Source organism: Patiria miniata, unplaced genomic scaffold (assembly GCF_015706575.1).
Source record: "Patiria miniata isolate m_02_andy unplaced genomic scaffold, ASM1570657v1 HiC_scaffold_25, whole genome shotgun sequence".
Classification (NCBI taxonomy): domain Eukaryota; kingdom Metazoa; phylum Echinodermata; class Asteroidea; order Valvatida; family Asterinidae; genus Patiria; species Patiria miniata.
Window position 1 is genome coordinate 9,736,330 of NW_024037064.1, and position 58,646 is coordinate 9,794,975.

Consider the following 58,646-nt stretch of genomic DNA (forward strand, 5'->3'; position numbering starts at 1 on the left):
GACTTGTGATTTGACTTGTGATTGACTTGTGATTGACTTGTGAACTATGATTTGACTTGTGATTTGACTTGTGATTGACTTGGAATCTGACTTGTGATTTGACTTGTGATTGACTTGTGATTGACTTGTGAACTATGATTTGACTTGTGATTTGACTTGTGATCTGACTTGTGATTTGACTTGTGATTGACTTGGGATCTGACTTGTGATTGACTTGTGAATAATGATTTGACTTGTGATTGACTTGGGATCTGACTTGTAATTTGACTTGTGATTGACTTATGAATTATGATTTGACTTGTGATCTGACTTGTGATTTGACTTGTGATTGACTTGGGATTGACTTGGGATTGACTAGATTACAAAGCTGGTTTTTTAATTCCAATGTTCCTCACAGGTGGCCACCCATACCCGACCATGAGTGCCAAGAAAGTGGTTTCCAAAGTGAAGTCAGGGTACCGGATGCCCCGTCCCGATCACTGTCGCATGCAATTGTAAGTTTCATTACATAAAATAAATTCTTTATGACTGCAGTTTGAAACATGCGGAAATGCTCTTTGTTATAGCAGTGATTGGTTGATGTGTCAAATCTTAATAAGACTTCTTTTTAAGAGTCAAAGGAAACAGCTGAATTACAGGTGACTATTTTTGACGCTTAATAATGTATTATCTGTAATTTATGTTAAGACTGAAATAATGATTCGCCAAGAGCGAGCCGATCAAAGGATATGACCCTCACATCTAATAGCACAAAATAAATTAAAGGGGAGAACAATTAAAAATAAAACTTGAATGTTTGTCAGGCACGATTAGAAGGAAATTGTGAATATAGATTTCATATATTATCCCGCTCCATGTCTATTTTGGTCCAAATATCACCGTACAATAAAGTTGGCTAAAAAACTGCCTTACATTGGTAGGAAATTACCATTGATAGGAAATTACCATTGATAGGAAGTTACCATTGGTAGAAAGTTACCATAATTATTGTTGGTTATTTCGGGTAAAAATTGACCAACTATTGAGAAGAATTTGATTTATTGATCAACATTGGGCAAAATAACAACTCAGTAATGCCCATTTGTTTTCTCAGGTACCAGGTGATGCGTGCTTGCTGGTCTAAGAACCCGGCAGCCCGACCAACATTTGCAACAGTCAGTGAGAAACTTGGAGGACTGTTGGACAAAGCTAACGTGAGTAGGCCTATTAAACACCCAATGATTATTTCAAGAGGGTCCTGGTTTTGACTGTAACCGACAAATTAAGGATTGGGTCGGATGAAAATGATAAGCATCAGATTTTCCAGGTTGTCATTATTGTTTTTGCATCAATTATTCAATAGGGTCATTCTAGTGTCTCGGGTCATCACTAGTGTCAAATCACCCAATGGGTTAAACCCCATCCCCTTCAAAATTGCTCATACATTGTATTTAGTACATGTATATGGGGTAATTTAGGCTGAAAAAGCTGAAATTTTAAGTTTTAGCGCCATCCGACGAACGGTTTTCGCGCGACCGCCCACCATTGTTTGGCAATTTTGGTCAAAATGGGCGTGGCCGCTAATTTTCAAATGACCATATTTCCATAACCTGTGAGCCAACTTTGTTGGCCGTGGTTGCTTTGGAAAGGTAACATCATAAGGAATTCAAATTTACCATTACTTTTCATGTCGGAGTAATTTGAAGGATGGTGACCTTTTGACCTTTATTTTGAACTTGAATTTGACCTTGTGGATCAAGGGAACTTGAGACAAACTTTGATGAAAATTAAAACTTTCACACGTTTTCTACAAAATATTTAAAAATTGGGGGTATAATATTTTTTGTTTTGTTACTGGCTCGTGTCAAAGTTGGCATGTGTTGCAAAATGTGATATCCCTATACAGACATGTATTGAACAAAATGAAATGATTATTATGAGGTGGCCTGGCTTCCACTTTACCTGTCAATTGTATTTTTAGACTTGGGTCGTGTGTGGCTGACCCATGTGAGGTTTCAATTCGTTGGTTTTCATTGGCTATTTACACTTCTTAAGAGTTATTTCATACCAGCAATGTGACACTGCAAGCGGCATATTACATTTTAAACGCTGAGGGTTTGATACTAACGGGGAACATAAGTCAGACCTATAAGACAACATGGGATAAGTGGATGAAGTTTTAAACCCTTCCATTTCTTACTCTTTCTTTTCTGAACTTAGGAATGCATATCATTGGAAACCTGCCAGAAGAGCGTCTACAAAATGTCGGTCACAGGTGGATCAGACTTTGAAAAGTTCTAAGCGCAGACTCTTTGGATTGAATCCATGAACAAAATCAAATTGACCTTATCATGAATCTTTACAATTTGGGACATTACATGAAGCTCCAGGCAATTTGTCTTTTGCTGAGACATTTGTGTACCAAATGTAAACTAGCGATATATGCTTAAGTAGAGTTTAAGTCATGACAGCGACGTGACAAATAATTTTCAATGAAGTCGTTTAAGAGATAATTATAACATGGACTATGCAGTGTATCCAATACATGAAGCAGCCCAGTTACACATGAACATGTGAAGAAAATGTCATACAATTTGTAGTTACTTTTCCTGTTTTCTCATTTACAATGTAGGCCAAAACAATTATAGTTCTGCTTCCGGTTTCCCTACCTACCCTATTCTGACAGCCCCTACCCTAATTTTTTTATGGGAAAAATGAGGGAAAAATCACCCAAAACCATTAATTTCTACCTTTTACCCTTGACGACATGCAGACGCCTCCATACAAAAAAAATGGGCCAAAAAAATTATTTCCCTACCTACCTACCCTATTGTCAATTGCCATGTAATCGGAAGCAGAACTATTTTTGGGGGGCCTTATATCAAAAATGTAGTTATTAAGTTACCTGTATCCGAGGTAACTCGGATACCAGATTACACGATTGGCAATAATGTAAGTGTATACATCACAGTAAGTACACTCTACGTACATGTAGTTTTTAGGCATTTTTAGGATCAAATTAATCTAACTGTTTCTTCCGGGATTGAGGAACTGAAATCACAGCCGAATTCAAGATTCCGTAGCAGGAGTTTAATTGTAAACAAAACTGAAGGCAAGATTTTGTTTCATTTACATTTTTTAAAAATAATTATATCATAAACAGAATATTGTATCCATTCTCCTTGTGCCAGGATTACGGTACAATTTTATTTTTTCAGAAAAAAATATGGTTTGCGTTAAGTGGTCCATATTTCTGCAATAAAGGGATACACTCCAGGATTCATCAATGAAATACATGTACACAGGCCTAATCGCTACATTCCTCTTTGTAATAAGTTTGGAAGCATTAGTGTCCTTTTCAATTCCTGTTTAAGACGTTCGTGCGTGGTTGTTAATCTAAAAATTTTGATTTCTTAATCTTAATGTTATTAGTATTTCAATTGTAGCTAGTTCAAGGGCAGAATGACTTATTTGTTTATGACACTTACAAGCAAATGTAAATTAGGCGCTTAATAAGTATATCCGTGTCAGTATGTGTTGCGTGCACCATAGACCTTATAAATAAACCAAGCCTTAAATAGAATGAAACGAAACCACAATTTACAAGTATGCCATATTTTGTGGTATATCATACTTTTCAATTCTTACAATTTTTCAGGAAAGCGAGTCTGCGTTATATTTTGCAGAGAAAGCTGTTAGGGTGTAGATTTGTGTTGTTAATGTCGTAGTTACCGGTAGTTGTTTATATTTTATGTTTTTAGAAAATGATATGGTTTGCATATTTCTGCATTAAAGGGACTTTTATACGTTTATACACTCCTGTTCATGAAGCAATTGGATGTTATTTGGGGATTCATCAATGAAATACATAATAGATAATACATAATGGCGTAGAACACCGTGGTCCAGTGGTTACGTAGAATGCCATGGTCCAGTGGTTACGGTGTTTGACTTGTGTATGAAGGTACTAACCAGGAACCCTGCCAGGAACATGGTGTTTGTGCCCTTGGGAAAGGCACTCAACTACAATTGCCTCTCTCCACCCAGGAGTACAAATGGGTACCTGTGAGGGTCAAGGACCGATTGAGCGCTGATATCGGCATTGTGGTCCAATGGTCTGGTGAACGGGGTAATAATTGTAAAGCGCTTTGAGATTGTTGATACGATGGAAAGCGCTATATAAGCACAATTATTATTATTAATTATCATTGTTTATTGTGGATCTTACTCCATTCTCGTCAAGCTTGTTACTCCTTAAGCAATAATTGTTTTTACAGCTTTTCCTTTTTAAACACATCAATATTACTGTACTTTTCAACGTTCCTATCTGTTCTCTAATGAATTTTTAAAGATTCTTTTGGCTGTATATATGCGCTATATATAATATCAAGGAGAAAACTCATTTCCTGATATGTTTTTATTTCACATTGAAAATAGTCACTCGTCCAATTAACCATTGTTTGAGATTGTTTACTTCAAAATAGTGAAATAGCCGGATCTTGTAAGTCATGCTTGAAACCGCATGCCTGTATTGAATCATACGTACATTGTATCATGTCATTTTTTTTTAAGAGCTTAAAATCGTATTTGTACAAGGAACAAATGTTGATTTTGGTTTTGGTGTGTGTGCTCATGGTATCAATATTAACCCTAAGGGCACTTTGGGGGTCAAGGACCCCATACCACAGAATACTACATGTGTTGTGCACACTTGTATGGAAAGAAATGCATACTACAGGTTACTACTGGAGTGAGTAGTATTTTGTTCAAGTCCAAAATAATGCAATGCTGCCATCTGTTGGTGGCTTAAAATGTGAAACTTTTGGCCAATAGGAACAGATTATTTGGCCATGTGGCCTGCTCTTAGTCAATTTGTCGCCATTTGTCCGCATGGTTCTGTTCTTGTGTGAACATAACAATGTATCTCATTTAAAAGTCACAAGGTAACGTACATTCTATTCACAGTCTACATGTACCAACAAATAATTTATAAAGTTTTACACACTATAATTTACTTGTTGGTAGACTGTCTAACTAGTGATAATAACTAGCTTACCTGGTGTATAAGCCCAGATGCTACTCCCTAGATGTTACTGGAGGTGGGGCTTGAGGTTGTTCAGTTGCCATGGTGACCAGACTGGACGTGATGGCTAACCGGCTAAGCCTCCATGAGCTGCTCAAGATGAAATTGAAATACAAAATATAATGAGCAACAACACATTAACATTTTTCTGAATTCCGTACGCTTTTGTAATTGTCAAGGCTTAAAGCGTAGTTGCGAGTAAAACTTGCGAGTACAATAAGAGACAGTTTGCAGATACACCAATTTAAGTGACTGTCTAATAATAAGGGAATAAATACATGTATGTCCTTGGCTGGTTTTAAACAAGTCCGTTTAAGCCTGAGCTGAAGGCCAGCACATGTTTATTCCCATTCGTAAACACGTTTTGGGTTAAAAAGTCAATCAACAAACAAATTACAAATTTCCAACGATTTTGTTTAACAATTTTACTTCAAGTTTATTTAAAGCTATAGTTCATCATTTGTAATTAGTGCATTTTGTTCATTTGAAGCAACAAAAGTGTTCAAAATCTAATGAAGGATACTGAACAACTTACTTGATGAAGTTTTAGCTCAGCTTCAGCTTCATATTCCGAGAAAAACAGCATTCTAGGATCTCAATTTCAAATCAAAGTTGCTAAATCATGTTTCGAATTGTTTTGAATTGCAGCTTTACCAATGTTGCGCACTGATCCAACGAATTATAGCAACCGCGCGCGCCTGTGCGTCGTTCCATTACTTGTGCGCGCTGCGCCGAATAACAAAACGAAGAACTAATTTAAATTTTCCTACGGTGCTTCTTAAGAAGCAACGTTGGAAATGCCTTCTTTCGTTGATTTCTTCAAAATGAGAGCTTGCCAGAAAGGATAATTTCACAGGGAGTTTAGTCCCCTTACTACATGTATCTTCCAACCAGTATGTTTTTCAAGAATAATTACGCCGGTTACTTTTTTGGATAGCTGCAAATGATGGACTCGGGCTTTAAACAGCCCCCTATGGTATCTCTATCTCGTGAGTATTCACGAGATTGGCACGCGCATAGCGCATATTGGTTAATGTGACGCAGATGTTCACTTGCACATTGGTCATCATTTACACATGATGCAATACTATGCAAAGAGTAAAAAAAGATCTGAATTTGGTTTGTTTAAGTACTACATTTAAGTAGGACAATTTTCATTGTATACTTAATTGAACCAAAAAAAACCCAAACAATAATTGTAAATCATCTGATTTTAATCTTAAGTTTTATACATTTCCCATCACATTTTCCGTCTCGGTCCATTAACAGCGGTCACCCCCACACCCGGTCATTATCACGCAGTGAAGACCGGATCCTCACACTGTTATTCCCATTAATAAATACCTTTTAACAAAATAAACAGTTAAAATGCTCCAATTTTGTGACTTTCTTTCGGCGATTTTTTCCAGACTTTTTTGTGTTCATGTTCATGGGCCATATTTTAGCTTACATGTAACAGCTATAACGACGTAAACTCAACAGAAACTGCTCAGTGCCATAGCGAAACAAATTACAACAATGTTTTCATATCTTTACCTGATGGAGGAAGCTGAAATAAAATCTGAAATAAAATAAAATTTGGCCGGGGACGACAATCGACTCTTGAGTGCATCACAAATGATGTTAGTTCAGTTCAAAATCTTTTTTTTTCTTCACCATGTTCACTTTGCAATGACTGCCAATCATTGAGTTTATAAACAGTGGGAAAAAAGCCATCAGGATATTGCATTCTGTTTGAATTTCAAACGAGGCCAAATCTTACCAACTTGACACGGGATCCTCTTGTAACCGGGACCGATGACTTTCGATATTCTGCAGTTTCCATCAATAAGTTTGGGCCAAACGTGCTGCACCCCGACACCCAGAGGGCACACAACACCTGAAACATGCAAATACCGGTATTCATTTTTTAAAGACATTTTATACAATGTTTGTATCACTGCAAAGAGTATGAATCCTAACTTTGGAACTTTCAGTCCTACATGTAGATGACAGAATAGTCATGGCCTAGCAGTTAAGAGCACTGGACTCATGCTCTGGTGTTTCAGAGGCAACAGTGGCATGGGTTGGAGCCCGGGCCCGAACACTTGTGCCCTTGAGCAAGGCACTTAACCATTATTGCTTCATTCTTCGGATAGGACGTTAAGCTGGAGGTCTTGTGTGTTGTATAAGGCTTAACGCACGTAAAAGAACCCAGTAACACTTATCACTGAGAGAAGGGGTTTGCCCCGGTGTTTCTGGCCTCCGAAGTTATACTCCCTTGTGGAAAGTCCTTAGGAGAAGAACCAACAACCAACCAAGATAATTTTAATTAAAATCAGTAGCAGTTAGGGGAGCATTGCCTGTCTGGCCGTACTCATGGAACTTGCGATCGTGGCAATAGTAGTACAGTCAGAGCCAACCTCGTCCCCAGGGTGTTGAGCAGTACAGCCCACCACTAGTGTTCTCTCCCCCGGTATTGGATCATTTGGATAATTTGTACGATTTATTTTTGAAAATGTATGAGGAATAGTCTGGTGCCAGCCTGTGCATTACATTACTTTAGCGTTTGTTTAGTATGCAGTGTCTGGAGTAAAAACAACATCAGTTCTTCGCACCGTCAATAATGAAAAATATGCCCTTTCCGTACTGAGCCAACCAGACACTTGAAACGTGCATGCAAAGATTATGATCGATCATTGATATTCAGTTCGCTTGATCTGAACGCGCCACAGTGGGTATACGGTACTTGCACTTGTACACATGCGTATACTATCATTTCACTTGTACAGTACCCCCTGCGGCGCGCTCCGAGCAAACCGAAAATCATCAGTCGATCATAATCTCTGTGTGCACGTTTCAAATGTCAGGCTGGCTCAGTACGGAAAGGGCATATTTTTCACCATTTTGGGCCTAAAAACCGACAGAATCCAGCGATGTTTGTTCGGCGCACATAACGTATGTCATGAGGTATTGTACAAAGTTTAGGGGCAAACTGTGCAGTAGTTCTGTGGGAAATGACTCTGTTTTGATGGACGCTTTTGTACTTAATTGGTTGGTGTTTCGGGCTGCAAACAATTTGGCGGGGTTCTGTGTCTATGAGGCTCCGCTCACGCGGCATCATACATGTAGTTCTAGGAGTATAATATCTGCACAGGTATGTATGAATGTATGAGGTATGTAAATGGAATCTGGGGTGGGATTATTACTAGAGCTAAAATGAACAATTTTTGAGAGGCCGTTTTTTAGGGTTCAATTGTTATGTCTCCAGCGCTACATGTGAATGAATATGAGCATGTCAGCTGGAGTTACTCAAGCTAGTGAACATGGTGAACAGACTGGCCTGAAAAATTCAAGTGTTTTTCAACTAATTGCTTAAATATTTTCCCTGCTCAATTTCACTTTTTAGGACATTATTATTCCTCTCTGATGGTTAAAGAGTCATTGTAAAAAGATAACTACATGTAGGGGTGTATGGAATTCTTTCCAAAGAGAGCACTGCAGTGCAATCGAGGACGAGGTTGGGCCAGAGCCTGCAAGTCGTACTCCTAGAACTATGTCATGAGGCTCGTCATAGTTCTAGGAGTATGCTAGCCCATAAATGTGGCCAATTTACTGGACTGCCTCCGTAAACATAGGCCACACATCCACATGTACAAAAACGTGTCGCACCTCGTCAAATTTTGATTTTCACATTTAGGCTTAGTTTGTAGGATTTTTTTGCTCTAGAAGCATCTTACCCTCTTTATACATGTAGGCTAATGAGAAAGTGCTGCCTTTTCAGATGTCTATTTTTCGTGAAATATCCAGATTCATTTGGACACATTTGCGTATCAAAATTTCAACATGAAATTTCACAAAAATTAGACTGAAAAAGGCAGCACTTTCTGATTAGCCTTAGTATAAAGAGGGTGAGTATGCTTCTAAAGCAAAAAAAACCCTACAAACTAAGCCTAAATGTGAAAATCAAAATTTGACAAAGTGCGACGCGTTTTTGTACATGTGGACGTGTGGCCTATGTTTACGGAGGCAGTCCAGTAAATAGGCCACATTTCATGATTTAGGAATAGGAGTATGCAACTACGCGTATGGTAGGCTATACACGTGTTCGTCCACGGCCACAAAACTTCTTACCAACACCAGTGATAACAACTCGTGTACGGCCCGTAGAATACCTTCTTCCTCTGGAAGCATTCCATGATTCACAGACTTAACTGACGACAATACTTTCACTTTCTGCTGGACTCTCATAAATTTTGTGCACTGATTTTGCATGGTTTCCTTTCGAAGAGACCTTGACTTGCGCGGTATATATACGGCGCGCCCTCTGACATGTGGTTGGACATAAAATTCTTACCTATTGAGGGCGCCCTTCTCAATTAACGGCATGAATAACTTTTTCGCTCGTACCCCCCGCTCTGCAAACAGGACGCTGGAATACTTTGAAGAATTCACCCTCTGATTGGTTGGATTTTGCTTGACCAGTGAACTTCGTCAATGTCAACTTTCCATCTTGTATCCAACTTCACCCAGCATTAAGCAGATCCCAACATCATCTTTACTATTGTAACCAGTTCAGGCATTCAAATTCTCATTCTTCGTCTACACCATACATAGGCCTATGCCAGCTGGAATCAGTGTCAGCTTTTCAGGCAGTGGCCCTTCCGGCGTTGAGAGACATATCCCACCACCACCCACCAGCAACTCTAAGAAGTGAGAATGTTTTTACTTGCACTGTATCTGTATCTCTACCGCACCTGCACAACTGCACAACTGAGTCACCTCGACTGCTTCTCCATGGACAAGCAATGTGCTTCTTCGGAGCTAGTCAACACATCAAACATCAAGCATCAAGCACCTGAGTGTCATCAAGGTCATGATTCTGCAAGGTTTGAAATGGTTAAGACTGATTCATTACTCTTTTATTCCAGTTTAGGCCCAAAAAAATAAGTCTACGGTAGTCTGGTATGCGCGCGCGTCGCCGTAGCCATGCGCGTCGGCAAAATGATTTCTTTTTCAATGAAAGATGATGTCTCAAAACCGCCAAACTCAGTGGTTTGACTGGAATCCTGCTGCTGCACAATTTTAATGTGTCTTTAGATGGGATTATGGTCGAGAATAAGCTTTATGTGGCCTCTCAGGCTCTCATATATTTGCACTAAGTTTAGTCGGGCACCATTTGCAGTCATCAGCCGACATTTGAAGCAAAACAATCAGGTAACAAAAAAAAAAGCCGCGCCACCGCACCACCTTTTGGGCAAGCTCCATACCAGAAACCGGAGACTTATTTTTTTGGCCTTAGAGGTGTTTTTTTCTCGTTGAAAAACGTAATAAGGAAATTGTGTAAAACTCATGTGTTGTATATAATTTACAATTCCCGTCACTTGTTCTGGCTCCGTTTCGAATCACGAACGGTCGGATTGCATCATGCAACGCTCAAAATGTTGTGCACATGGTCCACAATGAACCAGAAATCACATCCGGAATGAATCGAACGTGCGCACATTTCTATGGGAAGTTTTCGGATAGCATTTGCGCACATTATTTGTGCATATTGCCTAACTGCGGTCTTGAACAGCTGCAGCCAGATGCTTCATACATAGGTCATAGGCCACTTCCTTCACAAGGAGACTGCGATATAAAGACCCAGTATGCTAGAGCGCTGACAGGCCTTCCTATGGGATTTACTGCACAAAGTGAAAACTCTGTACATCATGTGGTACATCTTGCATTTTCTCGTCAAGCCTTGGATCTAAAGTTTGCTTCTTTGTCAGTTTGTTGGCCTATTCATCAGCTTTCGAACAATGTATAGTTTGTCTAAAACTGGAAATGTTAAGGTACCTTTTGACTGCGATATAGAGAGCCAGTATGCTGCGGCGCTGACAGGCCTTCCTCTGGGATTTACTGCACGAAGTGAAAACTCTGTGCATCATGTAGTGCATCTTGCATTTTCTCCTCAAGCCTTGAGTCTAAAGGTTTGCTTCTTTGTCAGTTTGTTGGCCTATTCATCATCTTTCGAACAATGCATAGTTTGCTGAAAATGTTAAGGTACCTTTTGACTGCGATATAGAGAGCCAGTATGCTGCGGCGCTGACAGGCCTTCCTATGGGATTTACTGCACAAAGTGAAAACTCTGTACATCATGTAGTACATCTTGCATTTTCTCCTCAAGCCTTGGGTCTAAAGGTTTGCTTCTTTGTCAGTTTGTTGGCCTATTCATCAGCTTTCGAACAATGCATAGTTTGCTGAAAATGTTAAGGCACCTTTTGACTGCGATATAGAGAGCCAGTATGCTGCGGCGCTGACAGGCCTTCCTACGGGATTTACTGCACAAAGTGGAAAACTCTGTACATCATGTAGTACATCTTGCATTTTCTCCTCAAGCCTTGGGTCTAAAGGTTTGCTTCTTTGTCAGTTTGTTGGCCTATTCATCAGCTTTCGAACAATGCATAGTTTGCTGAAAATGTTAAGGTACCTTTTGACTGCGATATAGAGAGCCAGTGTGCTGCGGCGCTGACAGGCCTTCCTATGGGATTTACTGCACAAAGTGAAAACTCTGTACATCATGTAGTACATCTTGCATTTTCTCCTCAAGCCTTGGGTCTAAAGGTTTGCTTCTTTGTCAGTTTGTTGGCCTATTCATCAGCTTTCGAACAATGCATAGTTTGCTGAAAATGTTAAGGCACCTTTTGACTGCGATATAGAGAGCCAGTATGCTGCGGCGCTGACAGGCCTTCATGTGGGGTTTACTGCACAAAGTGAAAACTCTGTACATCATGTAGTACATCTTGCATTTTCTCCTCAAGCCTTGGGTCTAAAGGTTTGCTTCTTTGTCAGTTTGTTGGCCTATTCCTCAGCTTTCGAACAATGCATAGTTTGCTGAAAATGTTAAGGTACCTTTTGACTGCGATATAGAGAGCCAGTGTGCTGCGGCGCTGACAGGCCTTCCTACGGGATTTACTGCACAAAGTGAAAACTCTGTACATCATGTAGTACATCTTGCATTTTCTCCTCAAGCCTTGAATCTAAAAGTTTGCTTCTTTGTCAGTTTGTTGGCCTATTCATCAGCTTTCGAACAATGCATAGTTTGTCTAAAACTGAAAATGTTAAGGTACCTTTTGACTGCGATATAGAGAGCCAGTATGCTGCGGCGCTGACAGGCCTTCATGTGGGGTTTACTGCACTAAGTGGAAACTGAGTGCATCATGTACTACATCTGGCATCTGATTTCTCCAAAAGTTTCAAATCTAGAGCTTTGCCGATTTGCAGGCAAATTCGCTCATTCATCCGCTTTCCAACGGTATAAAGTTTGTCCAGAACCGTCCGTGTTAAGGTACCTTTAGAATGCGATACATGACAGCCATGCAGGTTGGCGCTGACAGGCCTTGATATTTTACCCACTGCACAAAAACGAAACTCGTGGAATCGGCTACTACCTCTGCGGTTTTCTCCAAAAGTTTCTGGTCTAGATATGAGGTCTTGCCGTTTTGCATGCTGGTTAGCCCATTCATCTGCTTTCCAACGGTATAAAGTTTGTCCAGAAAAGGTACCTTTAGCCTGCAATACATCAGAGCCATGCTGGTTGGCGCTGACAGGTCTTGCTACGGGATTTACTGCACAGAAACAAAACAAGTGGCATCGGTGACTACATCTTCATTTTTCTTCAAAAGTTTTAAATCTACAGCCTTGCTCTTTCGCATGCCGGTTGGCGCATTCGTTCGCTTCCCAACGGTATAAAGTTTGGCCAGAACAATCCGTGTTAAGGCACCTTTAGACGGCGATACATTAGAGCCGTGCTGGTTGGCGCTGACAGGCCTTGCTGTGGGATTTACTGCACAGAAACGAAACAAGTGGCATTAGTTACTACGTCTGCAGTTTTCTCCAAAAGTTTTACGTCTACAGCCTTGCCCTTTTGCATGCTGGTTGGCCAATTCATCCGCTTCCCAACAGTATAAAGTTTGTCCAGAACAGTCCATGTTAAGGCACCTTTAGACGGCAATACATGAGAGCCGTGCTGGTTGGCGCTGACAGGCCTTGCTGTGGGATTTACTGCATAGAAACGAAACAAGTGGCATTAGGTACTATATCTGCAGTTTTCTCCAAACGTTTTAGGTCTACAGCCTTGCCCTTTTGCATGCTGGGCGGCCAATTCATCCGCTTCTCAACAGTATAAAGTTTGTCCAGAAAGGTCCATGTTAAGGCACCTTTAGACGGCGATACATGAGAGCCATGCGGGTGGGCGCTGACAGGCCTTGCTATGGGATTTACTGCACAGAAACGAAGCAAGTGGCATTAGGTACTAAATCTGCAGTTTTCTCCAAAAGTTTTATGTCTACAGCCTTGCCCTTTTGCATGCTGGTTGATTCATTCATCCGCTTCCCAACAGTATAAAGTTTGTCCATAATCTGGGGAAAATGGTCTGTTTGGACTGGGACTGCATCTTATCGCCAAGTTTTCTCCGTGTTGACACAATGCACTGTTGAAGAAGAGAAAAACAATATTTTGTCTAAATCTTCAGTCTAGTTTGTCTATTTTTCATGATAAATCACCTGGCCACCGTTCAATTTAATGCATTACTTAATTTTTAAGATAGTTTGTAGACAAGGACTATCGTTTCCGAGCAAAATCTTTGGAAATATGGTCTGTTTGGACTTGGCCTTCATCTTATCGCCAAGTTTTTCTCCGTGTTGACGCAAGACACTGTTGAGGAAGAGAACAAGAATATTTTGTCTAAATCTTCTGTCTAGTTTGTCTTTTTTTCATGATAAATCACCTGGCCACCGTTCAATGCAATGCATTACTTAATTTTTGAGATAGTTTGTAGACAAGGACTATCGTTTCGGATATAAATCTGGGGGAAAAGGTCTGTTTGGACTTGGCCTTCATCTTATCGCCAAGTTTTCTCCGTGTTGACACAAAACACTGTTGAGGGAGAGAAAAAGAATATTTTGTCTAAATCTTCTGTCTAGTTTGTCTATTTTTCATGATGAATCACCTGGCCACCGTTCAATTTAATGCATTACTTAATTTTTAAGATAGTTTGTAGACAAGGACTATCGTTTCCGAGCAAAATCTTTGGAAACATGGTCTGTTTGGACTTGGCCTTCATCTTATCGCCAAGTTTTTCTCCGTGTTGACGCAAGACACTGTTGAGGAAGAGAACAAGAATATTTTGTCTAAATCTTCTGTCTAGTTTGTCTTTTTTTCATGATAAATCACCTGGCCACCGTTCAATGCAATGCATTACTTAATTTTTGAGATAGTTTGTAGACAAGGACTATCGTTTCGGATATAAATCTGGGGGAAAAGGTCTGTTTGGACTTGGCCTTCATCTTATCGCCAAGTTTTCTCCGTGTTGACACAAAACACTGTTGAGGGAGAGAAAAAGAATATTTTGTCTAAATCTTCTGTCTAGTTTGTCTATTTTTCATGATGAATCACCTGGCCACCGTTGATTTTAATGCATTAATTAATTTTTGAGATATTTTGTCAACCAGGACTATCGTTTCCGAGCAAAATGCGGGGGAAATGGTGTGTTTGGACTGGGACTGCATCTTATCGCCAAGTTTTCTCCGTGTTGACACAAGACACTGTTTAAAGATGAGGCTATTACGTGTCGCTTGAAAAACAAAGCGTGATTGGCCTACTTTATATTGAGTTAACGTTGTATGGAAAATTCAAGGACTCTATGTTTCCTAGGATCACCTTATGAATATGGGACCCAAGACGAGATATTTTTCCCTTCCAGATGGATTGACTCCTTACTTTAATACTTGGCCACAATTGTCCAATGATATAAAAGTGTTTATATATCAAATATGTAATAGCAAATCCCAGTTACAACCGTTTGATGTTTGTCGTGAAATATAGCAAAATGTCTATCCTCAAAAGTTAAATTGATTCTCTGTACCGTTGATCTTCTAATTAACTGGGTAACAAAAATAATGGTAATTTAAGTGGAGCCTTTTATGAGACAAAGTTTAGTTCAAGTTGAATTTGACGTCTTTGTAAGTTTTCTGCAAATACGAGAGTTGGAAAGCTATGGCTCCCTCCCTAAAACTGCAGAATAGCGAGGGTATCCAGAGTTGATCCAAACTCCGCCCGTTGTTACATTCAGTCATGTTGACAAATGCAAAATACATTGATTAACCCAAAAGGGGTTAGTACTGGTTAACATTTCAAACATTCCTTTTTCATAATAAAATAGATCGCCAGAGTATGTTGGCATACTCCTGGGTCACGTGAAGAGATCACATGTCTTGGTATGTCATGGACCGTGCTTTGAGTTTGGACTTTCAACACGAAATTAATACAATGCATTTTGAATCCGTCCAGACATGAGGTCATTTTCAAATAATTTAGCAACCTCAATCTTCTTTTCAGACGTGTGACTGTACATATCGGGGATATGTTAACTTTATAGAGTGTAGAACGTAAAATGTGTTGAACAAAAAGTCGAAGGACGAGCGTTATTTTTAGCAAATGTATACTGCTACCCTGCTGCAGCTTGCTTAATTAAACTCTGGTGCATCATTTATACGCAGGCTTGTACTTTGGAGTCGTGCGTTTAACCACTGCATGTGTAAGACCGATACATGCACTAGGCATTACGATACCATTATGCGATTGTATAGCAGACATTAGGTTGCGCAAACAGAAAGGGTTAAATAAGCCTGACACTGGATACTAAATACACTTGAGTGCAAATTGAACAAAGTCCAGATATCAACTGCGTACTCAGTGCCGTACACATACCAGTTTATAGTGCACTACACTGTACTGTTGTCCGCCAATTTATCATTGGATCATCCACATCAGTGGTGCAGTATTATAAGCCTGGAAGATAGGTGTTCAGTGCAGAGTAGTACGTACGACCAAGAAACTCTATTGACTCCACAAGACGACCAGGTAACACACAGCGGATGCAAGATACAGGTGAACCCTGTAATTAGGGTGAGTGATGCACCATGCTGGCAAATCTAAACTCATTGAAAAACTAGTCTGGTTATAGTACACTAAACTCAGGCAAGAGCCGGTGCATTGGAGATAGTAGTTGGAGATTAATAATAATGAAGGCATGGATCAACAATTCAAAATTAAGATACAAACTGAAGTGATCCGCTTCTTTATAGCGGCTGTTAAATTATATTTCTGTTCCTCGCAGAAATGGCGACTGGACCTGCGGTAAGTTCAGCTCTGGAGACGATCAGCAGACATCATTTTGAGTGCTCTATCTGCCAAGAGAGGTATCAGCAGCCCAAGATACTAGAATGCCTACATAGCTTTTGTGAGCAATGTCTGCTGAAATACTGCAGCACGAAGCACGAGGGCTTTACAGCGATTCCTTGCCCTGTGTGTCGGCAGGAGACGAAACTTCCAGAGTCTGGGGTGCAGGGTCTGAAAACCAACTTTCATCTGATTGGTCTGGTTGAGGAGTTTGAACTGCAGGAAAAGTTGGTGTGTTCGGGTGACACAAAGCTGATCTGCGAGACGTGTGATGATGGCAATGAGGCAACACATCAGTGTCTGGATTGTTCACTTAATATCTGCTCACGATGTCATAGTTCACACAAACGAGTTCCTGTAACATCAAGCCACGTAATAGCTACTTTGGACGACGTTCGTGAGGGAAAGGTGAAACTAACGAAGAAAAACCCAAAACAACATCCAAAATGTCCGAAACATGAGGGCGAAGTGGCACGATTCTTTTGCACAACGTGTCAAGTGTTGATCTGCCGGGATTGCACGGTCATAAACCACTGCAAACCAGAACATTCGTACGTTGAGAGTGATGAGGTCACATCAAAGTACAAGCAATCATTGGCTGAACTGTTTCCTCCACTTAAAAACTCAATGACAAAACTCCAGGAGTCACGAGAGAAAGTCTCAAGAATGAAAGAAGATTTGGGTGTCGCAGTTAAGAGGGTCATGACAGAAGTGCAAGACAGAGCAGCTGAGATACGAGCACAGGTAACAGCTCAAGAAAATCGCATCCTTGTCGACATTAAAAACATCCAAACAGATCGTGGACAAAAACTGGACGAATATGAGAAAACTATGAGCTTGGCAGTGAAGAGATTTCAGTATTCACTTGACACAGCTAGAGAGGTGACAAAGACTGCATCAGATAGTGACTTTCTCTCACTCTATGCCACAATCAGTAAAGATTTGAAATTGTTGGCAGATCAGAGTGTGCCTAGAGTTGACAACAGGCTTGCATTTCTGAAGTTCAAGCAGAGTGAGGGTGTTGGTGGCATCAGTCTGGGTGAGGTGGTGGTGGAAGGCAAATGGGAGCTGTGTCGAGAGTTTGGTACTATGGGAAGCGGTCCAGGAGAGTTCAGCGGGGCTTGGGGCATAGCTGCTCGTCAACCTGATGGGATTGCAGTGACTGACAACATCAACAAACGAGTTGTGATCTGCAGCATCGATGGCAACCAGAAAAGCACGATACCGATGCAAAGATGTAAGTTTAAATTACCGTTCATTGCAATCTGCCGAGTCATGCACAGAAACAACATTTTCTTTGCTCATCGTTATATTTTTGTTTTTAATTTTCCTCACGAGATCTGATGAAACGGAATCACACTAGCTTTGATGCGAAACATTTTAAGTGAATACCTTTGTGTTCATAACATGAAGAATTTTAAATGTAAATGCATCGTCCATGTCAAAAATCAAATTTTCTTGATATTTTTTCATAAATTGAACAAACTCTACTGTAAATTAAACCTCATGTTTGATATTGGGTTTTTGCCCCGTCCCCTGGCATTTTTAACTAGTTTGCTCTTGTTTGTTTTCATGAATTTGGTTTTCTCTCTTCATGACATTTTTCCAAAGGATGAAAGTTCAAGGAAAATCCATTTAAAATGAAAGAAATATAAGTTTTCCTGATACACTGGTTCACCAGTTTAGTTCTCAATTGTTGTCAGGAGTCTTTTAGTTTTTCCCCCTATTATCCCACTGAAAGATACAAAAGGCAATTATCGAAAGGCTGAAACATCAATATGTACAGGATACCTTAAGACACAGTGATATCCCTAACATGTACATGTCAGGGGTGTGAAATCTCAGCTTTAAGGCTGATTTCAGCTGTTTTTGTTTTGGATTTCAGCTTTTTTTCATTCACTTGCAGTGTACAAAAGTATAGGAGATTTCCAAAGCTCAGCTTTTTTACACCTTTTTCAGCTATTTTCAGCTATTTTTATCAGTGGTCACTCACACCCCTGACATGTACAAATGTACATGTATATTTGACAATGTATACTTTTGGCCAGGGACACATTAATTATCACTCCAATTCATTTTTGATAATTTTTATAAATTGCAATTCAGATTAAAATTGACCACTATTGTTTGTTTTTACATCGTGCCCCCTACAGGTCCACTCGGCATCGAAGCTACACGCAGCGACAATCGTTTGGTGGTTGTTGAGCAAGGCGCACGCCATGTGAAGGTGTTCAACAGCGACAACACACTGGCATACGAGTTCCCAACGGTGCCGCCGAATGAGGTCGGTAAGACCACTGTTGACCTCCACAGCGTAGCTGTCAAGAATGATGGTACCATTGCAGTGGGAGATGTGGCGAGGATGGTATTGACAGTGCACAGCCCCACTGATGGTGAGCTCCTTCATACCATACCAGTCAAGATTAAACCTTATTTTCTGGCTTTTGACGGCAATGATCAAGTTATAATAAGTTGCAATGCATCAAAAACAGTGGATATTGCCGGTAGCAATGGTACTACAAAATGCACCATCAAACCCACCATCAATGGTCAACAAGTACGTAACTGCAACGGTGTATGCACTGATAGCTCAGGTATCTATGTTGCAATGCATAATGGTAATGACACTGGTCATATCCACCACTATGACCCTCAGGGTGGTTTCCTCCAGTGCATCGTACAGGGTCTGCACTACCCAATAGGTATCACATTCACATCTGATGGGCAGCTGGCAGTGGCTGACTTCTACTCGGTAAAGACGTATCACCAGGTGTGATACGACATTGTTACCAGTCATGTCAATTTATAAGCATGGGTGAATTGTCGATAGAAAAATGAGCGAGTGGTTCTAATTACCACAATAAATTTAAGTTAAGCACATTTATACAACACGCAAAAAACCCTAATTACACAATGTATACAGTATTGGAATACATGTGTTGCCTTTAAAATGTTGACTCTCTGATCAATCGGTGAATTTTGTCCACAACTGTGGTTGGTTGAAGATTTCTAGTGTTAATTTTATCAAGTATGTACATGTATATTTAGAGCTGTCAGTGTGGGTCTTTGGTTTAAACCTTATTTTAACACAATGATCACTTAAAAGAGAGAAATGATGAATTTCTTAAAACACTATTCAATACGACACTGAGGAAATGTACCATTTTTCGACTGGTAAGCAGTTTATATTTCCAGTAAATTGCATATTTCAAAAAGGCAATATTTGCAATGTCCAACAAAACTTATTTTTCTTTGATAAATGGCCGTTTCGGATTATAATGAGTCACCCTTTTTAGTTTTTGCCTTTCTCAACAAACAATGCGCAGTCCCTGATAACTAAGGGATTGGTAATTAGAAGAAAAGAAATACCATAGACAACAAAAATGCTTCAAATAAAAGCTCAAAATAACTCGGGCAACTGTCAATATCGACGCACAGCAAGAACAAAAAGAGTACATATTTTGCCAAAAATGACATCGCAGTTTTGCTTACGATTTGCATTCGCAATACGATATTACGGCTCTTGCAACAAATTTATACCCATTATGCCAATTGCATTCAATCAATTCTATACAATTGACGGTATGGACCCCATCAATGGTATGGAATAATACTGATATCAACGATCTACTCGTTATAATATTCGCTAGTCATTATCCCTCCTATGCAAACAAACATTCTGTGCAAGTTTTCCTTTCAGTCAAAATCAGTCTAGTGACTGTTTTTAACGATTGAGTGCTCTCTGACAAAATAAAGCAGAATTGACTGGCTGTGATAATTCATGCGTCGTGCTACAGCTATGCTTTGACTGTAGCTGATAGATAAGACATGTGCCTACTACTTATCTGCTTGTGTCTGTTGACTTAATTTGACTAGTCACAGTGCTTGCTTGAAATACATGTATGATCTGACTGTTTGGTGACTAGCCATAAGAGGCATGGTAAGAGGGTTGATTTGTTGACTGTCTGTGACTGATCAGACAGCAGGAGGGTTGAACAATACATTGAAGTTTAGCCTAGATGTCCAGTTGGATGCGCATACACTACTAACAGTGTATCATAGTTTAAGCATACATGCCAACTATGTTAAGTTTAAGTATGTTACGTATTTGAATTCTAGTTCAGCTCACCTGTAAATGCGCAATTCTGGGAAATTGTATCATTCTACATGTATGTTGATTTCACTTTGCTCCTGTTAAGTAAAAGTTGATTTGGCTGAGTTCAGCTGTTTCAACTGAAAAAATGGCCTGGTTGAAAGTAACAGACTTGATTTCTCCCCCAAAAGTAAGAGAAAACAAAATATCACATTGAATCAAATGCGGTGAAAGTTTGTAAAAAAAATTGTTTAAGAATGAAATTGAAGGGAAAACCCAAACCGTAAGCGTGGTTGAAGCAAATAAGGTTTTTAAATCATGTATATACAAATTCATCCTAAGATCAAGTACTATAGAGATGAATAACTGAAATCGTTATTGGAGAGAAAGTTTAGGATACCATTATAACAATTTGTTTATAATATCAATTTCTCGGATACGCTAGTCGAATATTATTTTTCAACAAACAATATATTGGATCTGACAACTGAGGATTATTGTAATATCATTATCAGTCCTTTGTGCAGCCCTTTATTATCAGTCCTTTATGCATCATGAACAGAGGTTCAAAGTGTCAAAGTGGTGTCAAATTTAAAGCTAAATTTTATTGTCTGTCAAAGGCATATTTTAATTTATGTAAATACACAATTTATGGGAATGTGAATGTCGTTCTCTGTTGATTTGACTTCGCTCATTTCAAAAGTGAGCTTCATTAGTTAATTTCAGCTGCTTCAGCTGAATGGGTTGGCTTCAGAAGTTTACAATCAAGAAGAAACTGGATTAAAAGCAATCCATTGGAACATGTTTTTGTTTTATTATTACAACTCATGGTAATTAAAAAGGCGAACTACTGTAGCGAAAAAAAAGTTCGAGTTATCATGAACGGAAGTTACGAGCATTGTTTTATCTTTTAACAAAAAGTCCAATTATGTATTAATGTATTTTCTTGACATCAACGATATTTTTTGAGTAGATTTTAGTTCATGTAGATTACATGAGATTAAGTTTATATATATTAAGATACTAACCTGATTTCTTTTCAAAGGGTTAACATTAAGCCACGTGATCGGTTCTTGGCCAATAGAAATGTTTGAACCGTCCTAAATATTTTATGACATGGTTGAGCTCCCAACTGGAACGAAATATACTGTTGTTAAAATTTAAACAAAATTAGCAGGATATAAATTTGTTTTAACTGTCAAAGCGAATTTGACGCAATTTCCTGACAGTCCTGAGATAACTGAAAAACCGTTTTGTTTGTAATATTACTTAAGTTTATTTTTAGCTTAATTGCATGTTATAAGTGCATGTTGAAACCAATGAGACACAAATAATCTATTGGAACCAATTTAAAAATAAAAAAGGAACATTTTTCCGCTACACGGCAACCCGTGGTCTGATTTTTATGTTTTTGGTATCAAAAGATGCACAAAGCTCGAGGCTAAAAAGTTATAACATTTTTTTTAGAGGCTATCGCGGAAAATGTTGGGGGGGGGGGGCGGATTCCGCCCTGGCCCCTTTAGGGTTAAAGATGAGATTATTACATGTATCTTTTGAAAAACAAAGTGCAATTGGCCTACTTTATATTGAGTTAACGTTGTATGGAAAATTCAAGGACTCTATGTTTTCTAGGATCACCTTATGAATATGGGACCCCAGACAAGATATTTTTCCCTTCCAGATGGATTGTCTCCTCACTCTAATATTCGGCCACAATTGTCCAATGATATAAAAGTGTCTATATACGAAATATGTATTAGCAGATCCCAGTCACAACCGTTTGATGTTTGTTGTGAAATATAGCAAAATGTCTATCCTCAAAAGTTGATCAATTGATTCTCTGTACCGTTGATCTTTTAATTAACTGGTTAACAAAAATAATGGTAATTTCAATGGAGCCTTTTATGAGACAAAGTTTAGTTCAAGTTGAATTTTACGTCATTTGTAAGTTCTGTGCAAATACGAGAGTTGGAAAGCTACGGCTCCCTCCCTAAAACTTCAGAATAGTGAGGGTATCCAGAGGTGATCCATTCAGCCATGTTGACAAATGCAAAATACATTAATTAAACGAAACGGGTAGTACTGGTTAAATTTCAAACATTCCTTGTTAATATATAAATTTTTTTTTAGATCGTCAGAGTATGTTGGCATACTCCTGGGTCATTTGAGGACAGATCACATCTCTTGGTATGTCATGGACCGTGCTTTGAGTTTTGACTTTCAACACGAAATAAATACAAATCATTTTCGAATCCGTCCAGACATGAGGTCATTTTCAAAAAAAAAAGCAACCTCAATCTTCTTTTCAGACGTGTGAATGTACATATCAGAAATTTGTTAACTTTATAGAGTGTAGAACGTATATTTTGTTGCCAAAAAAAGTCGAAGGACGAGCGTTATTTTTAACAAATTCCTACTGCCACCCTGCTGCAGCTAGCTTAATTTAACTCTGGTGTTACACGCAGGCTTGTACTCTGGCGTCGTGCGTTTAACCACTGATGTGTAAGACCGATGCATGCACTAGGCTTTACGATACTTCTGACTAAAGTAGTTTTTGCAGTGACGGCGGAGAATCTGACTGTGAAGACCACTGCATGTGCACAACCGATACATGCACTAGGCATTACGATACCATTATGCGATTGTATAGCTGACTTTAGTGGCGTCAATAGAGTTGCTTGGTCGTACGTACTGCTCTGCACTGAACAACTGTCTCCCAGGCTTATAATACTGCACCACTGATGTGGATGATCCAAGGATAAATTGGCGGACAACAGTGTAGTGTAGTGCACTATAAACTGGTGTATATGTACGGCACTGATACGCGCAGTTGATATTTGGACTTTGTTCAAATTGCACTCGAGTCTATTTAGTATCCCGTGTCACGCTTATTTAACCCTTTCTGTTGCGCAACTTTTCACGCAGACGGTTCTATTCATGCTCATTATGGAGAACAATTGTTTGACATGTACAAAGTGTGGATTCGTAATTCCGAATCCACACTTTACTAAAGATTTGTAGTTCCGAATCCACACTTTGTGACCAGTGTAAGAGATTCGTAGATACGAATCCACACTTTTAACAATAGTGTGACGTCATAGCAATGGTTTAACATTATGCGATTGTATAGCTGACTTTAGGTTGCGCAAACAGAAAAGGGTTAAATAAGCGTGACACGGCATACTAAATACACTTGAGTGCAATTTGAACAAAGTCCAGATATCAACTGCGTACTCAGTGCCGTACACATACTCGTTTATAGTGCATTACACTAAACTGTTGTCCGCCAATATATCCTTGGATCATCCACATCAGTAGTGCAGTATTACAAGCCTGGAAGACAGTTGTTCCATGAAGAGCAGTACGTACGACCAAGAAACTCTATTGACTCCACAAGACGACCAGGTAACACACAGCGGATGCAAGATACAGGTGAACCCTGTAATTAGGGTGAGTGACGCACCATGCTGGCAAATCTAAACTCATTGAAAAACTGCTCTGGTTATAGTACACTAAACTCTGGCAAGAGCCGGTGCATTGCTTCAATTATTAAAGTAGTCGGAGATTAATAACAATGACGGCACAGATCAACAATTCAAAAATAAAATAGAAACTGAAGTGATCCGCTTCTTTATTATTCTTACTAGCGGCTGTAAAATTATATGTTTGTTCCTCGCAGAAATGGCAACTGGGCCTGTGGTAAGTTCAGCTCTGGAGACGGTCAGCAGACATCATCTTGAGTGCAGCATCTGCAAAGCGAGATACCAACAGCCTAAGATACTGGAATGTCTACATAGCTTTTGTGAGCAATGTCTGCTGAAATACTGCAGCACGAAGCATCAGGGCTCTACATCGATTCCTTGCCCTGTTTGTCGACAGGAGACGAAACTTCCTGAGGTGGGTGTGCAGGGTCTGAAAACAAACTTTCATCTGATTGGTCTGGTTGAGGAGTTTGAACTGCAAGAGAGGTTGGTGTGTTCGGGTGACACAAAGCTGCTCTGTGAGACATGTGATGATGGCAATGAGGCAATACATCGATGTCTGGATTGTGCACAGAATATCTGCTCTCGTTGTCGACGTACACAGCTGCGAATCGCTGCTACATCCAGCCACACGATAGCAGCTTTGGAAGACATTCGTGAGGGAAAGGTGAAACTGACAAAGGAAAACCCAAGACATCATCCTAAATGTCCAATACACGACGGCGAAGTGACAAGGTTCTTCTGCAAGACCTGTGAAATACTGATCTGCCGAGATTGTACCGTCATCGACCACTGTAAGCCAGAACACTCGTACATTGACAGAAATCTAGCCACATCGACGTACAAGCAATCGTTTGCTGAACTGGTTTCCCCACTTGAAATCTCAATGACAGAACTCCAGAAATTACGAGAGAGAGTCTCAAGAATAAAAGAAGATCTAGGTGTCACAGTTAAGAGGGTCATGACAGAAGTGCAAGACAGAGCAGCTGAGATACGAGCAGCGATAACGGCTCAAGAAAATCTCATCCTTAACGACATCAAAACCATCCAAACAGATCGTGAACAAAAACTGGACGAATGCGAAAAAACTATGGGCTTGGTAGCGGAGAGATTTCAGTATTCACTAGACACAGCAGGAGAGGTAACAAGGACTGCATCAGATAGTGAGTTTCTCTCACTCTATCCCACAATCAGCAAAGACTTGAAATTGTTGGCAGATCAGAGCTTGCCTAGAGTTGACGACAGGCTTGCATTTCTGAAGTTCAAGCAGAGTGAGGGTAATGGTGGCATCAGTCTGGGTGAGGTGGTGGTGGTGGAAGGCAAATGGGAGCTGTGTCGGGAGTTCGGTAAAGGGAGAAGCGGTCCAGGAGAGTTCAATTGGGCTTGGGGCATAGCTGCTCGTCAACCTGATGAGACTGCAGTGGCTGACCACTTCAATAGCCGCGTTGTGATCTGCAGCATCGATGGCAACCAGAAAAGCATGTTCCCGATACATGGAAGTAAGTTTTAATTACCGTGCATTGCAATCTCTCAAATTATGCACACAAACATGTATGATGTATTTCTTTCTCCGTCAATATCTGCTTTAATTTACCTCAAGAGATCTGATGGAACTAAATCACAGTAAATTTGATGCGAAACATGTTTTAGTGAATACATTGGTTTTCATAACATGGAGATTTTTAAATATAAATACATCGTCAAAAATCAAGTTCCCTTGCTTTTTTTTCATTAATTGAACAAACTCTACTGTAAATTATATTAAACCTCACGTTTGATATTGGGTTTTTGCCCAGTTCCCCGCATTTTTAATTAGTTTGCTCTTGTTTTTTTCATGAATTTGGTTTTCTCTTTTCATTACATTTTTTCAAAGGATGGCAGTTCAAGGAAAATCCATTTAAAATGAAAGAAATATAAGTTTTCCTGATACACTGGTTCACCAGTGAAGTTCTCAATTGTTATCAGAAGTCTTTTCGTTTTTTTTTCCTATTATCCCACTGAAAGATACAAAAACCAATTCATCCTTCATTATCGGTGGTGTAGATATAAAGACAAGCTTAAACATCCCAACTTACAGGTTCCCTTAAGACAAAGTGATTTCTGAAACATTTTTATCGAACCTTGACAATGTCTAATCTTTGCCTGGGACACAACTAATTATCACTCGATCTTAAGATTTCAGGTTGATTATTTTTCTAAATTGCAATTCAGATTGGCATCGACCACTACTGTTTGTTTTTACATCGTGACTCCTACAGATCCACTCGGCATCGCAGCTACACACAGCGACAATCGCTTGGTGGTTGTTGAGCAAAGCGCATCCCATGTGAAGGTGTTCAACAGTGACAACATGCTGGCATATACGAGTTCCCAACGGTGCCGCCGAGTGAGGTGGGTAAGACCACGGTTGACCTCCAGAGCGTAGCTGTCAAGAGTGATGGTACCATTGCAGTGGGAGATGTGGCGAGGATGGTATTGACTGTGCACAGCCCCACTGATGGTGAGCTCCTTCATACCATACCAGTCAAGATTAAACCTTACTTTCTGGCTTTTGACGGCAATGATCGAGCGATAATAAGTCCCCATACATCACAGACAGTGCATATTGCCGATGGTAATGGTACTACACAGCACATCATCAAGCCCACCATCAATGGGCAACCCGTAATGCGATGCAACGGTGTATGCACTGATAGCTTGGGTATCTATGTTGCAATGCATAATGGTGATGACACGGGGCATATCCACCACTATGACCCTAAAGGTGGCTTTCTCATGTGCATCGCACGTGGTCTGCACTACCCAATGGGTATCGCATTCACATCTGATGGGCAGCTGGCAGTTGCTGACTACTACACAGTAAAGATGTATCGCCAGGTGTGATACGACATTGTAATCAGTCATGTCAATTCATAAGCATGGATGAAATGCCGATAGAAAATTGAGCGAGCGGTTCTAATTGCCACAATAAATTTAAGTTAAGCACATTCATACAACACGCAAAAAAACCCTAATTATACAGTATTGGATTACATGTGTTGCCTGTAAAATTTGGACTTTCTGATCAATCGGTCAATTTTTTCTACAACTCACAACTGTGGTCGGTTGAAGATTTCTCGTCTTAATTCATCAAGTGTGTACATGTATATTTAGAGCTGTCAATGTGGGTCTTTTGTTTAAACCTTTATTTTAACACAATGATCACTTAAAAGAGAGAAATGATGAATTTCTTAAAACACTCTTCAATACGACACCGGGGAAACGTACCATTTTTCGACTGTAAGCAGTTTATATTTCCAGTAAATTGCATATTTCAAAAGGGCAATATTTTCAATGTTCAGCCAAACTTATTTTTCTTTGATAAATGGCCGTTTCGGATTATAATGAGTCACCCTTTTTAGTTTTTACTTTTTCGCAACAAACAATGCGCAGTTCCTGATAACTAAGGATTTGGTAATTAGAAGAAAAGAAACACCGTAGACAACAAAAATGCTTCGAATAAAAGCTCTAAATAACTCGGGCAACTGTCAATATCGACGCACAGCAAGAACAAAAAAGTACATGTTTTGCCAAAAATGACATCACAGTTTTGCTTATGATTTGCATTCACAATACGGTATTACGGCTCTTGCAACAAATTTATACCGATTATGACAATTGCATGCAATCAATTCTATACAATTGACGGTATGGACCCTATCAATGGTATGGAATAATACTGATATCAAAGATCTACTCGTTATAATATTGGCTAGTTATTTTCTCTCCTATGAAAACAAACATTCTGTGCAAGTTTTCCTTTCAGTCAAAATCAGTCTAGTGATTGTTTTTAACGATTGAGTGCTCAGTCTTTGACAAAATAAAGCAGGATTGACTGGCTGTGATAGTTTATGTGTCGTGCTACAGCTATGCTTTGACTGTAGGTGATAGATAAGACATGTGCCTACTACTTATCTGCTTGTGTCTGTTGATTTAATTAGACTAGTCAGAGTGCTTGCTTGAAATACATGTATGATCTGACTGTTTGGTGACTAGCCATAAGAGGCATGGCAGGAAAGAGGGTTGATTTGTTGACTGTCTGTGACTGATCAGACAGCAGGAGGGTTGAACACTACATTGAAGTTGAGCCTAGATGTCCAGTTGGATGCGCATACACTAATTACAATGTATCATAGTTTAAGCAATACATGCCAACTATGTTAAGTATAAGTATGTTAGGTATTTGAATTCTAGTTCAGCTCGCCTGTAAATGCGCAATTCTGAGAAATTGTTTCATTCTCATGATGTTGATTTCACTTTGCTCTTGTTAATTAAAAGTTAATTTGGCTGAGTTCAGCTGTTTCAACTGAAAAAAAAATGGCTTGGTTGATAGTAATAGACTTGAATTCCCCCAAAAAAGTAATAGAAAGCAAAATATCACATTGAATCAAATGCGGCGAAAGTTTGTAAAAAAAATTGTTTAAGAATGAAATTGAAGGGAAAACCCTAACCGTAAGCGTGGTTGAAGCAAATAAGATTGTTAATTCATGTATATACAAATTCATCCTACGATCAAGTACTATAGAGATGAATAACTGAAATCGTTATTGGAGAGAAAGTTTGGGATACCATTCTTACGATTTGTTTGTATATCAATTGTTCTGGTACGTTAGATGTATTTTATTTTTCAACAAACAATACACTGGATCTGACAACTGAGGATTATTGTAATGTCATTATCAGTCCTTTGTGCAGTCCTTTATTATCAGTCCTTTATGCACCATGAACAGAAGTTACGAGAATTGTTTGATCGTTTAATCAAAAGTCAAATTATACATGTGTTATTTTCTCGAAATCAACGATATATTTTGACTAGATTTTGGTTCATATAGATTACATGAGGATAAGTTTGTAAATGGAGAACACTGAAATAAACGTAAGATAACCTAATATTTGTTTAAAGGGTAAAATTCAAGCCAAGTGATCGGTTATTGGCCAAAATGATTTTTTGTTTAATGCTACATCTAGTTTAGTAAACTGTGGCGCATCATTTGTAAACAGGCTTGTGGAGTCGTGTATTTAACTACTGCACGTAAAAGGCCGATACACAGGGCTTCACGATAACAGTACGTGTTTGTAGTTGAATTCAGGTTGCGCAAACAGAAAGGGTCAGCCTGACACGGGACCATACTAAATCTCCTTGAGTGCCAATATTGAACGAAGTTCAAATAGATCGACCGTGCATTCAGCGCCTTACCACTCGTCTCATGATATACTTGTCTATCTGTATATTTTGGCTTTTCATTACCATGGAATAATTTTAGACAAATAAACAACTTTGTTTTTATTTCATTAAAGCGAGGATTTCGTTACTAATCATATGCCTACATATGAAGCTTTGTTAAAAGTGACTTACATGGGGCATGTTTTACTCATTACGCCGACAACCCTCTAATTGTTTTGACTTTTTGTAAATGACATTCATCCTTTAAATTCCTAATTAAATAGCCTCTCATCGACACTGTATTTGATTACACAAAGTAGGCATTTCGTGAGTTAGCCAGAACATTTGCCCCACAATGCTAAATAAATATAACCCATGCAAGTTAAAAGCAAAGTAATCACGCGGTTTATATCTTATTTATTTTGGTGGTTTTTTTTTGCTTTTCTAAATACAAAATAATGTATTCAATTTAATTGAGAAATTGAAGGAAAAAATTGTACTGTGTTAAGTTAAGGAGTGATTATATTACAAACTTAATTTTAATCACCCCGGTTGACTCTTTGAAAACACCTTTCAGTACGGCACCGAGAATACATGCACCTTTCTTTTTTTACTTTAAGCAGTTTATATTTCCAGTAAGTTGGATATTTTAGAGAGGTTATATGACCTCCATTTTTTTTTTAAATATCCATTTCTAATTATTATGTTTTACCGTTTTTAGTGCAATTTGGTTCTCAAGAAACATATATAGTTCCTGAAAACTAGGGGTCAGTTGGGAAAGGAAAAACCGTAGACAAATACATACTCTGTACAAAAGTTAGAAATAATTCTGATGACTGCAAGCATTGACGCAGTATTTACAAAACAATTATTACCCCACAACGTTAACCCACTTTTGGCTTTGATCGTGTAATTTTGCATAGACAAAAACTGCTCATACTAGCTTCAGTTGCATTCCCGCAATTCTATGAATACGAACCCTTTAATGTTATCTTTGTAATGTTATGGTAATACATAACATTACAAAGCATAAGCATGCATTTTGGAATGCACGTCTTCCGCGTTGGACGAGATGCGGCAATTGAACCAGTTTAGATTTTTTTTTTTAAATGATTATACAAAACAGTAACAGCAGATATATTAGCGCAATGAGCCTGGGTTTTTAGGAAACGTGAAGACAAAAATTGAAAATCTACATAGATTATATACATTCCTTATAAGGTTCATTTTAAATTATTTAAAGGCTGGAGCTACTTTCGAAACCTCCCCACCCCCACCGATCAAACCCATCCACCACCAACCCCCCCCCCCCCCCCACGAAAAAAAATAATGAAAAATAAGCAGGGAGAAAATAGATTATAAAACAATTAACAAAAATGAAAAGGCAAACGCTAATAATACACTATTAAAACAAAAATTCAAACAGTTTATTCATGTTATAATGCAGTTTGTGGAATGAGATGGGAAGGAGATAAGTGCCCTGAGAAAAGAAGAAAATTTGTGCAAAGTACCCTCTCTACGGTAACAAAGAGAGAGTTGAGGAGACCACTGGAAGAGACATTCGAACGCACTGTCGACTGAACCTGATGACGTCCTCCAAGTTAAATTTAAACATTAATTTGAGAAAACATTTGTTTGGCACGATTCACAGTAACAAAAACAGTTCGAACAGGTGGTCACGAACACAGTCTGTATACTGAATAGTCAGATAGAAACGCAGGATAAATTGGCACGCTGTCTCTTGGAGGCGCTCTTCATGTTACATTTTACGTCGACTTGTACTTCCGCGTTCAGCCAGAGCCAACCGAAAGACTCTCTTCTTTTGACTCGACAGAAACATCAAGATTTTACCATTTTAACATTAACAAGAAACTCGGGATAAATGTGAGCAAATTATATCCGTTTACCGTAAAACCTGGAGAAGCATTTTGTTGTGAAATTATGATGTTGATGTTTGTGTGCGCTACATGTACATGTATGTGCGACGTACTTTAAATTTGTGTGGTAATCAACTGATTACATGTATAACGTTCGTTAGGCATGTTTATTGTGATTTGGGGTCAACTCGTACCCGATTCAACTCGTACCGGAGTCAACCCATTTCCTTTCTTGTTCATGTTATTGTTTTGTTCAAAAATGTGGGAGTCTCAATACTGTGTATGATGTTTTTGGTTACTGTAAATATGTTGGGCTCAGTGGCTTACTTACAGCAGTTCATTGCACTGTGCTTGCTCTAGCTGTCACTAATGGCAGTACCCGCTGCAAAGTACCAGTGCAAGCGAAACTTCAGCACTGGCCCGTTCAATATAAGAGAAAGAAAAGACCCTTTTATGTTTTAGGGCTTAATTATTAAAACCTGAACATTTGGCTATGATACAAGCAGGAAAGGTCACTTTATGTGTTCGGAATCATCTCAAATAATAGTTCGCTAAGATACCATGTTGAATATCAGCTAGCTTAATTTTGTGGAAAGAGTCCAGGGTTTTGATTTATGAACACAACTTGTAAATAATAATAAGAGGTGTCCTAAGCTACCATGACTACATAATATCGATATTTCAATTGGCATAATTACATGACACATTTTATTAGAGTGTCTGCGCTCATGTATATGCTACCTGGTCCTGGCTATTGCTTTATCCTTTTTAGAAGGCTGTGAATATTTGGGCGGCGGCGTTTTCTTTTAGTAATACAATAATTTAGCAGAGGTCGTCTCAAATTCCTCCGGCAAACTAGCGTACGCTAAAAGAAAGCCGGTGCAGCCACGGTGTGAGGAAATTAATAAATTAGTATCAGATACTTAAGGAAATCCTCTTCCAAAATAAGTTTTAAATCCACCTCCTTTTCTGTAAACGAATGACAGCTTGTAGAAGAACGTAAACATAAAGAGAAAACCACGACATGTTACCCCGTATGACGTGTGATTTTCACTTTCCATATGATGAACACCAAAAGTGCCTTCTTTAACTTGTTCTGAAATAACAATATTTTACACTGCAAAAATGATAATTGTGAGTGTGTGTGTGTGTGTGGTTTTTTTTTGGGTTTTTTTTAAGTGTCGTCAGCATTCACAATTTCCCCTGTAAAGTGCATGATGTACGAGATTCGCTTTTTTTCTTCTGGTTATTAACCAAGCAGCTTCCATAGTGAATGTCCTTTTCAGGAAATGTAGCATGTACATAAGGCCATAATGCTTTGTGCTCTCAATACCCAAGGAAGGTCAGTATTTGAGACACATATTTTATAGGACAGCTATGGAGCATCTTACAACTCAACGTACCACAAGTACATGTAAACTGATACATGTAGATTGCATTCAGAAACTGGACACGAATGATGAATTTCAACATTAGATGATTAAAGTCCATTCCAGATTTCTCTACCTTCCCGCATGAACCCACATCTAAAAATGTCAAGGAAGCATCACAGATAAAATAAAAGATGTGATATTTTTAAGAGGATGTACAGTTATGGATAATGGGTGTGATTTGGACTTGTTAATTCACATCTTGAGAGTCCTGTACCTGTCGATTCGTTTTAAATACAAAGCACATCCTGCCAATTACTATTGGTCCCTACCCATATGAGAAGACATGTGAATGATAAAGTCATGATACATTTTTATCATTCTTATTTTTTTAACAAAATACGTTTCTTCACATTTATTAGACCAAAATGGCGACCGGATCTGCAGTAAGTTCAGCTCTAGAGACGATCAGCAGACATCATCTTGAATGCAGCATCTGCCAAGAGAGATACCAACAGCCCAAGATATTGGAATGCCTACATAGCTTTTGCGAACAATGTCTTCTGAAATATTGCAGCACGAAGCACAAAGGATCTGAAGCGATTCCTTGCCCTGTGTGTCGGCAAGAGACGAAACTTCCTGAGGTTGGGGTGCAGGGTCTGAAAACAAACTTTTATTTGAATGGTCTGGTTGAGGAGTTCAAACTTCACGAGAAGGTGGTGTGTTCTGGCAGCAAGCAGCTGCTGTGTGAAGTCTGTGAGGAAGAAAGTGAGGCAACGGATCACTGCATGGACTGCTGCAAAAACATGTGCTCCAAATGTACAAAATTTCACATGAAGTTTGCTCAGTTATCAGTTCACGTTATAAGTAGCTTAGATGACATTCGTAAAGGTAAAGCTTCATCTTATCAAATCAAATCAAAGCATCAACAACATTCAAAATGTCCAATCCACGAGGGCGAAGTGACACGGTTCTTTTGCAAGACATGTGAGGTGTTGATCTGCCGAGATTGTACTGTCATTGACCATCGTATGCCAGAACACTCGTACATTGACAGAAATCTGGCCACATCAACGTACAAGCAATCTTTAGCTGAACTGTTTTCTCCACTTGAAAACTCAATGACCAAACTCCAGGAGTCACGAGAGAAAGTCTCAAGAATGAAAGAAGATTTAGGTGTCACAGTTAAGAAAGTCATGGCAGAAGTGCAGGACAGAGCAGCTGAGATACGAGCAGAGGTAACGGCGCAAGAAAATCATATGCTTGAGGACATCAAAAACATCCAAACAGATCGTGAACAAAAACTGGACGAATGTGAGAAAACTATGGGCTTGGCAGCGGAGAGATTTCAGTATTCACTCGATACGGCTAAAGAGGTGACAAGGACTGCATCGGATAGTGACTTCCTCTCACTCTATCCAACAATCAGCAAAGATTTGATATTGTTGGCAGGTCAGAGTATGCCTAAAGTTGACAACAGGCTCGCTTTTCTGAAGTTCAAGCAGAGTCAGGGTGTTGGTGGCATCAGTCTAGGTGAGGTGGTGGTGGAAGGCAAATGGGAGCTGTGTCGGGAGTTTGGTAGACAGGGAAGCGGTCCAGGAGAGTTCAATGTGGCTTGGGACATTGCTGCTCGTCAACCTGATGAGATTGCAGTGACTGACTGCTTGAACAAACGAGTTGTGATCTGCAGCATCGATGGGAAGCAGAAAAGCACGATCCCAATGGAAGGATGTAAGTTTAAATTATCGTGCATAGTATTGCGATCTCCCGAATTGTGCACACGTACAGTTTTTGTTGCCTGTCACTGTTTTTAATTTTCCCTACGAGATCAGAAACGGAAACACAGCAAATTTGATGCAAAATGTTATTGACGTTGGCTTTCATAATGTGGATATGTTTTGAACATCAATACATCGTTCATGTCAAAATTCTTTTTTCCCACTTTTTTTTCTTTTAAAACTCATTGATTGTTGATATTGGTGGGGAGTTTCGACTGTGGTTTTAGTTTTGGCTCTAATAGTTTTTATATTTGGTTCGCTTTGTTTTTTCAAGTTCTGTGCAAAAGATGGAAAGATCATGCAAAAGGCGTTTGAATTGGTAGAGTTGATAAAAATGGTTGATGAAAGAAAATGTGCATAAAAAGTCGGTATTCCTGAAATTCGATTAATACGTTCTGTATTGTTGTCATGAATGTGTTTTATATTTTCCATCCTTTAACTGGAAGATAGTTTTAATGAGGAACAATCATTTGTGCCTTGTAATGGGGCAATGATATAAAGACAATCATAAACATCCAAACTACCTGGTAATTTCTCAAGCATGTACAATACTCATAAGTCCGACGCCTCATAACCTTGAATACTCATAACCTTGACACGATATGCCATTTTGACAGAATGCCCTTTTCTTTTGTTTTTTAATTTTGCAATCCAAATCGAAATTAAGTAATTCCGTTTGTCCTTACATTGCTTCTCCTACAGATCCACGCGGCATCGCAGCTACACGCAGCGACAATCGTTTGGTGGTTGTTGAGGAAGCCACATCCCATGTGAAGGTGTTCAACAGCGACAACACGCTGGCATACAAGTTCCCAACGGTGCCGCCGAGTGAGGTTGGTAAGACCGCGGTTGACCTCCGGAGCGTAGCTGTCAAGAATGATTTTACCATTGCAGTGGGAGATGTGGCGAGGATGGTATTGACAGTGCACAGCCCCACTGATGGTGAGCTCCTTCATACCATACCAGTCAAGATTAAACCTTATTTTCTGGCTTTTGACAGCAATGATCGAGTTATAATACGTGGCCTTTCATCACAGACAGTGAATATTGCCGATGGCAATGGTACTACAAAAAGCACCATCAAACCCACCATCAATGGTCAACCAGTGGAACACTGCAACGGTGTATGCACTGATAGCTCAGGTATCTATGTTGCAATGTGTAATGGTGGCAACACCGGTCATATCCACCACTATGACCCTCAAGGTGGCTTCCTCCAGTGCATCGCACAGGGTCTGCACTACCCACAGGGTATCACATTCACATCTGATGGGCAGCTGGCAGTGGCTGACTGGTACTCAGTCAAAATGTATCGCCAGGTGTGATACAACATTGTAATCAGTCATGTCAATTTCGCATCATTTGAGGAATGTTGATAGAAAAAGTAAAGAGCGGTCCTATCACATCAATGAATTAAAAGTTTTAGAATATTGATACACCACGTATTATACAAAAAACGTGTACGTATTGGATTACATGTGTTACCTTTATTATTTTGACTTTCTGATCAATCGGTCGATTTTGTCCACAAAAGTGGGCGGTTGTCTTAATTTCATCAAGTATAATTATAATGAGTCACCTTTTCAGTTCATTCAAAAGAAACAAAAGAAAAGAAAAAAAGCGAACATTGAATCAAATCCGGTGATAATTTGTAAAAAGCGTTTAAGAATCAAATTAGGAAAAACCTAAAGGCAAAGAAGTTTTTTCATTCATGTATATTAACATTCATCCTCATCAGTTCAAGTAATATAAGGCTCAACAAATTAAAACGCTATTAGAGAGAAAACTTGAAATATCACGATTACAGTTTTGTTTCAATATCAATTTTTCTGATACGTTAGATGTATTTCGTTTTCAACAAACAACACACTGGTTCTGACAACCGAGGGTGTCAATGTGATATGAATACAAATTGTAGCCCATTGGCAAAATTATGTGCACAATATACGCTCATTGACCAACTGTGAGAGACTAAATAAACAATGAAACTCAAGAGAGACAACAACAAAAATGAATTCGGCCCGAAAGCATAGCAGGCCTACATCACAATAGTTCTGGCAAACTTTCATCTTACAACAGCAGATAGAAGCCTTTGCCAAGAAATTGCGACACTTGTAGAGCTAAGCTTGATCGTTCTGTTAAAAACATATTGTAATTTATATTTAACCCGCCTGTAAATACGCAGTTTAAGAAATATAATCGTCCTATGCTGATTTTGACTTCGCTTATTTCAAAACAAGGTTTTATTAGTTGGTTTCAGTTGCCTCAATGGGTTGAGCTATGTAGAGAAATTGAAATTCGGGAAGAAAGTGGAATAAAAAAAAACATTCCATGGAAAACAAATGCAGTGATTATTACAACTCATGATGTTAATCATGTGAGCTAGCTCCTATGAAACGAAACATTGTTTTGTTTCTTTAATTAAAACCAGCATAACCTTCAGGTTATTATGTACTGTAAAGAAGTCACGAGAAATGTTTGATGTAATAACTGACAGTTCCATTATATATTTAGAATTTTCTCGACATCTACGATTATATGTTGTGAGTGCATTTTAGATTACATGCTACTCAGTTTGTAAATATTGAATACTGAAAGTGAGTAGGCCCGATTTGTTACAGGGTTTCAATTAAACCCACGTGATGGGTGCTTGACCAATAGGAATGTATAAGCTTTCCTAAGGATTTTATGACAAGGATTAGCTTTTAATTCAAAAGAAGAAAAAAATGTTGGTAAATTTTTAACTCAATTATCAAGATACATACTACATATTTGTGTACATTTCCTTCAACTGTCCAAGAAAATTTGACACAATTTCCAAAAAAATCTCGAGATAATTTAAAAACTGTTTTAATATGTCAAGGAGAGTCAAATTCAAAATTAATTTAGTTGATTAATCTGTCCGAGACATTTTTAATTGCTGTAAACCTGCCTGTAAATGCACAATTTCTCCAAATGGGATAATTCTCTGTTGATTTGACTTAGCTCATTTTAAAACTTAGTTTTATAAGTTGATTTCAGCTGCTTCGTTGAATGGGTTGGTATATTTTAAGAAACTTGATCAAAACATTAGATGAAAACAAATCATGTGATAATTACGACTCATGATAATCACATAGACGAAATCCTACAGTGACAAAAAACGGCTTAGGGAAGTTGTAGCTCTTGTGTTCATATTTGCATTGTCACTAACATGCACGTAACACTCGAGTTATCATGAACAGAAGTTTCGAGAATTGTTGTATCTTTTAACCAAAAGTCCAATACATTAATGTATATTCTCGACATCATCGATATGTTTTGAGAAGATTTTAGTTCATATAGATTTCATGAGATAAAGTATGTAAATAGTGAATACTGAAATATACGTAAGATGCTAACCTGATTTTTTTTACAAAGGGTTAAATTCAAGCAACGTGATCGGTTCTTGGCCAATAGGAATGTTTTCACTGTCCTAGCTAGGTATTTCATGACAAAGTTTCCAATTGGAAAGAAAAACAGCGTGTTTAAAACAAATAAATGCTACAGCTATAGCTTATTAAACTGTGGTGCATGTTTTGTATGCAGGCTTGTACTTTGCATTTGTGCATGTGTAAGGCCGATACACAGGGCTTCACGATACCAGTACGCGAATACAATTAACTTTGTGCAAACAGAAGGAGTCACACAAGCCTGACACGGGAAGATACTAATAAATACCATGGAGTGCCAATTGAACGAAGTCCAAAAGATCGACCGCGCACTCGAGTACCATACACTCGTCTACAATGCACTACACTGTACTTGTTTGTCTGTATATTTTGGCTAAAAAAAAATTGTTTATTTTCAATAAAGCGGGGATTTCTTTACACTTATCAATGATGTGCTAACTGTTTGTTTTGTTCAACTTTTTAAATGACATACAGGAGGTAGGCGTTACTCATTAAGCAGACAACACTCTAATTGTTTGGACATTTTTTAATGACACTTAACATTTCGATTCCTAATTAAATAGTTCTGCTATTGAGACTGTATTTGAATTTGATGGGGGAGTTTTTAAATGGCAAAGAAGCGAGGTTTTTTTATCTAATTGAATTTATTCTGTGTATTTTTGGCAATACGAATTTATTCAATTTAAAATAGGGAATGGGAGGAAAAGTTGTCGCATTATAAGTTTAGGAGTAATTATTCAGCAAACGTAATTTGAATTATCAACCCCCCCCCCCCTCTTCAGGTGATTCAGGCGGGTATATTTTGGAGGACTCGAGTCAGTTTATTTGTTTATTTTTTGTTTGACTCGTGACTGGCATCAGACTCGTTGCCTTTTGGACTCGGTTTGAGTCAGACTCGGCTAGTGACTGATTCGGACTATGTTCAACTCGAATCGAGTCCATTTCCAAAAACAAAAACGTGTTGAAACGTGAGGGAAAAATTAAATGAATTTGTTAATGTACTTTAAAAAAAAAAATTCTTCATATTCTAATGAAATCGGCCCCTTTGAATGGTGTGGAATAATGCTGTGTGTCTCTGACGCTTCACCTCGTTTGAATTTTGACAGGTCATTTTTGTATTTCTGCATTTTCTGTGTTTAACCGATTAGCAGGAAATACACTCTTTGGGAACACAGTTTGAAATTACAAAGAATTTAGGTAATTGCAGATTAAACAATACGAAACAGTTATGACAGCACCGCGCCCTACTTGTATTTGCTGTACAAGGAGGAGCCATGGACTGCGTGGAAAGTAAAAACACTAGATGAGTGGTCAAAAAATGATAAAAGATACATTAACATTTCTGGAATCAGGTTAAAAGTTTGATTTTACATTTTGATTCTGTATTCGATGCCATGTCGATCCCTGAACAATACGTGTAGTGTTATATTAATATGAGCCTAGCTGATCATATAGTACATGGAAAAAGATGAGTCAAGAAGTTGCTTCTGGCAAGACCAAAACAAAACAAAAGCAATATGCAACGGCAAAATCTCAAACTTGCCAAACAGTCTTTCAGTTTTGAATAAATGAAGCAATTTGGACGTCAGACAGGATTGGTGTGATACGTAACTACGAAACAAGTGAACATCGGTTTCTCCTCAAAAGCAGCAAATGTGGAGGGTCTTCTTGCAATTTCGAAAATAAAGTTATTAAAATCACTGGCCGGGTTTCAATTGTACATTTGCAATGGTGAGTGTGAATCACCTCCGAATCTCCGTCCACATTCTGCCCTAGATGTGGCAACATATAACAATCAAGTTGCAAACAAACTGAATTTGAATGATGATGAGATATCCAAATTCTGCACAATAATAAGAACTGACAAGTCAATTTTCTATGAGCTTTAATCCAAGAGAGGGCATCATACAGCCACTTGCCAGATGGTCAGTCTCAAACTCTGCAAACAGTGAATTGAATAAAAGTCAAAGGCAACTGCATGGTTTCAAGGGGATATCACTTTTCTTTCTTTTTTTTGTGTGCATTCATCGCAAATAGACTTTTCATAGAGAATGACTCGGAGAATCAATCTTTAAAACATCCGTGATTCATATGAGATTTGCATGTTTTCCAACACAATTATATTGGGAAAGATGCGGCAATTAATGCAGTTTAGAAGTTATAAAAAATGAAGAAAAAAAGTAAAAGGGGCCGCTATCCCATTTCCGGCAATGAGCGGCGGTAACTTTTAAGAAAAATGAAAAAGAAAATGGAAGCTTCTCGGGATCCTATACCGCCCTCACATCAGGAATCAGGCTCATTTAGACATCCTCAATAGGAAGTGTTTGTTTTTCAAAGGCCGTAGGTACTTTCAAAACCTCCCCCGTTGAACCCATCCATCCCCACGCCCCGCCCCTTCAAAAAATAATGAATGCATGGAGATTTTGGGTTTTTTTAAATACAAAAAAAAATGTAAAATGGAAATTAAAAATATATATACCTATTTAATGCAACTTTTTTTTTAATGAGATGGGAAAATAGGAGTGCACTGCAAAACAAAAAGGTCATCACTTGTTTTGATAAACAAGGAAACATGCGCAATGATAAAACCCGTGCAAATTACCCCCTCAACGGTTACACAGGGAGAGTTGGGCAGGTTGGGCAGACAACTTGAAAAAGACATTTGAATGCACTGCCGATGGCGCTTGATGACGCCCTCGATATTATTATTCTTAAGTCATTTTAGATTCAGTTTTTGTCCAGAGTCAGAGCGAGTAAAATGTTCAAACAGCTGATCACGAACACAATCTATCTGTAGTATCTGAACCATTCAGGAAGCCACTCACACAACCAGAAGCGCAGGAAAAATTGCCGTGCTGTCCCTTGGAGGCGCTCTTCATATGATGTACATTTCACGTCGACTTACGTACATGTAGTTCTACTTCCGCGTTGATTGCTTCTTCGAGCCTGAAAAGTAACCAACCGAAAGATTTGCTTCTTTCGACTCAACAGAAACATCATAATCATCCAAACCGGGAACGTTGGATAAATGTGAGCACAATAATCTTTGTCTTCCTTAAATCCTGGAGAAGCATTTTGTTGTGAAATTCTGATGAGGCATTTACGTATGTGACTAAATGTACATGTTGTAATACCACGTTCATGTATGTACTCCATGTACTTGTTACATGTACCTTTATGGCTGTTAATATATCGAGTAATGATAATGGCACTGCTCGATGCAAAGGACTATAGATTTGACGTACAAGTACAGCACACTTTTTTGTTATTATTTTAACATATTTAAAAACAAATGACAGCTTGTAAATCATGTGAATGGAGATGAAAATAAAACGATAAAGAGCAAACCATGTCATGTTATCTCAGAAAACATAATGCAACATATTGGAGTATCCATATCTATCTGTCCATGATAAATACTATATTTGCACATTTATTGATGTTTTGCATTCAGAAAGTTGACATAATGATAAAGTGCAATATTGGGTGATAAAGTCACTTTTCACATTTCTTCCTTCCCAGATTAACCAACAATATCACAAATCCAAGGAAGCATCACAGATAAAATAGAATATGTGATAGCTTGAAGAGGAGGTGCAGTTTATGGATAAGGGTTTGATTTGCACTTAATTGTTTCTTTTTAATTCACATCTTGAGAGCCCTGCACATGTACACATCGTTTCATTTTATACAAAAACACATCCTGCCAATTACTATTGGTCCCTACCCATATAGGGAAGCATGCGAATGGTGCAAATTTGTATCACTTTTATGTTTTAAATAAACTATTTTTCTTCACATTTATTAGACAGAAATGGCGACTGGACCTGCAGTAAGTTCAGCACTAGAGTCGATCAGCAGACATCATCTTGAGTGCAGCATATGCCAAGAGAGATACCAACAGCCCAAGATACTGGAATGCCTGCATAGCTTTTGTGAGCAATGTCTGCTGAAATACTGCAGCACGAAGCACGAAGGCTCTACGGTGATCCCTTGCCCCGTGTGTCGGCAAGAGACGAAACTTCCTGAGGTTGGGGTGCAGGGTCTGAAAACAAACTTCCATCTGATTGGTCTGGTCGAGGAGTTTGAACTGCAGGAAAAGTTGGTGTGTTCGGGTGACACAAAGCTGCTGTGTGAGACGTGTGATGATGATAATGAGGCAACACATCGCTGTCTGGATTGTGCACAGAATATCTGCTCTCGTTGTCGACGTACACAGCTGCGAATCGCTGCTACATCCAGCCACACGATAGCAGCTTTGGAAGACATTCGTGAGGGAAAGGTAAAAGTGACAAAGGAGAAGCCAGGACAACATCCAAAATGTCCAATACATGACGGCGAAGTGACAAGGTTCTTCTGTAAGACGTGTGAAACTTTGATCTGCCGAGATTGTACTGTAATAAACCACCGTATGCCAGAACACACATATATTGAGAGAAATGAGGCCACATCGGTTTTCAAGCAGTCATTGGCTGAACTGTTTTCTCCACTTGAAAACTCATTGACGGAACTCCAGAAATCACGAGAGAGAGTTTCAAAAATAAGAGAAGATTTGGGTGTCACAGTTAAGAGGGCCATGACAGAAGTGCAGGACAGAGCAGCTGAGATACGAGCACACGTAACAGCTCAAGAAAATCGCATCCTGGACGACATTAAAAACATCCAAACAGATCGTGGACAAAAACTGGACGAATATGAGAAAACTATGAGCTTGGCAGTGGAGAGATTTCAGTATTCACTTGACACAGCTAGAGAGGTGACAAAGACTGCATCAGATAGTGACTTTCTCTCACTCTATGCCACAATCAGTAAAGATTTGAAATTGTTGGCAGATCAGAGTGTGCCTAGAGTTGACAACAGGCTTGCATTTCTGAAGTTCAAGCAGAGTGAGGGTGTTGGTGGCATCAGTCTGGGTCAGGTGGTGACGGAAGGCAAATGGGAGCTGTCTCGGGAGTTTGGTAGACAGGGAAGCGGTCGACGAATGTTTAATGGGGCTTGGGGCATAGCTGCTCGTCAACCTGATGAGATTGCAGTGACTGACTACTGGAAAAACCGAGTTGTGATTTGCAGCATCGATGGCAACCAGAAAAGCACGATCCCGATGCAAGGACGTAAGTTTTTATAACCGTGCATTGCAATCTCTCAAATTATACACGCGTACATGTATTTCTTTCCCCATTATCTGTTTTTAATTTACCTCAAGAGATCTGATCGAACTAAATCACAGGAAATTTCATGCGAAACATGTGTTAGTGAATACATTGGTTTTCTTAACATGGAGATTTTTAAATATACATGTAAATACATCGTCCATGTCAAACATTAAATTTCCTTGCTATTTTTTTTCAGAAATTGAACAAACACTACTGTAAATCAAACCTCATGTTTGATATTGGTTTTTTTGCCCTGTCCCCACGCATTTTTAATTAGTTTGCTCTTGTTTTTTCATGAATTTTGTTTGTTCGTTTCGTGACATTTTTTTCAAAGGATGAAAGTTCAAGGAAAATCCATTTAAAATGAAAGAAATATAAGTTTTCCTGATGCACTGGTTCACTGGTTAATTTCTCAACTGTTGTCAGGAGTCTTTTAGTTTTTTTTCCTATTATCCCACTGAAAGATACAACAGGCAATTATCGAAAGGCTTAAACATCAATATGTACAGGATACCTTAAGACACAGTGATATCCCTAACATGTACACGTACAAATGTAAATGTATATTTGACAATGTATATTTTTTGGCCAGGGACACATTAATAATCACTCCAATTCATTTTTGATATTTTTATAATTTGCAATTCAGATAGAAATTGACCATTATTGTTTGTTTTTACATCGTGCCCCCTACAGGTCCATGTGGCATCGCAGCTACACGCAGCGACAATCGTTTGGTGGTTGTTGAGGAAGGAGCATCCCATGTAAAGGTGTTCAACAGCGACAACACGCTGGCATACGAGTTCCCAACGGTGCCGCCGAGTGAGGTCGGTAAGACCACGGTTGACCTCCAGAGCGTAGCTGTCAAGAATGATGGTACCATTGCAGTGGGAGATGTGGCGAGGATGGTATTGACAGTGCACAGCCCCACTGATGGTGAGCTCCTTCATACCATACCAGTCAAGATTAAACCTTATTTTCTGGCTTTTGACAGCAATGATCGAGTTATAATAAGTGGCCTTTCATCACAGACAGTGGATATTGCCGGTGGCAATGGTACTACAAAACGCACTATCAAACCCACCATCAATGGTCAACCAGTGGAATTCTGCAACGGTGTATGCACTGATAGCTCAGGTATCTATGTTGCAATGCAAAACGGTGCCAACACGGGTCATATCCACCACTACGACCCTCAAGGTGGCTTCCTCCAGTGCATCGCACAGGGTCTGCACAACCCGCGGGGTATCACATTCACATCTGGTGGGCAGCTGGCAGTGGCTGACTGGACCTCAGTCAAAGTGTATCACCAGGTGTGATACAACATTGTAATCAGTCATGTCAATTTCGCATCATTTGAGGAATGTTGATAGAAAAAGTAAAGAGTGGTCCTATCACAACAATGAATTAAAAGTTTTAGAATATTGATACACCACGTATTATACAAAAAAAGTATACGGTATTGGATTACATGTACATGTGTTGCCTGTATTATTTTGACTTTCTGATCAATCGGTCGATTTTGTCCTCAAAAGTGGGCGGTTGAAGATATCTTGTCAAAATGTCATCAAGTATAATTATAATAAGTCACCTTTTCAGTTCATTCAAAAGAAAAAATATAAAATAAAAAAAGTAAAAATTGAATCAAATCCGGTGATGATTTTTAAAAAGCGTTTAAAAATCAAATTAGGAAAAACCTAAAGGCAAAGAAGGTTTTTCATTCATGTATATTAACATTCATCCTCCGCTCAAGTACTATAAGGATAAATAAAGTAAAACGCTATTCAAGAGAAAACTTGAAATACCACGATTACAGTTTTGTTTTCAATATCAATTTCTCTGTTACGTTAGATGTATTTCGTTTTTCAACAAACAATATACTGGTTCCGACAACTGAGGGTGTCAATGTGATATGAATACAAATTGTAGCCCATTGGCAAAATTATGTGCACAATATACACTCATTGGCCAACTGTGAGAGACTATTTAAAGCTATAGTCCATCATTTGCAGCCATCCGAAAAGTAACTGGCGTAATTACTGTTGAAAAACAAACTTGGTTGAAAGATAGTAAGGGAACTAAACTCCCTGTGAAATTATTCTTTCTGGGAAGCTGTCATTTTGAAGTAATCAACGAAGAAGGCATTTCCAACGGTGATTCTTAAGAAGCACCGTAGGAAAATTTAAATTAGTAGTTCGTTTTGTTATTCAGCGCAGTGCGCACAAGTATTGGAACGACGCACACACGCGCGCGGTTGTTATAATTCGTCGGATAAGTGCGCGACGCCGCGTATAGCTGCAATTCAAAACAATTCAAAACATGATTCAGTAACTTTTGATTTGAAATTGAGATCTTAGAATGCTGCTTTTCTCGGAATGGACAGCTGAAGCTTAGCTGAAACTTCATCAGGTTAGTTGCTCAGTATCCTTCATTAGATTTTGAACACTTTTGTTGCTTCAAACGAACAAAATGCACTAATTACAAATGATGGACTATAGCTTTAAACAGAAACTCCAGAAAGACAATAACAAAAATTAATTCGGCCCGAAAGCCAAGCCTAGCAGGCCTACACCACAATAGTTCTGGCAAACGTTCATCTTACAACAGCAGATAGAAGCCTTTGCCAAGAAATTGCGACACTTGTAGAGCTAAGGTTGATCGTTCTGTTAAAAACATATTGTAATTTGTATTTAACCTGCCTGTAAAAAAATGTATACGCAGTTTAGAAAAAAATTAATCATCCTATGCTGATTTTGACTTCGCTTATTTCAAAACAAGGTTTTATTAGTTGGTTTCAGTTGCCTCAATGGGTTGAGTTATGTAGAGAAATTGAAATTCGAGAAGAAAGTTGAATAAAAAAAAGCATTCCAAGGAAACAAATACAGTGATTATTACAACTCATGATGTTAATCATGTGAGCTAGCTCCTATTTGTTTTGTTTCTTTACTTAAAACCAGCATAACCTTCAGGTTATTATGTACTGTAAAGAAGTCACGGGAAATGTTTGATGTAATAACTGACACAACTATTTTCTCGACATCTACGATAATATGTTGCGAGAACATTTTAGGTTACACGAGACTCAGTTTGTAAATATTGAATACCGAAAGTGAGATGGCCAGATTTGTTACAGGGTTTCATATAAAACCCTATAAACATGATAAAACCCACGTGATGGGTTATTGACCAAAAGGAAGGTATAAGCTTTCCCAAGGACTTTATGACAAGGATTAGCTTTCAATTAAAAAAAAAACAGTGTTGGGAATTTTTTTAACTCAATTATCAACTACATTTCTAATTGTCCAAGAAAATTGGACACATTTTCCCAAAAAATCTTGAGGAAATATAAACAAAAAATGTTTAAATTTGTCAAGTAGAGTCAATTTCAAAATTAGAGTTGATTGTTGATTGTTAACCTGCCTGTAAATACTCAATTTCTCGAAATGTAATTGTTCTCTGTTGATTTGATTTTGCTCATTTCAAATCTTACATTTTTTAGTGTATTTCAGCTGCTTCAGTGAATGGGTTGATATGTTTTAAGAAGCTTAAATTCAAGAAGAAACTTGATCAAAAACGTTACATGAAAACAAATCATGTGATGTTGTGAGTACATTTTAGTTACGTGCGACTCAGTGTGTAAATATTGAATACCGAAAGTGAGATGGCCCAATTTGTTACAGGGTTTCAATTAAACCCGCGTGATAGGTTATTAACCAATAGGAATGTATAAGCTTTCCTAAGGACTTTATGACAAGGATTAGCTTTCAACTGAAAAGAAAAAAAAACAGTGCTGGTAAATTTTTGACTCAATGATCAAGATACAAACTACATTTCTTTTAACTGTCCAAACAAATTGGACACATTTCCCAAAAAATCTCGACAAAATATTTAAAAAATGTTTAAATATTTCAAGTAGAGTCAAATTGAAAATTAAGTTTGATTGTTCTGTCAGAGATATTTTGTTTAATTGCTGTTAACCTGCCTGTAAATACACAATTTTACGACATATGATCATTTTGTGTTGATTTGACTTGGCTCATTTCAAAACTTACAATGTAGTTTTATTAGTTGATTTCAGCTACTTCAATGAATGGGTTGGTATATTTTAAGAAACTTGATCAAAAACATTACATGAAAACAAATCATGTGATAATTACGACTCATGATAATCATATAGACGAAATCCTACAGTGACAAAAACGGCCTAGGGAAGTTTTAGCTCCTGTTTTGATATTTGCATTGTCGCCAACACACATGTAACACTCCTTATCATGAACAGAAGTTACGAGAATTGTTGTATATCTTTTAACCAAAAGTCCAATTAAACATTAAAGTATATTCTCGACATCAACGATATGTTTTGACAAGATTTTAGTTCATATAGATTTCATGAGATAAAGTATGTAAAAAGTGAATACTGAAATATACGTAAGATGCTAACCTGATTTTTATCGAAAGGTTAAATTGAAGCAACGTGATCGGTTCTTGGCCAATAGGAATGTTTTCACTGTCCTAGCTAGGTATTTCATGACAAAGTTCCCAATTGGAAAGAAAAACAGTGTTTTAGAGCAATTAAATGCTACAGCTATAGCTTATTAAACTGTGGTGCATGTTTTGTATGCAGGCTTGTACTTTGCATGTGTGCATGTGTAAGGCCGATACACAGGACTTCACGATACCAGTACGCGAATGCAATTGACTTTGTGCAAACAAAAGGAGTCACACAAGCCTGACACGAGAAGATAATAATAAATACCCTTGAGTGCCAATTGAACGAAGTCCAAAAGATCGACCGCGCACTCGAGTACTGTACACTCGTCTACAATACACTACACTGTACTTGTTTGTCTGTATATTTTAGCTAAAAAAACTTGCTTATTTTCAATAAAGTGGGGATTTCTTTACACTAATCAATGATGTGCTAACTGTTTGTTTTGTTCAACTTTTTAAATGACTTACAGGAGGTAGGCGTAACTCATTTAGCAGACAACACTCTAATTGTTTGGACATTTTTTTAATGACACTTTACATTTCGATTCCTTATTAAATAGTCCTGTTATTGAGACTGTATTTGAATTTGATGGGGGAGTTTTTAAATGGCAAAGAAGCGTTTTTTTGTATCTAATTGAATTTATTTTGTGTATTTTTGGCAGTAAAATTTTATTTAATTGAAAATGGGGAAAAGTTGTCCCATAATAAGTTAAGGAGTAATTATTCAGCAAACGTAATTTGAATTATCACCCCCCCCCCCCCCCCCTCAGGAAATTCAGGCGGGTATATTTTGGAGGACTCGAGTCAGTTTATTTGTTTATTTTTTGTTTGACTCGTGACTGGCATCAGACTCGTTAATTGCCTTTTGGACTCGGTTTGAGTTAGACTTGACTAGTGACTGATTCGGACTATGTTCAACTCGAATCGAGTCCATTTCGAGCAACAAAAACGTGTTTAAACGTGAGGGAAAGTTAAAAGATATTTTTTTCATGTAATATTTTTTATTATATTCTAATGAAAACGGTCCCTTTGAATGGTGTGGAATAATGCTGTGTGTCTCTGAGCGATCAACTCTTTTAAATTTTCACAGGTCATTTTTGTATTTCTGCATTTTCTGTGTTTAACTGATTAGCAGGAAATACACTCTTTGTGAAAACAGTTTGAAATTACAAAGAATTTAGGTAATTGCAGATTAAACAATACGAAACAGTTATGACAGCACCGCGCCCTAATTGTATTTGCTGTAGAAGGAGGAGCCATGGACTGCGTGGAAAGTAAAAACACTAGATGGGTGGTCAAAAAAATGAAAAAGATACATTAACATTTCTGGAAGCAGGTTGAAAGTTTGATTTTACATTTTAATTCTGTATTTGTTGTCATGTCCATCCCTTAACAATACGTGTTGTGTTATATTAATTATGAACCTGATATAGTTCATGGAAAAACATGAGCCAATTAAGAAGTTGCTGCTGGCAAAACCAAAACAAAACAAAAGCAATATGCAACGGCAAAATCTCAAACTTGCCAAACAGTCTTTTAGTTTTGAATAAATGAAGCAATTTGGACGTCAGACAAGATGGTGATACGTAACTACGAAACAAGTGAACATAAGTTTCTCCTGAAAAGCATCAAATGTGGAGGGTCTTCTTGCAATTTCGAAAAGAAAGTTATTAAAAGCACTGGCCGGGTTTCAATTGTACATTTGCAATTGTGAGTGTGAATCACCTCCGAATCTCTGTCCACGTTCTGCCCTAGATGTGGCAACATAAAACAAACAACTTGCAAGCAAATTGAATCGGAATGATGATGAGATATCTAAATTCTACACAATAATAAGAACTGACAAGTCAATTTTCTATGAGCTTTAATCCAAGAGAGGGCATCATACAGCCACTTGCCAGATGGTCAGTCTCGAACTCTGCAAACAGTGAATTAAATAAAAGTCAAAGGCAACTGCATGGTTGCATGGGGATATCACTTTTCTTTGTTTTTTTTTTGTGTGCATTCATCGCAAATAGACTTTTCATAGAGAATGACTCGGAGAATCAATCTTTAAAACATCCGTGATTCATATGAGATGTGCATGTTTTCCGCCACAATTATATTGGGAAAATGCGGCAATTAATGCAGTTTAGAAGTTATAAAAAATGAAGATAAAAGAGTAGAAGGGGCTCAGATATCCCATTTCCGGCAATGAGCGGCGGTAACTTTAAAGAAAAATGAAAAAGAAAATGGAAGCTTCTCCGGATCCTATACTGCCCTCACATCAGGAATCAGGCTCATTTAGACATCCTCAATAGGAAGTGTTGGTTTTTTAATGGACGTAGGTACTTTCAAAACCTCCCCAACCCATCCATCCCCACGCCCGCCCCTTCAAAAAACAATGAATGAATTTAAAAATTCAAAAAATGTAAAATGGAAATTAAAAATATGTATACATTATATCTAATGCATTATATCTAATACATAATATCTAATTTCGAAACCTCCCCAGCACATCCATGCATCCCCACGCCCCCCCCCCCCGCCTCCCCCCCCCCCTTCAAAAACAATGAATGCATGGAGAATTGTTTTTGTTTTTTTTAATACAAAAAAAAAAAATGTAAAATGAAAATTACAAATATATATACCTATCTAAATGCAGCTTCTTTTTTTAAAAGAGATGGGAAAATAGGAGTGCACTGCCAAACAAAAAAGGCCATCCCTGTAGATAGTCCAGCAGTCGAGAATCAAACAATTACCCCCTCAACGGTTACATAAGAGAGAGTTGGGCAGACAACTTGAAAATACATTCGAATGCACTGGCGATGACGCTTGATAAAAGCCCTCGGTATTGGTTTATTTTGTTATTTATTAATTTTAGATGCATTTTTTTTGGTCCAGATTCAGAGTAAGTAAAAGTTTCGAACAGATGGTCACGTGTTTCCTACCTCCATGGTCACGAACACAATCTATCTACTGTACCATGCATAGGAAAAATTGCCGTGCTGTCACTTGGAGGCGCTCTTCATATTACATTTCACTTCGACTTCTACTTCCGCGTTGAGTGCTTGGAGCCTGAAAATTAACCAACCTAAAGATTCGCTCCTTTCGACTCAACAATATCATTTTGCCATCCAAACCGGGAACGTCGGATAAATGTGAGCACAATAATCTTTGTCTTCCTTAAATCTTGGACAAGCATTTTGTTGTGAAATTCTGATGAGGCATTTTTTACGTTGTAATACCACGTTCATGTATGTACATGTACATGTACTCCATGTACTTGTTAGTTGATGTACATGTATGGCTGTTAATATATCGAGTAATGCTAATGGCATTGCTCGATGCAGAGGACTATAGATTTAACGTACAAGTACAGCACACTTTTTGTTATTATTTTTTTAACATGTTTTAAAAACGAATGACGGCTATCATGATAATGGAGATGATAATGGAGATGAAAATAAAACGATAAAGACGAAACCATGTCATGTTATGATGTTATCTCAAAAAATACAATGCGAAAGATTGGAGTATCCATATCTGTCCATGATAATTACTATATTTGCATTGCTGTGTGGCTCTAAATACGAAGGATGTCCAGGAAAAAATATTCATGGGCCACAATGGAGCATCTTACAACTTTAACTTTGTACATGTATATTGATGTTTTGCATTCAGAAATTTGACATATTATGATAAAGTGCAACATTAGATGATAGAGTCACTTTCAGATTTCTGCCTTCCCAGATTAACGAACAATATCACAAATCCAAGGAAGGATCATAGATAAAATGAAATATGTGATAGATTGAAGAGGTGCAGTTTATGGATAAGGGTGTGATTTTGCACTTGTTTCTTTTTAGTTCACATCTTGAGAGCCCTGCACACGTCAATTCTATTGAATACAAAAAGACATCTTGTCAATTACTATTGGGCCCTCCCCATATAAGGAAACGTGCGAATGATGCATTTGTATCACTCTTATGTTTAAATAAAATATTTTTCTTCACATTTATTAGACAGAAATGGCGACTGGGCGTGCAGTAAGTTCAGCACTAGAGAAGATCATCAGACATCATCTTGAGTGCAGCATCTGTCAAGGGAGATATCAACAGCCCAAGATACTGGAATGCCTGCATAGCTTTTGTGAGCAATGTCTGCTGAAATACTGCAGCACGAAGCACCAGGGTGCTACAGCGATTCCTTGCCCGGTGTGTCGACAGGAGACGGAACTTCCTGAGGTTGGGGTGCAGGGTCTTAAAACAAACTTTCATCTGATTGGTCTGGTAGAGGAATTGGAACTGCAGGAAAAGTTGGTGTGTTCGGGTGGCACAAAGCTGCTCTGTGAGACATGTGATGATGGCAATGAGGCAACACGTCGGTGTCTGGACTGTGCACAGAATATCTGCTCACGTTGTCATAGTTCACACAAAAGAATTGCTACTACATCGAGCCACACAATAGCTACTTTGGAGGACATTTGTGAAGGAAAGGTGAAACTGACAAAAGAAAACCTGAAACAACATCCCAAATGTCCGAAACATGAAGGCGAAGTGACAAGGTTCTTTTGTATGACATGTGAAGTGTTGATCTGCCGAGATTGTACTGTCATTGACCACTGCAAGCCAGAACACTCGTACATTGACAGAAATCAAGCCGCATCGACCTACAAACAGTCGTTAGCTGAACTGTTTTCTCCACTTGGATACGAAATGAAGGAACTGAAAAAATCACAAGAGGAAGTCTCAAGAATAAAAGAAGATTTGGGTGTCACAGTTAAGAGGGTCAGGACAGAAGTGCAGGACAGAGCAGCTGAGATACGAGCAGAGGTAACGGCTCAAGAAAATCGCATCCTTAATGACATCAAAAACATCCAAACAGATCGTGAACAAAAACTCGACGAATGTGAGAAAAATATGGGCTTGGCTGCGGAGAGATTTCAGTATTCACTAGACACAGCAAGAGAGGTGACAAGGACTGCATCGGATAGTGACTTTCTCTCACTCTATCCCACAATCAGCAAAGACTTGAAATTGTTGGCAGATCAGAGAATGCCTAGAGTTGACAACAGGCTTGCATTTCTGAAGTTCAAGCAGAGTGAGGGTGTTGGTGGCATCAGTCTGGGTGAGGTGGTGGTGGAAGTTGAGTGGAAGCTGTGCTGCGATCGGGAGTTTGGTAGAATCGGAAGCGGTCCAGGAGAGTTTGATGGGGCTTGGGGGATTGCTGCTCGTCAACCTGATGAGATTGCAGTGACTGACTACTGCAACAAACGAGTTGTGATCTGCAGTATCGATGGCGACCAGAAAAGCATGATCCCAATGCAAGGATGTAAGTCTAAATTACCGTGCAATCTGCAGAATTACATATTACAATGTACATAAAAAAAATCATCACATCTCATTAATTATCGGTTTGTTTTCAATTTTCAATACAAAATAAAAACATGAATACAGATGAAAATCTAATGAAACTGTTTTGAAACAAAAGATGTTTTATGGAATACCTTGCTATTGATTACGTAATCAATATGTAAATGCATAGTAAAGTGAACAACCCAACTGGAAATTTAACGTCATTGATTTGGTTCGCTTTTTTTTTGGTGCCAAACATGGAAAGTTCAAGAAAAATGCATTTGGTAGTTACATAGAAAATGCATTTAATAGTTTGGAATTGATTAATTATCGTGCAAAATGTATATACAAACTGAAAATATACAATACGCTGGTTCACGTTTTCAATTGTTGTCATCAGGATTTTTTTAATTTTTACCATTATTCAACTGAAAGATAAATCTTTGAATAACATTTCGTGCCTCACAATCTGGGGCATATATAAACAGAAAAGCTTAAACATGCTTAAGCATGTTTAAGCTTTTGACAGTGTGTATTTGAGTGGTCGGGCACAACATCTGTTGAGAATTGTTCTGATAAATCTTCCTTGTTTCTTTCCTTCTTTTTTTCGGACAATTACTATCTGTGGGTTATCTCCGAAATCGTTTATGGTATGAACTTGTAACTTTCAGCATGAATCGACCCTCATCTCAATCAGTGGTGCTTGTTACTGTGACGTCGTGATGATGTCATCGGGTGTCAAATTACAAGCAATTAAAGATTTCTAGATTTAATCTTGAACATCAATATCAAATCAACCGTGAGAGACCTAAACTTGACTTTTACGGGGTTTGATAGAATAATCCAGGATCTTCATTTTATCTTCAAATCACGTGACTCTTCCTTCCAGTCCAAACCAGAAGTGCCCTATCATTTGAAAGTGGAAAAAGATGTGAACTTGCTTTCAAGTTTCAACGATGTTTAGTCTCTTAATGTGGTACTTTACAAAAAAATACCGATCACGTCATAAAATGTTAGAGCGCCCCCTTTAGCGGCAAGTTCAAAAATGTTTAAAATGAATTTTCAGTTGCTGTCCGGCGACGTTTGCGGTAATCGCTTCAAACTGAATATATATGATGACCTTTATGCAAGCAGGACCTGTGTACGAACAAATTATGACGTCATCAGACCGGAAGTTAAATACAATGAAAAGATCTGCAAACCTTAACCCTAAAGGGGCCGGGGGGCGGAATCCGTGACATTTTCCGTGAGATAGCTCCTAAAAAAATTTTTTCGCGACCAGAGCTGTTATGGCTTTTTAGCCTCGAGCTTTGCGCATCTTTTGATACCAAAAACATAAAAATCGGACCAAGGGTTGCCGCGTAGCGAAAAAAATTTCCAGCGCTACGCGCCGTGAAAACTGAATTTTCGCATATACATGTACGTCGTGTACACAGAGCAGAATTGCCATTCGTACATATGAATAATTAATTAGCCATAATTCCAAAACCCTTTGACCTATAGTCATGAAATTTCTTGGATATGTTTAGGAAGAGTTGCTCTATGCATGTGCCGAGTTTCAAAATTTTTCGTCACTCGATCGCCAAGATCTTAGGCGGGGGGGGGGGGGGGGGGGGGGGCGAATCCCCCCCCCCCCCCCCGCTGAGGGATGGTCAAAATAACCCGGCCCCTTTAGGGTTAAACAATTGCAATCCAGAGTTTTGCTTCAAATAGCACAGTTTAAATAGCTCTTGAGATTTCTGGGAATGACGTCACGATGACGTCATCGAGTCAGATTACAAGCATCAAAGGTTTCTAGATTTAATCCTTGAAAATCAATATATATAATCAACTGTGAGATATCTGATTTTACAGGAATTGATAGAATAATCAAGCGTCTTTATTTTTGATATTACGTGCAAATTCACGAGACCCTTCCTTCTGGTACAAACCGGAAGTGCGTTATAATTTGAAAGTGGAAAAAGATGTGAACTTGCTTTTGGATCTGGCTAGGTTGTACTTTAGAAGAAAAAAAAACTACCGGTGATGCATAAAATGTTAGAGCGCCCTCTTGTTGCAGGTTGAAAAGGTGTTAATGCATTTTCAGTTGATTATTGTTGCAAAGCTTATCACATATGAAATAGATGCGGTCCGACCATTCTGCGCTTGTAACTTAACAAACGCGAATCATAATTATCACTCTTTCAGATTTCAATGTTGATTTAAAAAAAAATTAAGTTCCAATCCAAATAGAACTTTGACAGCTATTGTTTGTTTTTACATCGTGACTCATACAGGTCCACTCGGCATCGCAGCTACCCGCGCCGGCGATCGTTTGGTGGTTGTTGAGGAAGGCGCATCCCATGTGAAGGTGTTCAACAGCAACAACACGCTGGCATATGAGTTCCCAACGGTGCCGCCGAGTGACGAGGTCGATAAGACCGCAGTTGACCTCCACTCTGTGGCAGTCAAGAATGACGATACCATCGTAGTGGGTGATGCCAGGAGAATGGTGTTGACTGAGCACAGCCCCACTGATGGTGAGCTCCTACGCACCATACCAGTCAAGATTAAACCTTACTTTCTAGCTGTTGATGACAGCAACGATAGAATTGTCATCAGTGATAAATCGCAGGCAGTGGATGTGGCTGATGGCAATGGCACTACACGACGCACTATCAAACCCACCATGAATGATGAACCAGTACAATACTGCAACGGTGTGTACACTGATAGCTCAGGTATCTATGTTGCAATGGAAAATGGTCCTAGCACGCGTCATATCCACCACTATGACCCTCAAGGTGGCTTTCTCAAGTGCATCGCACAGGGTCTGCATGCCCCTTTGGGAATCACACTCACATCAGACGGGCAGCTTGCAGTGGCTGACTGGTACTCGATAAAGATAATTCACCATGTTGCTGTGACGCTGTAATCAGACATGTAATTTCACATTTATAGTTTTTGTTTATGAGTATGGAAAAGCGCATGAATACCAAATCAGCTCTGGAATAATCTTAATAATTGGCAAAATAAAAACTGAAGTAAAGTATTCGGGACACCAACATGCATTGAAACAATTTGAAAATTAAGCCTTTAAAATGATGTATGTTATATAAATAATTCATATGTGAAGACTTTGATAAGTCATTAATTAACACTATACTGAATAAATCTGAATAAATCAATATATCTGAATAAAACCCTGTCATCTGATTGGTAGGTCGTTGTTCACGTGGCATTAAAATGATTGATCCCAAGTTAACACATGGCCCGGTTTCATCGCAAAAATAGAAGTTCCATTCCACGGTAAATAGTAGTTCCATTGTACTGTCATACTACCACATAATCAGATTCAAGAATTTATTCAGGCGCTGTATAAAACAAATAATTCCGTATTAAACATTTTGTGCAACATAAAGAATAATTTAATTCGGTGTTAGATGGTATGTTAATTTCCTAGGCTTTGCCTTGCCGAAAAGATGATTATATCAGGTATGCAACTTTTCCTCGGATCAGCTGATTTCCTCTTTTTTTACTTCCCATGTGTGCCATTGAAAATAGAAAAACACTGTACAAAGTCGGGGGAAAATTTGAATTTCCTCTTTTTTTGTGATTTCCCAGTTGCATGCCTGTTATATCTGTAACCGCCATAAACTATTCTTACCATTGCACACATCAATATTTATTGTATATACTGTAGTTCAGACTACCCCGGGTCGATATCCAGGAAATAAACTCCCTCTACCTAAATAATGGTTACATAGAAATTCATCCAAACTATGTTAAAGTGCTGAAATGTGGCATATAGGGCCTACAGTAACGATTCGACCTTCACTTATAACACTGTGCAGTTTTTTTTGCCGATGAGATTTTTTTCTTGCCATTTTTTGCCGAAAGGAAGGGGAATATGGGGATATTCAAAACATGTATTTTTCCTTTTTTTTGTTCACAGTGTAGGTTTATATATAGTCTTTATAAAAAAAATCACGTGTCAACAGAAGCTACATGCACTACCGTGGAAGGTGCTAAAACTATTTTAAAATCAATTTCTATTACGTCATCGTGACGTATTGTCATTATTTGCAGACCAGGAGAATGTGCTACACCAAGTCGTCACCGTTTTCACGAAGAGCCACATATGTCGATTTTGAAGAAAAAGTGTTTTCGAGATAATCGCAAATGAAGTTTCTCATATTTTAAAACTGCAAAAAATACCACTTTGCAACAACTTTGTGAAGCAAGGAAACCATCACACTATTCTGTGTGAGCTGAATATTTACATGAACCCAGTAATAAGACTTAATTCAGCAGTTAATTAGTGAAAATTAATTAGTAGTGGCTCTTCGTGAAAACGCAAATTCAGGTTTCCGACATATTGGCCCTTTCTGTTCAATGTGTATTTCCATAGGCGCGAGTGAGTACGCGCGCGCAGCTGAAAATGTTACAAAGATATAGATATTATATGTGGCTCTTCGTGAAAACGCAAATCTCATTTGACCTACTTTTACGTATTTTCGTGCAATGGGTTTTGTACGCGTTCAAAGGGCCAATATGTATGTGGCTCTTCGCAAAATTCATTTATCGAGATTTTGGCCCCTTGCAACATTAATGTAACTTGGAAATTAATGATGTTTTGCTTATAGAAACATGTCAAAATGAATACGTACATTGTTTTAAAGTAAAATATTGAAAAAAAAATCAAAATCGAAAAAAATGTTATTTTTGACATATGTGGCTCTTCGTGAAAACGGTGACGAAGTGTCATAACGATTCGAAGTTATGAATTAATTAATAATTATAATTATTAAAATTCTTGTCAATTTGATCACAAGTTGGTTATTAATTAACAAACTGATTACAACCTATCAAGCAATAAACAATTCGAATGAACTATGGAGCATTCCTTGTTATTCCATTCCTAATGGACATTCTGACATATCCTTTTTTTTCTATTCAGTGTTTCACCTATAAATGTCAACTGCTTGGTTAAATGGGGGGGGGGGGATATTATGATAATGCCCCCTTTCCTTCCCCAACCAGAAACGGCCTTTGTAAGTTGTATTTTTTTTCCAGTTAGCTATGGCTTCGGCCTACTAGCTGTTTACAATTTCTTAAGTCAATGGACACAGCGAGACATTCAATGGGGCCCAACTGGGAAAAACTGCAATAGATTTTGCGATGTGTGCCCCCATGATATTGTGATGAATCGAGAAGACTTCGAGTTCTGTTACAGAAAAAAAATGCAGAAAACGCGTGAACATCGTGACAACAGTTGTCAAAAAAAGAAGTAACTTGAACCATTGATGCACCTGATGTGACCGATTGCTGAGAAAAGTCACCGCATACACTCACTGAATGATAAATGTTGTCCTCGGAGGAATGATTCTGCATTCCTTTAGTGTGACCCTCTGTCTCCGTATTCACATCTCGAAAAGAAAAAAAACACCTCGAGAGAAAGACGGTTTTAAAGAGGGGATCTTCTTGGTATATCAGTTTGGAAAACACATCGGGATCTAAAAGGCAAGACACAACGAGCTTTATTTACCATGACCAAAAAGGACACGAACACACAGACTAAACCTCCGAATTAATTACCACCCCAAGCAACTACCAATCCTTAAATCTTAATCAGTCTCTCCAAGTCATTACCATTATATTTATATTGGCTATGACTAATGCACGGCCATCTCATCCATTTGTATTCCAATTGTTAACACACGCCACGATTCTAAATTTCAGCCTCCAGGCCTATGTGATTGTAATCATTTTAGAAATTTCGGAACATTGCGAGCAAGTTTTGGTGAGCGGGCTATATCCCCCGATCCACCATCATGGGGGGGGGGGGGGGGGGCTTTCAGCTGCTTAATAATGGCGTCGGATACCAGGGGCGTCAATCGCTTCTCAAAAGTGGGGGAGGAGGGACATACCTTGATCAGAACTGATGGCGCGAAGCGCAAAGCCCTTACGGCGCGGCGTGAGGTTCAGGGCCCGCTTAAGGGCCCCCAAAAATGGATTATAAAATGCTCTGTGGTCTCTGTATGTGTGCGTGTGTGGGGGGGGGGGGGGGGGGGGGGGGACAGGTCCCCCTGTCCCCCTCCCCCCCCCCCGCCCCCAAGGATTGACGCCCATGCGTGATACTAAAAATAATACAGTTTATTCTCAAATTGCTTTGGAATGCCGGGG

General features: G+C 38.6%; 5 protein-coding genes and 1 pseudogene across 5 annotated transcripts in view; all 6 read left to right on the forward strand.

Annotated features, from left to right (window-relative positions):
* Window positions 1-2,280, forward strand: part of LOC119733013 (fibroblast growth factor receptor 2-like) — a 20,777-nt gene extending 18,497 nt beyond the window's left edge. Inside the window, exons 19-21 of the mRNA XM_038206594.1 lie at window positions 398-494; window positions 1,094-1,193; window positions 2,200-2,280. Of these exons, the coding sequence (XP_038062522.1) occupies window positions 398-494; window positions 1,094-1,193; window positions 2,200-2,280 (278 nt within the window). The remainder of the gene's footprint in view (window positions 1-397; window positions 495-1,093; window positions 1,194-2,199) is intronic.
* A 13,927-nt stretch (window positions 2,281-16,207) lies between these two features.
* LOC119733014 (E3 ubiquitin-protein ligase TRIM71-like) lies at window positions 16,208-19,043 on the forward strand. Its single transcript, XM_038206595.1, has 2 exons — window positions 16,208-17,504; window positions 18,421-19,043. The coding sequence occupies exons 1-2, from the start codon at window positions 16,208-16,210 to the stop codon at window positions 19,041-19,043; spliced, it is 1,920 nt and encodes a 639-aa protein (XP_038062523.1).
* Window positions 19,044-24,932: 5,889 nt separating this feature from the next.
* LOC119732876 lies at window positions 24,933-26,741 on the forward strand (annotated as a pseudogene).
* Window positions 26,742-32,897: 6,156 nt separating this feature from the next.
* LOC119733393 lies at window positions 32,898-37,033 on the forward strand. Its single transcript, XM_038206973.1, has 2 exons — window positions 32,898-34,023; window positions 34,773-37,033. Exons 1-2 carry the CDS (start codon window positions 33,081-33,083, stop codon window positions 35,393-35,395), a joined length of 1,566 nt encoding a protein of 521 aa, XP_038062901.1. The 5' UTR covers window positions 32,898-33,080; the 3' UTR covers window positions 35,396-37,033.
* A 3,384-nt stretch (window positions 37,034-40,417) lies between these two features.
* On the forward strand, window positions 40,418-44,607 carry LOC119733394 (E3 ubiquitin-protein ligase TRIM56-like). Its single transcript, XM_038206974.1, has 3 exons — window positions 40,418-40,531; window positions 41,310-42,612; window positions 43,351-44,607. Exons 2-3 carry the CDS (start codon window positions 41,316-41,318, stop codon window positions 43,971-43,973), a joined length of 1,920 nt encoding a protein of 639 aa, XP_038062902.1. The 5' UTR covers window positions 40,418-40,531; window positions 41,310-41,315; the 3' UTR covers window positions 43,974-44,607.
* A 5,561-nt stretch (window positions 44,608-50,168) lies between these two features.
* Window positions 50,169-55,673, forward strand: LOC119733418 (tripartite motif-containing protein 72-like). Its single transcript, XM_038206994.1, has 3 exons — window positions 50,169-50,285; window positions 51,150-52,458; window positions 54,758-55,673. Exons 2-3 carry the CDS (start codon window positions 51,156-51,158, stop codon window positions 55,393-55,395), a joined length of 1,941 nt encoding a protein of 646 aa, XP_038062922.1. The 5' UTR covers window positions 50,169-50,285; window positions 51,150-51,155; the 3' UTR covers window positions 55,396-55,673.
* Window positions 55,674-58,646: the final 2,973 nt, after the last annotated feature.

What these genes read in the sequence shown, in the direction of transcription:
- LOC119733014 (XM_038206595.1), top strand. Translation starts at nt 16,208, where the DNA reads ATGGCGACTGGACCTGCGGTAAGTTCAGCTCTGGAGACGATCAGCAGA. An exon ending in CACGATACCGATGCAAAGAT is followed by an intron (nt 17,505 to 18,420) that starts GTAAGTTTAAAT and finishes TGCCCCCTACAG; the next exon opens with GTCCACTCGGCATCGAAGCT.
- LOC119733393 (XM_038206973.1), top strand. Translation starts at nt 33,081, where the DNA reads ATGGACTGCTGCAAAAACATGTGCTCCAAATGTACAAAATTTCACATG. An exon ending in CACGATCCCAATGGAAGGAT is followed by an intron (nt 34,024 to 34,772) that starts GTAAGTTTAAAT and finishes CTTCTCCTACAG; the next exon opens with ATCCACGCGGCATCGCAGCT.
- LOC119733394 (XM_038206974.1), top strand. Translation starts at nt 41,316, where the DNA reads ATGGCGACTGGACCTGCAGTAAGTTCAGCACTAGAGTCGATCAGCAGA. An exon ending in CACGATCCCGATGCAAGGAC is followed by an intron (nt 42,613 to 43,350) that starts GTAAGTTTTTAT and finishes TGCCCCCTACAG; the next exon opens with GTCCATGTGGCATCGCAGCT.
- LOC119733418 (XM_038206994.1), top strand. Translation starts at nt 51,156, where the DNA reads ATGGCGACTGGGCGTGCAGTAAGTTCAGCACTAGAGAAGATCATCAGA. An exon ending in CATGATCCCAATGCAAGGAT is followed by an intron (nt 52,459 to 54,757) that starts GTAAGTCTAAAT and finishes TGACTCATACAG; the next exon opens with GTCCACTCGGCATCGCAGCT.